Source organism: Balaenoptera ricei, chromosome 4 (genome assembly GCF_028023285.1).
Source record: "Balaenoptera ricei isolate mBalRic1 chromosome 4, mBalRic1.hap2, whole genome shotgun sequence".
Classification (NCBI taxonomy): domain Eukaryota; kingdom Metazoa; phylum Chordata; class Mammalia; order Artiodactyla; family Balaenopteridae; genus Balaenoptera; species Balaenoptera ricei.
Window position 1 is genome coordinate 115,529,165 of NC_082642.1, and position 72,089 is coordinate 115,601,253.

The 72,089-nt window shown below is 35.9% G+C and overlaps 1 protein-coding gene and 5 pseudogenes across 1 annotated transcript; all 6 read right to left on the minus strand.

Annotated features, from left to right (window-relative positions):
• Positions 1 to 7,715: 7,715 nt before the first annotated feature.
• Positions 7,716 to 8,787, minus strand: LOC132364412 (olfactory receptor 5H1-like; annotated as a pseudogene).
• Positions 8,788 to 15,000: 6,213 nt separating this feature from the next.
• Positions 15,001 to 15,919, minus strand: LOC132365478 (olfactory receptor 5K1-like; annotated as a pseudogene).
• A 3,494-nt stretch (positions 15,920 to 19,413) lies between these two features.
• Positions 19,414 to 20,105, minus strand: LOC132364413 (olfactory receptor 5H8-like; annotated as a pseudogene).
• Positions 20,106 to 34,013: 13,908 nt separating this feature from the next.
• Positions 34,014 to 34,946, minus strand: LOC132365479 (olfactory receptor 5H2-like; annotated as a pseudogene).
• A 13,837-nt stretch (positions 34,947 to 48,783) lies between these two features.
• Positions 48,784 to 52,398, minus strand: LOC132364414 (putative POU domain, class 5, transcription factor 1B; annotated as a pseudogene).
• Positions 52,399 to 53,675: 1,277 nt separating this feature from the next.
• On the minus strand, positions 53,676 to 54,599 carry LOC132365480 (olfactory receptor 5AC1-like). Its single transcript, XM_059922204.1, has one exon. It carries the CDS (start codon positions 54,594 to 54,596, stop codon positions 53,676 to 53,678), a length of 921 nt encoding a protein of 306 aa, XP_059778187.1. The 5' UTR covers positions 54,597 to 54,599.
• Between the last annotated feature and the right edge of the window lie 17,490 nt (positions 54,600 to 72,089).

The window sequence follows — 72,089 nt, forward strand, 5'->3', positions numbered from 1 at the left end:
TTGAGAAAGAAAAATGGAGCTGGGGGAATCAGGCTCCCTGACTGCAGACTATACTACAAAGCTACAGTAATCAAGACAGTATGGTACTGGCACAAAAACAGAAATATAGGTCAATGGAACAGGATAGAAAGCCCAGAGATAAACCCACGCACATATGGTCACCTTATCTTTGATAAAGGAGGCAAACATATACAGTGGAGAAAAGGCAGCCTCTTCAATAAGTGGTGCCTGGAAAACTGGACAGCTACATGTAAAAGAATGAAATTAGAACACTCCCTAACACCATACACAAAAATAAACTCAAAATGGATTAAAGATCTAAATGTAAGGCCAGACACCATCAAACTCTTAGAGGAAAACATAGGCAGAACACTCTATGACATAAATCACAGCAAGATCCTTTTTGACCCACCTCCTAGAGAAATGGAAATAAAAACGAAAATAAACAAATGGGACCTAATGAAACTTAAAAGCCTTTGCACAGCAAAGGAAACCATAAAGAAGACGAAAAGACAACCCTCAGAATGGGAGAAAATATTTGCAAATGAAGCAACTGACAAAGGATTAATCTCCAAAACATACAAGCAACATACATACATGCAGCTCAATATCAAAAAAACAAAACATACATGCAGCTCAATATCAAAAAAACAAAACATACATGCAGCTCAATATCAAAAAAACAAACAACCCAATCAAAAAATGGGCAGAAGACCTAAATAGACATTTCTCCAAAGAAGATATACAGATTGCCAACAAACACATGAAAGAATGCTCAACATCATTAATCATTAGAGAAATGCAAATCAAAACTACAATGAGATATCATCTCACACCGGTCAGAATGGCCATCATCAAAAAATCTACAAGCAATAAGTGCTGGAGAGAGTGTGGAGAAACGGGAACCCTCTTGCAATGTTTATGGGAATGTAAATTGATACAGCCACTATGGTGAACAGTATGGAGGTTCCTTAAAAAACTAAAAATAGAACTACCATATGACCCAGCCATCCCACTACTGGGCATATACCCTGAGAAAACCATAATTCAAAAATAGTCATGTACCAAACTGTTCATTGCAGCTCTATTTACAATAGCCAGGACATGGAAGCAACCTAAGTGTCCATCAACAGATGAATGGATAAAGAAGATGTGGCACATATATACAATGGAATATTACTCAACCATAAAAAGGAACGAAACTGAGTTATTTGTAGTGAGGTGGATGGACCTAGAGACTGTCATACAGAGTGAAGTAAGTCAGAAAGAAAAAAACAAATACCGTATGCTAACACATATATGTGGAATCTAAAAAAAAAGAAAGATAATGGTCAGAAGAACCTAGGGGCAAGACGGGAATAAAGATGCAGACCTACTAGAGAATGGACGTGAGGATATGGGGAGGGGGAAGGGTAAGCTGGGACAAAGTGAGAGAGTGGCATGGACATATATACACTACCAAACATAATAGATAGCTAGTGGGAAACAGCCACATAGCACAGGGAGATCAGCTCTGTGCTTTGTGACCACCTAGAGGGATGGGACAGGGAGGGTGGGAGATGCAAGAGGGAAGAGATATGGAGACATATGTATATGTATAACTGATTCACTTTGTTATATAGCAGAAACTGACACACCATTGTAAAGCAATTATACTCTAATAAAGATGTTTAAAAAATAGATAACAGTGGATCACTATTTTCAATAAATTCAAGGAAAAGAGGATTTTATATCTATTTAAGCTATATTTTCCAATTAATATGTGTAGAAAAAATCAGGGAAATAGAAAATTGCTATGAAAGTACAAAGTAATAATTGCTATAGGCAAGATCCACTGATGCAAAACTTAAAGGAGAAACAAGATATTTTATAGTCTGAAAATATCTCTACCAAATATTTATTAATTCCTGAGGTGGTGTTAACATATTTTCATAGATTTTTTTGATTCTCCTCCCTCCAGGCGATAGAGCATAGTATCTCTTGTTCCTGATCTTAGTGGAAATGCTTTTAGCTTTTCACCATTGAATATGGTGTAAGCTGTGGGCTTAGCATTTATGGCTTTTATTATGTTGAGGTATGTAACCTCTATACCCACTTTCTGGAGAGTTTTTTTCATAAATTGATGTTGAATTTTTTCAGAAGGTTTTTCTGAATGTATTGAGATGATCATATGATTTTTATTCTTCAATTTTTTTGCTGTGGTGTATCACATTGATTGACTTGCAGATATTGAACCATCCTTGCATACTTGGGATAAATCCCACTTGATCATGGTGTATGATTCTTTTAATGTATTGTTGAATTTGGTTTGCTAATATTTATTTGAAGATTTTTCTGCCTGTATGTTCATCATTGATATTGACCTGTAATTTTCTTTTTTGTGATATATTTTTCTGGTTTTGATATCAGGGTAATCCTGGCAATGTAAAATGAGTTTGGAAGCTTTCCTTCCTTGGTAATTTTTTAGAATAATTTGAGAAGAATGGGTGTTAACTCTTCTCTAAATGTTTGGTCTAATTCACCTGTGAAGCTCTCTGGTCTTGGACTTTGTTGGGAGTTTCTTTTTCTTTTTTTAACTGATTCAATTTCTGTACTGGTAATTGGTCTGTTCATATTTTCTGTTTCTTCCTGGTTCTGTCTTGGGAGATTGTACATTTCTAGGCATTTATCCTTTTCTTCTAGGTTTTCCATTTTATTGGCATATAGTTGTTCATAATATTCTCTTATGATCTTTTGTAATTCTGTGGTGTTGATTGTCACTTCTTCTTTTTCATTTCTGGTTCATTGATTCAGGCCCTCTCTCTTTTTCTCTTGATGAGTCTAGCTAAAGGTTTAACAGTTTTGTTTATCTTTTCAAAGAACCAGTTTTTAGTTTCATTGATCTTTTCTATTTTTTTTCTTTTAGTCTCTATTTCATTTATTTCTGCTCTGATCTGTATGATTTCATTCCTTCTAGTAACTTTGGTTTTTGTTTGTTCCTTTTTTCTAGTTCCTTTAGGTGTAAGGATGGGTTGTTTATCTGAGATTTTTCTTACTTCCTGAGGTAAGCTTGTTTCGCCATAAACTTTCCTCTAATAACTGCTTTTGCTGCATCCCATAGATTTTGGATCACTGTGTTTTCATTTTCATTTTTTCCTGTTTTTTAAAATTTCTTCTTTGATTTCATCATTGATCCATTGATTGTTTAGTAGCATGTTGTTTAGCTTCCACATGTTTGCGTTTTCTGGAGGGATTTTTTTCTCATTATTGATTTCTAGTCTCATAGCATTGTGGTCAGAATGCTTGATATGATTTCAACTTTCTTAAATTTCCTGAGGCTTGTTTTGTGCCCTACCATGTATGATGTATACTGGAGAATGTTCTAAGTGTACTTGAAACAATGTGTTTTCTTCTGTTATGGGATGGAATGTTCTATATACATATCTATTAAGTTCATTCAGTCTAATGTGTCCTTTAAGGCCAGTGTTTCCTTACTGATTTTCTGTCTGGATGATCCGTCCATTGATGTAAGTGGAGTGTTAATGTCCCCTACTATTATTGTGTTATTATCAATATCTCCCTTTATGTTCACCAATATTTGCTTTATGTATTGAGATGCTCCTATGTTGGGTGCATACATATTTACAATTGTTGTATCTTCTTGGATTGATCCCTTGATCATTATGTTATGTACTTCTTTGTCTCCTATTACAGTCCTTGTTTTAAAGTCTATTTTGTCTGATATAAGTATTGCTACCCTAACTTAATTTTGATTTCCATTTGCATGGAATAACTTTTTCATCCTTTCATTTTCAGTCGCTGTGTGTCTTTAGATCTGAAGGGAGTGTCTTGTAGGCAGTATAAATATGGGTGTTGTTTTTGTATCCCTTCAGCCATTTTACATCTTTGGATTAGAGCATTTGGTCCTTTAACATTTAAAGTAATTCTTGATAGTATGTACTTACTGCTGTTTTGTTAATTGTTTCAGGGTTGTTTTTGTACTTCATTTTTGTTCCTTTCTTCTTTTGTTTTCTTCCCTTATGATTTGATGACTGTTTTTAGTGTTATGTTTGGATTCCTTTCTATTTTTGTGTGTTGTATCTATTATGATTCTTGGTTTGTGGTTACCATGAGGTTTATATGTAGCAATCTATATAGGGGTATAGGTCTTGATTATACCACAACTCTGCCCCTGTTACCTACCTCTATGTGGTTCCTTCTTTATATCTTTAGTTGTAGTAGATATTTTCTGGTAGATTCTGGTCTTTCTCATCATGTTCTGTAAATAGATGTAATTTTGATGTGTCTGTGAGAAGAGGTGAGTTCAGGGTTTTTGTACTCTGCCATGTTGGCGCAGGTAACCTATTGTCTCTGTTTGAAGTTTAAATATACTTTAAGAAATTATGTGTGGTAGCCAAGTTGACAACAGGTGGACTTGTGATGGTTAATTTTTTGTGTCAAGTTGACATGGCCTAGGGACGCCCAGATATCCAGTTAACATTATTTTTGTGTGTGTCTGTGAGGGTGTTTCTAGAACAGATTAGTATTGAACTAGTGGACTAAGTAAAGTTGATTGCAGCACCCTTTGTGGGTGGGTGTCATCTCATCCATTCTGGGCTTGAATGGAATAGAAAGGCAGAGAAAGGCTGATTGATCAGGAACATGAATCTTATTTTGCCCTCCATGCTCTTGTTTCTCAGGATTTCTTACACGTAGTGGAATATATACCATTGGCTCTCCAATTTCAAGCCTAAAACTACCATCAGCTTTCCTGGATCTCCACCTTGCCGATAGCAGATCATGGGTCTTCTAAGCCTCCATTATAAGGTGAGTCACATCTAATAATACAAGTCTTTAGATATAGGTGTAGATATGGTTATGGAGGTACATGTAGATGTAGATTTATATAGAGAGTGATATAGGCTGATCTCTATATCTGTCTACATGTATGTGTATGTATGTGTGTATATATATTGTGGAGATAGATATAGATATAGATATATATCTCCTATTGGTACTATCCTGGACAATCCTGACTAATAACAAACACTGAATATTTAGTGAACCACATTCTTTATATTGAAAAATAAATGGAAATATGCAGTTGTTAACTGTTACCCCCAAATGAAGCTGACCTAGAAGGTACCTTCTCAAACAAGGTATCATCATATTTTTATAGCACAAGGAATAACTTGTATATGAAACTTCTTTGAGAATGATGGTCCAAAATTTGATCCAGCCTGACAACTAATTTTTTCTAGTGAAATCAATGTATCTCTCCTGGAAGTTGACCTGGTCTAATCTTGTGCCCACCTCCTGAAATATATAATAATGACATTGTTGGAAATACTTTAATCCAAAGATCTAACTAAAGGGCTTCTCTTGATATATCCCAGGAGCTAATCTTCATGACAAAAAGAATAAGATTAATTCACTTTATGTGTATGATACTTGTGATTATCTTAAAAGAAACAGGGTGGTGAACTGACATGCAGTAGCCATCCCAGGCAAAGTGATCTCCCTGAACTCATTACAAGATTGAAAACAAGTGATGCACTCTTACTTCATCTGAAGCATTTTTTTAAAAAATTTATTTATGGCTGCGTTGGGTCTTCATTTCTGTGCGAAGGCTTTCTCTAGTTGCAGCAAGTGGGGGCCACTCTTCATCGCCGTGCGCGGGCCTCTCACTATCGCGGCCTCTCTTGTTGCGGAGCACAGGCTCCAGACGCACAGGCTCAGTAGTTGTGGCTCACGGGCCTAGTCGCTCTGCGGCATGTGGGATCTTCCCAGACCAGGGCTCGAACCCGTGTCCCCTGCATTGGCAGGCAGATTCTCAACCACTGCGCCACCAGGGAAACCCCATTTGAAGCATTTTTGAAGTCATATTTATTTCAATTGTTTGTATATTTCATAAATACTTATTTAGGACCTCATGTGTGTAAATAGCTGTGCTAAGCACCACAAAAGATTGAAGAATAATCAGACTTGTAAGTCATAATCTGAAAAAAAACTGCTTGTAGGCCAAAAATAAGTATTACACAAGGTCATTTGTGGTCTAAAAGAACAAATAAACTACTCAGTGTCTCAAACGAAGAAGCATTCCTATTCTCTCTGAGGTAATCTGGAAATGCATCATGGAAACTGTAACATTTAAGATAGACTTTGAAGAAAGGACCATTTCAATTGTAAACGAAGACAGATGCACCTGTAGAGAGCATTTTCAGTGGACAGACCTGTATGAACAAAACCATGTACGTGAGAGGAAGGTTTGTCCAGAGGCTCTCAGTAATTCATTTTGGGTATAACATATGGTCCATTAGGAAAATTGTGGAGGCGGAGATTGCAGAATTAAATCAAATCTGGGGGGAAAGTCCTCAAATAATGCCAGCATAAGCAAATGCAAGGTAATATATTTAGATGTAGATGTATTTATATATCATGTTATCTATACATAGATCTGAAAATTAAACATATGTTTATTCATATATGAAGTTCTGCATACATGTACCATATATACACATAATCTGGTAGCAATGGCAATCCACTAAAATTTATTGAAGAGGAATATTATTTAATCAGAGTTTTGTTTATGAAGAATAATCTTACACTAATGTTTGGGAAGTAAGAGAATATCAACACAATATAAAGGAAGTAACAAGACTATTGCAAATGACAAATATGAGTAATTTTAGGGTGAGGGCCTCAGTGGTGTCAGTAGGAATGTATATGGAATCAGTGGTGAGATTGGAAGTTCAGAGATGGACCTGAAGATGAATCACTTATTGTTCATAGAGTATGGAGTGGGACAAAAGCTAACATTTAAGGACTTTGGGGGCACAAATCATGTAAACTCTTGTTCATTTTTATGTCTTTTCTAGCTACTCACTGGACTCTCCAATATCATATCATCTTAAAACTATTTGAACTTTGGTAATATGCATTTGAAACCTCTTTTACTCAACAATATATTCTAATAACCCTTACATATTACTTCTTTTTTTCTTATCAGTTTCTTTATTTTTAAATTGTAGGAAGGATTAATCCATTTCCTTCCTATTCTGTCATTTCTCTTTTCTTCTCTATGCCCATCCCAATTAAATCTGAAATCTCATCTCTTAGCTTTCTGAATTAGTAAAGCTTTTCAGATTACCATACAACATACAAGAAAACTGGACAGTGCCTTTCAAGGCATCATAGACAGTGAGAGGCAGCTTCCCTCTTATTATTTATAGACACACACTGAGCTAAAAGCATCCTCTTACAATTTGTTCTGACTTTCACTTTTTTAACTCCTTTCTCATTTTTCTTATTGCCTTCTCATTTCTGCTGATTTCTCTGTGTAATATGAGAATTAAGTCCCCACAAGAAATAAATTTCACCATGTCCCAAATAGAATGTAATGAAAGTCCTTTTGGTGGCTAGCAAAATTCCTGTAATTGGCCTGTTTCCTTAAACACAAACCTGCCTCCACTGTGGAGGTAAACATAATATGAGCTTCCAGGCTGCACAGCTGTTTTACTATCAAAAAATCATATTCAGTTGTTTTTCAGAGCAATTGTGCTATTATAGTGCATCGTGCATTTATGGAGCCACATTGAGAACATATGTGTAAAATAAATTAATTTATTTTCCTGTTTAATTAATTTGACTTGAACACGTGATTAAATTTTTCTATGGTTTTTATGCTTTTAACTAATATATGCACATATTTTAATATATTTATTAGTACTCCTACCTTAAGTCGTAAAATCTCTAGGGCAATTGTAAGTGCAAAAACTTTGAACACTAATCAACACATATCTAATCTGCCCACTTATGTGACTTTTAATGAATGGAGAACAGATATTAGTGTGAGATTTAAGCATTTTCTTTGGCATTTTTTCCGGAGAACCTATGATTTTCATATTTCCCAGACTATAGATGACTGGATTTAACAAAGGAATTATGACAGTTCAAAATAGAGAGTCCACTGTATCTTGAGCATCTGCTTCTGCAGATCCAGGGAGCACATACATGGAGAATAGAGGGTCATAGTATAAAGAGATAGTTAAGAGATGGGCTCCACATGTGTAGAAGGCTTTCCTTATGCCTTGTACAGACTTCTTTTTTAATATTGTAAAGAGGGCAACTTTATAAGGGACAAGAACAGTCAGAATTATGCACAACTGTATTGATCCAGAGAAAATAAATACAATCAGAAAATTAATGGAAGTGTCAGTACAGGGAATTTTAAACAATGGTACAATGTCACAGTATGTGTTCTCTATTATGATAGAATTATAGAAGGTTAATCTGAATTTAAAAGCATTATGAAGTATGGCATGAACAAGGCCACCTAAAAATGACAAAACCAACAGCTGGATGCTTAGTCTATTGGTCATAATTACTGGGTAAGGTAACGGTTTGCATACGGTCACATAGTGATCATATGCCATCGTTGCCAACAAAAACCATTTTGTGGTTACACTGATTACAAAGGGAAAAAATTGTATCTTCCATTCAGTGAGAGATATCATTTTGCTCTTGGCAAAGAAATTCACCAACGTCTGGCTGGGGCCAGGAGGAGGTCACTGTGGATGATATCCAGGCATCCACAAAAGCCAAATTCCCAAGGAATAAGTACATGGGGATGTGAAGATGAAGGTCATTACATAAAAAAGCAATCAGACCAAGGTTCCCCATGACAGTGATGAGATATATCACCAAGAACACCAGTAACAAGGGGATTTGCCATTTTTGTTGATGTGTAAGTCCTATGAATATAAACTCTAACAGTAATATTGCATTTTCTTTTTCCATCTCCTCACTGGGCAGTGTGTGAAACACATGGAGTAAATGAAAGGAATAGTCAGTAAGAAATTATAAAGTGAAACTATGGAGGAAGAGAGTTGAAATGAAACATGCACTTCAGAATTTCCTCTTAATTTTGTTTATTATACCTCCTTAATAGATGGGATCTGTTTTTTGGGGGCCGGGGATAGAAATAAATGCAATCATTTAAATTCAAAAAATGTGAATCAATGGACAGACTTAGAAAAATGAAAGACATGCTAAGTATGTGCTAAATTTATGGACTTTATTATGTTGAGATATGTTCCCTCTATACCCACTTTGAGGAGAGTTTTTATCATGAATAAATGTTGAATCTTGGCAAATGCTTTTTCTGCACCTATTGAGATGATCATATTATTTTTACCATTCCTTTTATTAATATGGTGTATCACATTATTTGTGAATTCTGAACCATCTTTTCATCCCTGGAATAAATCCAACTTGATCATGGTATATGATCCGTTTTATATTTGTTGGATATGGTTTGCTAATATTTTGTTGAGGATTTTTGCATCTATTTTCATCAAAGATATTGGCCTATTATTTTCTTTCTTTAGTGTCTTTGTCTGGTTTTGGTATCAGGATAGTGGTGACCTCATAGGATGAATTTGGGAGTGTTCCCTCCACTTCAGTTTTTGAAATGGGTTGAGAAGTTTAGGTATTAGCTCTTCTTTATATGTTTAGTACAATTCCCCAGTGAAGCTGTCTGGTCCTGTACTTCATTATTTTTTTTAAATAGATCTTTATTGAAGTATAATTGCTTCACAATACTATTAGTTTCTGTTGTACGCCAAAGTGAATCAGCCATATGCATACATATGTCCCCATATCCCCTCCCTCTTGAGCCTCCCTCCCATCCTCCCTATCCCACCCCTCTAGGTCATTGCAAAGTACTGAGCTGATATCTCTGCTATGCTGCTGCTTCCCACTAGCTAACTATTTTACATTCAGTAGTGTATATATGTCAATGCTACCCTCACTTCACCCCAGCTTCCCCCTCCCACTCTGTGTCCTCAAGTCCATTCTCTATGTCTACATCTTTAAATTGCCTGTTTCTTCTTGATTCAGTTTTGTCATGGGGCAAATTTCTTGAAATATACACCCTGCCAAAACTGAATCAAGAAGATGCAGGACCATTGGTCCTGTATTTTGTTTGCAGGGACTTTTTTAAATTACAGATTCTATTTCACTGTTGGTGACCAGTCTGTTCAAATTGCTTGTTTTTTCTTGATTCAGTTTTGGCAGGGTGTATGTTTCAAGAAATTTGCCCATTTTTTCTAGGTTGTCCAATGTGTTGACACATGACCATTTGTAGTATTCTCTTAAGATTTTTTGTATCTCTGTGTTATCAGCTGTTATTTCTCCTCTTTCATTTCTTATTTTATTTATTTGGGTCCTTTCTTTTCCTATTGGTTAGCTTAGTTAATGGTTTATCAATTTTTTATCATATCAAAGAACTAGTTCTAGGTTTCTTTGATCTTTTCTATTGTCATTTTGATCTCTATTTTGTTTATTTCCTCTCTGACCTTTATTATTTCCTTCCTTCTGCTAACTTTGGGCTTTGTTCTTCTTTTTCTAAATCTTTTAGTTGGTAGGTTAGGTTGTTTTTTTGCTTTTTGTTTGTTTGTTTGTTATTGAAAATGGCCTGAATGGCTATAAAGCCTCCTCTTAGAAATGCTTTCGCTGAATCATATAGATTTTGGAGTGTTGTGCTTCCATTTTCATTTGTCTCAAGGTATTTTCTAATTTCTGCTTTGATTTCATCATTGACCCATTGGTTTTTTAGTAGCATATTGTGTCATCTCCACTTGTTTGTTCTTTTCTCATTTTTCTTCTTGTAATTGACTTCTAGTTTCATAATGTTGTGGTTGGAAAAAATGCTTTATATAATTTCTATTCTCTTAATTTTGTTGAGACTTGTTTTGTGGCCTAGCCTGTAATCTGTCGTGGGGAACATTCCATATGCACTTGAAAAGAATGTATATTCTGCTATTTTTAGCTGTAGTGTCCTGTATATATCTATTAAGTTCTACTGGACTTACACGTCATTTAAGACCACTGTTGCCTTATTGCTTTTCTGTCTGGATGATCTGTCCATTGATGTAAGTGGGCTGTTAAAGTACCCTACTATTATTGTATTATTTTCAATTTCTCCCTTTATGTCTGTTAGTATTTGTTTGATATATTTAGGTGCTCTTGTATTGGGTGCATATATGTTAATGAATATAATATCTTCTTGTATTAATACTTTGATCATAATATAATGCCCTTCTTTGTCTTTCATTATAGCCTTTGTTTTAAAGTCTATTTTGTCTGATGTGAATATTGCTAACCCCCACTTACTGGTCATTTCTGTTTACATGAAATATCTTTTTCTAACCCTTCCTTTTCAGTCTGTTTGTCTTTATCCCTGAAAGCAGTCTCTTGAAAGCAGCCTACTGAAGGGTCCAATGAGCCATTCTTTGTCTTTTGACTGGAGCATTTGGTCCATTGTCATTTACAGTAATTATTGATATTTTATTACCTGTTTTCTGGTTGTTTTTGTAGTTATTCTCTGTTCTTTCTTTCTTCTTTTTTCTTCCTTTGTGGTTTTATTATTTTCTTTAAGATTATGCTTGCGTTCTCTGTGTGTGTGTGTGTGTGTGTGTGTGTGTGTGTATCTATTGTACATTTTTGATTTGTGGTTACTGTAGGGTTCCTAAATGTTGACCTGTAATTATATCTACTTGCTTTAAACTGGTAGTTGTTTACACTCAAACACAATCTAAAAGATCTACATTTTTACTCCTCTACCTAACATTTTGTGTATTTGATGTCATATTTTATATCTTCATGCTTATCCCTTGACTATTTACTATAGTTAAAGTTGCTCTTACAATTTTTTGTCTTTTAATCTACACACTGGCTTATTTAATTGATTGGTCCTCTCTCCTTACTATATATTTGCCTTTCCTAGTGAGATTTTTTTCCCTTTCTTACAGATTCTTATTTCTTTTCCATTTGGAGAAGACCCTTCACCATTTTAGTATTGATGAATTTCTTTAGTTTTTGCTTGTTTGAGAATTTCTTTATCTCATTCTATTCTAAATCATAATCTTGAGGGGTAGAGTGTCCTAGGTTTCAAGTTTTTCCCTTTCAGGACTTTGAATACATTATGCTACTCTCTTCTAGCCTGCAAAGTTTCTGCAAAGAAATCAGCTGATAGTCTTATGGGGATTCATTTGAATATAGCTCTCCTTTTTCTCGCTGCCTTAGAGTTTTCTCTTTAACTTTTGTTAGGATATGTCTTGGTATGGGTCTATTTGGGCTCATCTTCTTTGGGACCCTCTGTGCTTCATGTACCTGGATATCTATTCCTTCTTCAGGTTTGGGAGATTTTTAACTACAATTTCCTCAAATACATTTTTGTTCACCATTTTCTCTATTTTCTCCTTCTGGAACCCCTATAATGTGAATACAGAAACACTTCATGTTATTCCAGAGTGCTTTTATTTTTTAAACTTGTTTTTCTTCCTATTGTTCTGATTGGTTGATTTTCATTATTCTGTCTTCCAAATCACTTATGCATTCTTCTGTATCAGTTGGTCTACTATTCATTTCTTCTAGTGTGTTTTTTATTTCAGCTATTGAATTATTCATTTTTGACTGGGTCTTTTTTATATTCTAGTTCCTTGTTAAATTGTTCAGTGTTTATATCAATTATTTTCCCTAGTTCAGTTCACATTTTTACTACCAATGTTTGAATTTTTTATCTGGTAAATTGTTTATGTTTTATTATTTATTTTTTCAGAAGCCATGAGGATTGGGCTTTGAGGGGGCCCTGTTCCCTTTAAGTGTGTCTTTTTCCCTCTCCCCGTGCTGGAACCTTTGCCCCAGCAGAGGGGAATGTTAAATGAGTGGGTCACATGCACAGAGTTTCAGTGTGCTGCCTGTGTAGGTGTCCATTGCTCTGCTAAGAGATCTGGGTGGCTTCTGAGGTGCCACTTTAGTAAGTGCCATCAATGGCCACCACTGTCCCACCCAGGCTCTACCCTGGTCCCGGATGACCTCTAAGTCCCATGATCAAGATTCTTCCCCAGTTGTGGCCACCCCAAATCTAATCTATTTTGTTTACTGTCCTCCAGAAAGACTGTATCAATCTTAGAATTACAACTGCTCCATTATATTCCCACAAATTGGCTATCATTATCCTTTTAAATGTTTTCCAAACTGATAGCTCTTCTTTCCCCTCACCCCATAGAAGTAAAATAAATAAAACAAACAAGTTTTAATTTCATTTATTTAAATTGAAATAAGTTAAATATATTTCTTAAACTTATTGGATATTTTTAATTCTTCTGTTGAATGTTCACTGGCCCTTCCTTCCATTCAGATATTTGCATGTTTTAATGAATTGTAAGAGTTCCTTATATATTAAAGGTGTTAAACTTTTTCTTTCCCTCATAAATGTCTTAAATATTTTTTCTTGTATTTTTATGTGGCTGTTAACTCTTCTATTTTACTATTATATAAAAGTTTTTAAATTTTATGTAGTCATTGTAAGAGGAACAATTCAAGAAAACAAAGACCTTGCCCACTAGTTAAGATGAGAAAATTTAATTTAGCAAACGGTTTGAAAGTGTTGTAAAATCAAAAAGTCAAACAAGGAATAGTAAGGGAGCCCAGAGATTACTAATGGTAGGAAGCTCCCATGAGGATGAGTGGTTAGTTAACAGAACCCATTATTTGACCCACATGAGCATTTTCCCTGCAGGAGGTGGACTCAGTGATAAGATGCAGCTTGTGCTTGAGACACTCCCTACAGCAGTGGAACAGGGGAGAAATATTGTGTGTTTCCCCCCACTCTTTAGTTACAGTGCTCCTCATTGTCTGAATCTAGCCAGAAGACATTTGAAAGGGAGGGAGTCTGGGAAATAGAGTTTACAGTGGTTCTTAATTATAAAACAAAACACAGGAGAGGAAGTTGGAAAATGGATTGAGGCCAAAAGGCAAATGATCAGAGAATCACATACATCAATTAATCTGCTTATTATTTCTAGATTTGGTCTTTTGGTAATAAATCCTTTCCTTGATATTTCAAAGTATGAAATTTTTTACTGAGGAAAATCATGAAAAATCATGTCTAACTCTTTAGTAGGTAACATATATGAGTTCTAGCTTAGTGCCTAGCAGATAGTAGGTTCTCAGTAAATTTTTTTTTCTTTCATAATTGTACATGTAAGGATCAATAAGTGTTTTTGTTTATAAATGTAGAATTTTTAACATTTTATATCTCAATATGCGTGATCAGCATCTCCTGGTTTTTGTTAATGCTATGCATACATCAATACTTATAATTGGAATCAGTCCAGGTTAGTGATATTCCTAATAACAAGCAAGTGACATAATATCAGAGAGAAAAAAACTTTTATTTAATTAATATATTCAGGAATTACACTGTCATATATGATGGACTGCCAATCAAAAGCAAACAACATGATAATATCAAGTACATAAGGGATGTCAATGTAAGTAGCAACATGTTCAACTACAGATTGATAAATCACCAATTTGTTCAGATATTCTATTTCAGAGAACTTGATAGAAAATTGACTAACAATTAAGAGGAAAATGTTGTTGATTAGTGAATAAATATTGTACATGAATTCATATTCAAATATAATCTCTTAAACTCAAAATTGAGATTCAAATGGAAATATATAGTTTACTTCTGTCACACAGTATTGCTTAAGAAGGGATTAATTTTTAAGAACTTGAGACATGGGGAGTTTGTTAGATTATGCCTTCAGATTGGAGACATTTGCCAGCAATATCATATGGAGGCAACCTTTGTATATAATGACTTCTACTTCTAGGGTTTGTTGGGTTTGTTGAAAATTGTAACTCATTATACTCTGAAACTAAGAGTAACTGGTGGAACTAATTATACTGGAACATAATTTTGACCTCAAGAGTAATTATTTAGTTTACCCCTGATGAAACCTAGTAGCTTATATTTTGGAATACATTTTAGCAGAAAGTCTGTTTTCTGAACTTGTTTATTTGACTCATACACCAATCATATGTTAATAATTTAACATTTTATATATAAAGTTGTCATTTCCCACTTTCTCAGTATTCCTTGATTTTGAAAAAGTTTTATCAAGTTAAAATCCATTGTCCACATAGCATGATAATTGTTTCAGAATGTTATGATATCTTCATAATTTTTTTCACAACATTTATTACTTCCTTATTTCTTAGACTATAAATAAAAGGGTTTAATAAAGGAATCACTAGAGTATAAAAAATAGCAATGGGTATATCTTTATCTTCTTCATTAACTGAATTTGGTCGAATGTACATGAAGAGAAGAGAACCATAGACTATTGAGACAAAGTGTGATGCACAAGTAGATGAAGCTTTCCTTCTTCCTTCTTAGATTTCCTTTTTGAAAATTGTGAAAATGAGGTACTGGTAAGAGATTATTACTATGGTAATAGTAAAGGTTTGAACTGATCCTCCAGAGATAAATATCATTAATTCATTGGTATAAGGGTCAACACAGGAGAATCTGTATAATGGAAGAACATCACAAAAAAAAGGTGAATGATTTGATGAGACCCATGGAGAGTGAACCTAAACAGAAACCCTGTATGAATCATGGAATGCAGGTTTCCAGCTATGTAAGCCCCTGTGGTCATCTGAATGCAGAGTTTCTTTGACATCATGGTGTGGTACTGAGGTGGGTTACATATGGCCACAAAGCGATTGTAGGCCATTGCTGCCAGGAGAAAGGAATCTGCTCTTTCAGCAAGGCAGAGAAAATAAAATTGTTCCATGCATTCATAGAGCGAAATCATTCTGTCCTTAGAAAAGGACAATATCTCCAGCATTTTGTGGGTAATGGCACAGGAACAACAGGAATCCATCAGAGCGAGGTTACCAAGAAAGATGTACATTCATGTGTAAAGACCATGCTCTGTAAATATCAATGTGACCAGACCAAGGTTTCCCTGATCAGATAGATGGTAAGGAACATCAGAAACAGAAGGGTCTTTAGCTCTGGGTGATCTGTAAGTCCTATGAGGATAAATTCAGTTGTCAAGGAGCAGTTATCCTCAGTCATCTCTATATTGTCTGTTGAGATAAGAATTATGAAGATATAAGATTCTAATTTAGAACATGTATAATTTTATCTACAAATTTTTCTTTTTACAACAAGGAGAGGAGCTTCTTCAGCTTCTCCTACTGTCTCTGTGATACAGGCACACAAACTCCTAGGGGACTTTCATTCCCCTAACATGTCAGCCTCTACGACCTCAAATCTGAAACTCAGATTCACGAGACTATTTTGATAACTCCAGGGAGGATGCTTACAGTGGAAAAGGTTTGTCTTTATGAATTTGCACAAGTACAGTGTACAAATTTAGGGTATCCATATTTGGTTGAGTGTTCTCAGATAAGTTCAGTGTCAGTATTTATATTAAAGATTTTAAAAATAAATTTAAAATCAGTTTTTCTTTACATACTTATTCTTTTTCATTGAGCAAAAGTTTTCATATACTCTCCCAGTGGAGAGCCTGTCTGAAAAAAGCGTACAACAAACATGTTAAAATTGTATCTTAGGAACTGCATGAAGATCACTAAGGTTAAGGGGATGACTATTCAATTGTAAAAACAGTAATCTTGGCTAGCTAAGGAATTAAATATCCATTGATTATCACCTCTTTTATTCCTTTTCCCAATGTCATACCCATTTCCATTAACACTGACTCTGTCCATGATTATTTCTGTTGATTTTGCCCATATATCTAAATCATTTACTCCTTTATATAAAGCATAATTTATATATAAGGCTACTTAATAAAGTTTTAACTAAATGCCCCAGACCACACTGATCTCCATTTTCTCTGCACTCAAACATGTCTTATATACTCAACACAATATAGAATGCCTTATGTATAATCTACCTTTTTTATATGTGAATGTATAACTTCCTCATTAAATTATAGGCATTTTGAAGTTAACTGTGACTTGTACTTCTTATGACAGCTGTACAGTGTTATGGGGAAAAAGTGATATTGATTCCAGTCCTACCTCTATCCCAGTGACCTGGAAGGGGTGAACTTGTTTTCAGTGTCCTATCAATGATCCTTAGTGACCTCTTCTGAAAATTGACTCTATCAATTTTGAAGAAGAGTCTACAAAGAAAATTATTCACAACTCATCATTTAAAAAATTAAGGGTTAATATTCAAAATATGTAAGGAACTCATACAACTCAATAGTAAAAGTACAATCTGATTTTAAAATGTACAGAGGAACTGAAAAGATATTTTTCCAAAAGACATTCAAATGGTCAACAGCACATGAAAGGATGTTCGACATCACTAATCATTAGGATAATGCAAATCAAAACCACAATGAGATATCACCTCACACCTCTCAGAATGCCTATCATCAAGAAGGCAAGAAATAACAAGTATTGGCAAAGATGTGGAGGAAAGGGAACTCTTATACACTGTTGGTGTGAATGTAAATTGGTTTAGCCATTATGCATAATATGTATTTTCCTCAAAAATTAAAAATAAAACTGCCATATGTTCTCTAAGTTCCACTTCTGGGTATATACTCAAAGGAAATGAAAACAAGTTATAAAAGGGATATCTGCACTCCAATGTTTATTGCAGCATTATCGACAATAGACAAGATACAGAGACACCTAAGTGCCCATCATAGGATGGATGGATAAATAAGGTGTGGTATATAGTGTGGTGTATATATGTATGTATGTATATATATACACACACAATTGAATATTATTCAGCCATCAGAAAGAATGATATCCTACCATTTGTGAAAATACGGATGGACCTTGAGGACATTATGCTAAGTGAGATAAATCAGATTGAGAAAGACAAATACTGTATGATATAACCTACATGTGGATATAAAAAAGCCAAACTCATAAAAACAGAGTAAAATGATAGTTACCAGGAGATAGGGAGTGAGAGAGTAGGAGTTATGTTGTTTAAGGTACAAACTTGCAACTAACAGATAAATAAGTGCTGGAATCTAATGTACAGTATAGTAAATGGAGACAAAAATAGTTATTATAATCATCAAAAGTACTAAGTACTAAGAGGCTAGATCTTAATTATTCCCACCACAAAAAAGAAATGATAATTATATGATAGAGTGCTAGCTAATGTTACAATGGCAATCAAATTACCATATACAAATGTATCAAATCAACATGTTATATACATTAAACTTAATGTTTTATGATAAATAATACAGTATGTATAAGAATCCTTTCATCTGAATTGACTCATCTACAATTTTTCTGATTCTAAGAAAATTGTGTAAAATTTTCCAAAGTATATCAGAGTAGATTAAAAGCTTGCTTTTATACTTTAGTTTTTCTAACATTTAGAAGAGAAAACCCTTTAAATCTTAATATAATTTTTGAGGACAAATATTGTTTGGGCTTTTGTTTTTTGTTTGTTTGGAGGCCCAACCTCCAGCCTGGGAACCAAGATCCCAGAAGCCGTGTGGCTCAGCGGAAAAAAAAAAAGAAAAAAAGGAGAAGCACAAAAACAAAGAATAAAAAATAAAATAAAATTAGAAAGATAAAAAATGTATTATGAAAAATAAACATATAATTGAAACAACTGCAACAAGGTGAAACAAAACCACAACAGAAAAAAAAGGGGGGGGGGGAACAAGCCAAAAGGAGCAGAACAATAACAAAGTATAAAGAATAAAATAAATTTTGAAAAATAAAAGATTTATTAGAAAAAATAAAAATATAAATGTGTCAACAACAACAAGGTAAAACAGAACCCCAACCTAAAAGAAGAAAAAAAAAAAAAAAAGTCCTTGGCTATGGGGGGGTGGAGTTTAGGCGGGGGTGGAACTTAAGCAGGGGTGGGGCCTAGGCAGGGCTTAGGCTCCCCGACGCCCACAGTCAGCAAAGTCCTTTGGGGCGGGGCCTAGGCAGGGCGATGTTCAAGCGGGGTGCAGGGCCTCTGCTTAGGACCTGCGTGCAAGGGGAGAGGCAGCATGAGTGGAGTTTGGAGGTAGGGCCCTGGGGGAGGGTGTGTGGGTGGGGTTTAGGCCCAGCACGTTGGAGGGGGTCTCTGAGTGTAGAGGTAGGGCCCTGGGTGGGGGTGTAGGGACAGGGCTTGGGCTCTGTGTGGTAAGAGGGAGGCTCCGCGGGCAGAGGATTCAGCCTGAGAGCTCAACAGGCTCCCCAGTGCCTAAGTGGACAGGGAAAATGCTGGCCATATTCCCTTCCGTTCCTCCGTTCCCCCCTCAGGGTCTCCCACAGGGTCTCCCTCATCCCCCCTGGACCCCTAACCATGGGTGGATCCCGCTGGGTGTAGAAACTCCTCCCCTCCCCCAGCCGCCCCTCAGAGGTGCCGGCCTGTAGGTCCATCCTTTACTCTTGCTCTGCCTTCCCTCCCTCCCACTCGCTCAGGACCTGCACAGCTGGAGGGAGCCTCGGTGGGCAGAGGATCAGGCCCGGGATCTCAGCAGGTTCCTGGGGCCCCAAGTGGGCAGGGGAAACCTGGTCATGCTCCCTTTTGATCCTCTGCCCTCCCAATGGTCCCCCAATTTACCCCTTTGGGCATGGGATCCCTTCTCCTCCCCCAGCCATCAAAATGGTAAACACCTGAATTGACCCAGAGAAAATAAAAATCATCAGAAAATTAATGGAAGGATCAGTACAGGAAAGGATCAGTACAGGAAATCTTAAACAATGGTATAATGTCACAGTAAAAGTGATGTACTATGATGGAATTGCAAAAAGTTAATCTGAATAAAAAAGCATTATGAAATATGGCATGGAAAAGGCCACCTAAAAATGACAAAACTAATAGCCAGATGCATAGCCTAGTCATCTTAATCACTGGATAATGTAATGGTTTGCATATGGCCACATAGTGATCATACGCCAATGTTGTCAGCAAAAAACATTCCATGGTTACAGACTGCAAGGGAAAAAACTTGTACCTTGCAATCAAAGAGAGAGATCATTTTGCTCTTGGCAAAGAAGTTGACCAGCATCTTAGAGGCCACTGTGGGTGATAACCAAGTATCTACAAAAGCCAAACTCCCAAGGAATAAGTACATGGGAATGTGAAGGTGAGGGTCATTACAGATGAGAGCAATCAGACCAGGGTTTCCCACAATGGTGATGAGGTATAGCATTAAGAACAGCAGGAACAAGAGGATTTGCCACTCTGGTTGATATGTAAGTCCTGTGAGAGCAAACTCTGTCAGCTCTGTTGCATTTTTCGTTTCCATATCCTTAATAGATGCCCTCTAAAACACAATGCAGTAAATATAAAGTAACATTTATCAGAAGTTTAAAAAGAAGATTTGGTTAAGCTAATATAAATAAAACCATACACTAGACTGAATGCCATTTATTTTATTTACTCTTTAGTACATGAAAAGTATTTCGGGAAATTGCTATATTGGGAAAATGTGATTATTTCAGTTCAAAATATGTATAGGAATAAACAGATTTAGAAGAAAAGAAAGAAATTCTGAACATGAGCAAATTTATGGGGAAACTATTGAATGAGGTAGGGAAATTCTGTGTGTTTGACATGGATGCACATCAAAAAAATGTTAGAAAGGCCTGGATTATCAAATGAATTGAATGCCATGTGAATGATCTTCAATTTTATTCTTCAAGTAATAGGCAAGCACTGAAAACTTTTAAGATATGGAGTGTCATCATCTGTTAGTTTTGAAATTAAATATTTGGTTGTAGAAATAGTCTGCAGGAAGAAGAATCTTGTGTCATGAATACTCTTCAGGAAGTTATGACTCTTGTCCAGTAATTCCCAAATCAGATTACACATCCAAATTGTTTGGGGTAGTTTTTCATGCAAAACATTGAGTCTGAGGTACTACTGTAGAAATTGATTCAGTAGATCATGAATGTGGTCAAGTAATATGCATTTTTAAATGCTCTCCAGTTGATTAAAATGTATGTGAGGTTCTTAGTTCATGTGTGATATGATTAGGATGATGAGGGAGACAAAGAGATAGATCAAAATAAATCAGAATGTAGAGTCACTAAGACTTGGTGACAGATTAAATGTGAAGGAATAGTTAGTAAAGGAGAGAGAGTCACTCTCTTTAATGACTGGATAGTTAGTCATTAAAAATTGAGATTGAAGACTCAGATGGAGTAGCCAGTTTTTGCAAGGAGCATCCTCTGAACATCCAGGTGAGATAAACTTAGCAGTATGATTCTACAAGTGCTTAATAGAAATAATGACTTGGGTATCATTGAGGTGGCTGAAAACATACTTATATATGGCTTATACATTGGACAGTGTGCATAAGGTAAAAAAAAAAAAAGAGGAAGGAATGAAAATAAACTTGAAGAATTTATATTAAAGAGATTAAAAATGGATGTACATCATTTATTAGATGGTTCACATCTGATCCTCTTTTCTACCAAGTGAGTCTTGGTGGCAGACTAAAGCTCTCATCCTCTCTAGAAGCCAAAGTTTCTGGAAACTAACTTTCCCATCCCCCTGGTACCTAGAGTGAGGGGGCTTGATATAGGGTTAGCCCAAAAAAACTCATTTACACTGTATTTGAGATATGGAGAGGGGAGAAAGAGGTCAAATGTGGACAAAGAGAATTTTGGTTGTAAAGTCAACCAAGGAAACAATATCATGACCCCAGAAAATCCTATACCCATAGCAATGGCATTGAGAGTGTGAATTGTGGCATTCAAGTTCAGCAGCAGTGACAACAGGTCTTATTGAGCTAGAGATGGGACATGATTTTGGCTGTTGACTGTCTGACTTCTTTCTTTTTGTCCTGCCAATTTCTCTAGTGGATTTCCCCAACTTCCCTAACATTTCTATGTCCAAGCCAATTTTCATTCAATTAACTCATTTCATCTTGCAGCCAAGAGCTCTGGCTCACACAAAAGGAGAAAAGGAAAGACCAGAAAAGACTACAGAGCAGAGTGTCAGAGAAGCAGGAGAGAATTGGAAAGCTGAGTGTTGGGAACTTAAACAGAGGAAAATACTCAAGAAGGACAAAGGAAAATACAGTGCCTAAAATGAAATAATTGCTCTGGTAGGATAAGGAGTGAATAGAGATCATTGTGTGTAGGAATTAAGAGATTTTTTAGTGAGAGCAATTTCCATTTGGGGATAGAGTTGAGGTCAGAGAATAAGGAGAAATGAAAGGGAAGCAAGTGGGACAGCAGTGAGGAGAATGAAATAAAGTATCTAAGTTGTGGACAACAGTTGACATTTGTTTACCACCGCCCATAGACAGATGCGATATTTTCCCTTATAGAACAGTGTCATGAAAGTTTTCAAAAGAGAGAGAAGAGGGCATTGAGATGAGAGTGGGTAGAGAAGCGGAATGGAAAATTTGTGTGGGTGAAAACAAGGAACAACAAAAAACTGGAAGAGACAAACGAACATAGATGAATAAGTGTAGGAAAGACAAGCAAATAAAGAGAGGAAGTATCAGAGGAAGGTTGAAGATGAAATAAGGGGAAAGTCTCAGCGTTTGGAGGATAAATATCTGTCAGCTCTGGCTTCAACAAAAGTTGTCAACACAGGGTCACCTTTCTTTTTCTTTTATTAAAAACTCCAAGTTTATTTTCCTATGGAATTTGTGTATGAATTAGAAACTTTCATTTTTTTTTTTTAGGTTTTTTAATTAAGAATTTTTTTTTAAACATCTTTATTGGAGTATAATTGCTTTACAATGGTGTGTTAAAAACTTTCATTTTAATTTTACTTTTTGCTCATAAATATACTAGCATGGCCTCAAAGTTCTTTTCATATATAAAAGATGCTTTATCTTTGTTATTACTATGATTAGAGCTGACTTTCTTTAGAAATCCTCCTGGTTTGCGATTAAAGCATTTGCTTCTCCACAAGTTTTATTAGTGGTATAAAACTGATCCAAAGACTGGAACTTAATACAGGCAATATAAATTACCAGTGCCAATAACTGCAGTTGTTAAATGTACATTTATTTCGAGTGAACATCCTTCCATGCAATCTCAAATCACTAAACATTTCAAAAATTCTCAATTTGATGTGTGGGTACTTATTAAGCCATAAATCTGAGAAAAGCACTGGAGAAACATTTTCTTCATTTTTCTGTATATATATATATATATGTATATATACATGTATGTATAATGAAATTATTGTCAGAAGTGGGTGAAAGAATAGAGAGGTTACTATTTAAGTGATTTAACTTAAAATTTAATCAGAGAATATGGTTAATTAAATCAAATAAATATTTTGAACACAATTATCAGAAAGATTTTGTATGTAGAAAACATTGACCTAAATCCTTAAACTACTGTTCATTTGTTTAAAGTTCGAATTCACCAAAACTTATCCTATAGAGTCATTATAAGTATGCTAACCAGATGATTAAATATTTAAAGAGTACAATGTGTTCTTAGAGCTATTTTGCTCATCCAGATTTTACTCACAATAATAAAGCATGCAGATTATTCACTATTTGTTTTCCATTTTCAACTGGCTATTTTGGTATCTTGTAAATCAAATCAAAATTATTATAAATTTAACAGTATTTTAACTTTCTATGAAAAAATAATGAATATTACAAAAAGCATTCTCTCATACCTATATCTGTTAGAAATTGTTGAGCTCCTTTCAGTGTTTGGCTTTCTGAAGTAGAAACTAATATAAGAGCACTGAAATGACAATAACACAGGTGACAATTCTTTACACACTGATTCACTCTGGAGGCTTCATTATCCAAGCTCAGGAAAATGGTGTTTACATAAGTTTATATAAATTTGTGTTGAACACAAGAGTTAACCAATTGTATAACTGTGTGCTTTTGCCAGAAGAGGAAGGATTGAAGAACTAAAATTCCCCTGATAGCACCCATTGATTACCTTTTGGACAAAGCTAGGCTGTTCTTTTGGGCATTGTGGATTTGGACATGTATGAGAAATCCAGGTTGCTGCACGGGGCACCACAGTCTCTGAAATCATAAACGTCAGTCATTGCAGACAGTTCTGGTTTTAACAATAGAAATTACACTTTATGGCACTATTTTCAACCACAGAGGACACTTCTGACATGTTTTTGCAAACTCCAGTTTATCAATAAATGTTGATGCTCTGAGTGCTTTGATCAGTATGGTCTTATCTGAGCTAATCACACATGATTTTAATGAGGCCTAATTTCTAGATTCCTGTCAAGACCCAACCCCAAGTAAACTTGTCCTCCTCACGCAAACAGTAGCTCACGTTCCAGACCCATACCTAACTCCCAACTTTAAGATGAAATCTGGTGAGAAATCTTACCAAGCAAAGGTCTGAGGAAGGAGTAAAGGAAAAACAAAACAAAGGACCACAGTGGGAGGTAACCTATAGCAGTGCTTCTCAAACTTTAATGCCTGTGAGTCTCCTGGAGATCTTGTTAAAAAGTGAATTCTGTTTCAGTAGATCAGTGGTGGGGCCTGAGCATCTTCATTTCTAAGAGGTGATGCCTGTGAACAGGTGCCATCCACAGGGCCCTTATCATGGAGAGCCTAGATTATCAGAGAGCCTAGATAATTGGAGAAGCACAGCATGGTAAATGTAGCTGGCTTGCAAAGAGGGATGCAGGGAGGAGTCAGATGGGCCAGGGAGGCCAGCATATGGGGGTAACACAGGGCCTTGGAGGCCAGGTCAGGGACTTTGTTCTATATCTTAATTTAAAGGAAAGCTATTGAGGGGTTTTGAAATGGTGGTACCATGATCAGATTTGCCTTTTTTGCATTAACAGAGAAAGTTGTCAGTGTACGTTCATTCAGAAATATAAAACTTAACTTACTTATTTGTGGTATTTTGGTATGATATCTGAGTAACAAAAGAAAATGCTTAACCTCCACTTGGGACTTGGACGGCTAGATGGGGGAAAGTAAACAGCATCATTTTAGTAGATTGATTGATCAATTAATCTGCTTCCTTACAATTTTGCTGATGAAAGCCAAAGTAGAGGAGAAAATAATATAGAAGAGAGGAGTCCTGTGAAAAGTGCACAGAAGAGTGGAATGGGCAGTGTGACGTGCAGAGGTAGCTTCAACATAACCAACACTTGACTAAACTTTACTGCCCTCTTCAATTTTGTGTAACTATCTCCTAACTTATTTGGTTGCCTCTCTCTGAGCACAAAGGCCTGTATTACTGCTTCCACTCTGGGTAGTCTTTTCAATTTTGGTCATTTTAATAGGTGGTAGTATCTCATTGCACTTTCATTTGCATTTCCCTAGTAACTAATTTTATAAAGCATCTTTTTGCATCCTTCTTTGACATCTGTATATCTCTTTTGGTAAAGTGTTCAAATATTTTACCCATTTTTAATTGGTTTAGTTGTTTTTAATTATGAATTTTGAGAGTGCTTCATATATCCTGGAAACAAGCCTTTTATCACACATATGATTTGTGAATATTATATCACACTAGTCTGTTACATGGATGACATTGTGCTGATTGGTCTTAGTGAGCAAGGAATCATATTTATTAGTTAGCCATTTGTAGGACAGAGGTGGAAAACAAATCTGACAAAATTTCAGGGGCCTTCTACTTCAGTGAAATTTCTAGGTGTCCAGTGATATAGGGCATGTCAAGAAAACCCTTCTAAGGTGAAGGATAAGTTGCTACACCTGGCCCTTCCTGAAACCAAAAGAGAGGCACAACATATAATGTGCCCCTATGGATTTTGGAGCAGTATTAGCATTATTTGGGTGTGTTACTCCAGCCCATTTACCAACTGCTAGTTTTGAGTGGGTCTCAGAGCAAAAGAAGGCTTTGTAACATGTCTTGGCTTCTGTGCAAGCTGTTCTGCTCCTTGAACCATATCCAGCAGATCCAGTGGAGCCTGAAATGGCAGTGGCAGATGCTTGGAGCCTTTAATAAGCCTCTAGAGGTTGATCACAGTGCAGGCCTTTAGCATTTTGAGCAAAGCACTGCCATCCTCTGTGGATAATTACTCTACTTTAGAGAAACAGCTGTTGGACTGCTAGTGAGCCTTGGTAAAAAACGAACGTTTAACAATGGGCCACCAATTTGCCATGATACCAGAGCTGCCCTTGACAAACTGAATGTTATCTGACCCACTAACCATAAAGTTCAGTGTGCACAGCAGCATTCCTTCATCGAATGGAAGTAGTAGACACTTGATCAAGCAGGAACAGGCCATGAAGGCACAAGTAAGTTACATGAAGAAGTGGTTCAGATGCTATTGGCCTCTACTCCTGGTGCAATGGCTTCTGTCTCCCAGCCTGGACCTGTGGTCCTATAGGGAATTCTCTATGATTAGTTGACAGAGAAGAGAAGACTGGGGCCTGATTTACAGATGGTTCCGCATGGTATGCAGGCACCATCATAATGTGGACAGCTGTTGCATGACAACTCCTCTCTGTGACATTCAGGAAGGATGGTAGTGAAGGGAAAACCTTACAGTGGGCAGTCCTGCTTCCACCAGGACACACAACAATGCTTCCATTGAGCTGAAAGTAGACTGCCCCTTGGTCCCTTTGACTTTACGTTCCTTTGACTCATCAGACAAAGAAGTGAGTTACTGTGCTGGCTGAGGTGATTGATGGCAACTACCAAGGGGAAACTGGACTATTCCACAAAGAGAGTAAGGAAGAGTATGTCTGGAATACAGAAGATACCCTAGGCTATCTCTTAGCATTATCATTCCCATGATTAAGATCAATGGAAAACTTTAACAGGCCAAACCACATAGTAGTTCTAATGGCTCAGATTCTTCAGGAGTGAACATTTGGGTTATTCCACAAGGTGAAGAACAATGACCACCTGAGTGAGGGGTTTGCTGGAGGCGAAGAGAATGCAGAATGGGTAGTGAAAGAAGTTAGTTAAAATACCAGCAACAATCACATGTCCAGTTACAGATATGAGGTGTAATTTGCCAAGAGATTTCCTTCTTAGTTTGATATGAATACATTTGTGTGTGTGTATAGCAAACAGCTTTGTTTTCTTTCCACTCTTACTCCCTTATCATGAGACATAAGACGTACTGACTTTATAGTATAATAATTGAGTGTTGTTAATTTGACATCTTAGTATTTGTATTACCAGATATCAAGGAGAATCAATAGTAAACATCACTCAAAGATTTTACCTCCACTCCGGGGAAGAAGTAATACATTTTTGGTTGTACACAGCATAGTTGTATCATGTTAGGTGACCTTGCTATTATCATTATTTAGAAATAGAATAGTTTTAAGATATGTGTATGGGTGCTAAGTTGACAAAAGGTGAACCTGTAATGGTTAATTTTATGTGTCAGCTGGTCCGTGGACTGTCTAGATATCTAATTAAACACTATTTGGGGATGTTTCTGTGAGGAAGTTCCAAATTAGTGTGGAATTGGTGGACTCAGTAAAGCTGATGACTCTCCGCAGTGTAGCTGGGCATTAGCCAGTCTGGCGTGGGCTTGGATGGAACAAAGAGGCAGAGGAGGGTGGAATTCACTTTCTGTTTGACTGGTTAGCATTGATATTCTCCTGCCCTTGATGATCTGATTCTCAGGACTTCATACTCAGAAAGGAATCTATACAATTGGCCCTCCTGCCTGAGACCTTTGAAGTAGGACAGTGCTGTCCTCACTCTCCAGCTTGCAGAGGGAAGATCATGGAACCTCTCAGACTCCATATCATGTCAGCCAATATCTTATAATAAATGTCTTGGTATAGATATAGATAGATAGATAGATAGATAGATAGATAGATAGATAGATAGGGAGGTAGTGAGATAGAGAGATAGATTCTCCTGGTTCTGTTACTCTGGACAACCAAGACTATAACCAAAACTCACTGTATGTTTAATGAACATCTTGCTTTATCTTGCAAAGTGAGGGAAATATCATGATGTAACTGTTAGCTATTGCTCTAAATAAGTCTCATTATGAAGGTACCTTTTCAGAAGAGGTAAACGTCACGTACTACAGCATAAGGAATATTGTGTATATGAAGTTGTACTTGAAAGGGGTGATCTAAATGCTGATCTGGCTTGGTAATTAATTTTTCAAAAGGGACAGAGAACCCTCCCATTAACCATACTGAAATTAGACAATGTGGTTTTTATTGGCTATCATCACTATCAATCATGGTTCCCGAGAAAAAATTATTTAAAAATCCACAATACTTCATCCTTTGAAATAGATGCCCTATTTGCATCTTTCTGTCCAAAACTGAAAGGAAAGTATAAACAGGGTGCAAACTGTCAAAATATTTTCAGAGTGCTGTTTAAGTAGGGAATAGAGTATATGGAAACTCCATTTCATCTGATATCTAAATATCCTAATACTATAACAATTTTGCTTCACTGATTATTTTAAAACAGTGATTATCTTGGCTCAGGCTACTGTAACAGAATATCATAGACTGTGTTGCTTATACCACCAACATTTATTTCTTACATTCTGGAAGATGGGACGTTCAAGAACAAGGGGCCAGCAGATATTTATTGTACATGGTGAGAGATTGCTTCCTGGCCTAGTAGGCAGCAGCTTTCTCATTGGCCTTTGCAGGTTGAGTATTCCTGGGGATGGTGGGGAGGAGTTAGTTCTCTTGCCTCTTTCTCTTCTTATAAGGTCACTAATACCATCATGAAAACCTGACCCTTATGATCTATTCCTACCCTAATTACCTCCTAAAGTCCTCATTCCAAATACCACCACATTAGGGGATTAGTGCTTCAATGTATGAATTTGGGGGGAAATCAACATTCAGTCCACAACAGTAGTTTGCTATGTATAGTCCCAAAACAACAGCATTAGCATGACTGAATTAGAAACTCTAATGATAATGCCCATCAGTCTGTGTTTTCATAAGCTCTCCAGGTGATTCTGATGCCCACTAAATTTTTCAAACCTTTGTTTTAAAAGACCAACAGAAAGAGCTAAAATGAAAGCCTATACCAGAGAGGTTTTGACACTTTCCTAATACTACATGTACTAAGACTACATGCCATAATTAGTCAACAAAACAGACTTTAGTTATACAGTTCTAATTTTGATTTATATTTGTTTGTTTTTTGCCCAATCTTAGTTATGTTATTTCTTTGAACACAGTCTGGTATAAAATTATCAACAATCTCCTGAACAGTAGAAGTCTTACTTAGTAGAAGGTATTGGAAGGCAAAGAGAAAAAAACATATGCACATATACATAAAGAGAGATAATTTATTATGTATTCTTTTCAATCTCCAGGTTAAGAAAATGAATACAACTTCATAATAAAGAATATCTCAATTATATTATTTGTATTTCCAACAAATGATCTAATCTAGCATCAGCAGTGTCCAGACAACTGGATGAACTTAGCAAAATTATATCATCCTTTAAATCTAAATAACCGTTAAACAATACAGATTTCATTTCATAGTTTCTTTATAAAGGAATCAGCAGAATGTCTTGTTCAAAAATGTGGATTTTTCGCAAGTGTATCTTTTACCTCTTTACCAACATACCATTGAAATGACAAAAAAATGTACAAATGAATAAATCTATAACAGAAGTGAATGGGATCACATCATTTGAGTAGGGATTTTGATAATTTCTGGAAGGCATAAAGTAGTTGAGATTGTACTGAAGATCAATACAGAGCAGAGGAATCTGTAGACTAGATGTCTACAAGAGAAGGCTTCAAGAAAGTCTGCATTTCTGAGAGGACTCCAACTGTCTGTTTTGTACTCAGCAACCTAAATTAAGATGTGATGGGTTATACACCCACTCATATACTCATAGCTTGACACCAGACTTCTCATTCAAAGAAAAATTCATTAGGAAACAGTGCTAATGATGGCAGAAGAAATACATACCACTGCCTATACTTTCAGTTAGTCTTTGGGTCATTACAATGTATGAAGAAGCAAAAATCTAAATAATTGAAGGAATCCATCTAAACAATGGAAACCTTATACATTAATAAAAATCACTGAACTATGTACATATGCAATAACAATGATTCTTTTTTATTATTTTTAATTTTTTTTAATTGAAGCATAGGTGATTTACAATGTCGTGTTAGTTTCAGATGTACAGCAAAGTGATTCAGTTATACATATATATGTATCTATTCTTTTTCAGATTCTTTTCCCCTTATGTTATTACAAAATATTGAGTAAAGTTCTGTGTGCTATACAATAGGTCCCTGTTGGTTATCTATGTTATACATAGTAGTGTGTATATGTTGATCCCAAACTCCTAATTTATCCCTCCACCACCTTCCCCTTTGGTAATCATAAGTTTATTCTCTATGTCTTTGGGCCTATTTCTGTTTTGTATATAAGTTCATTTGTATCATTTTTTAAAAGATTCCACATACAAGCGATATCATATGATATTTGTTTTTCTCTGTCTGGCTTACTTCACTTAGTATGGTAATCTCTAGGTTCATTCACGTTCTGCAAATGGCATTATTTCATTCTTTTGTACAGCTGAGTAATATTCCATCGCATATATTATACCACATCTTCTTTATCCATTCATCCACTGATGGACATTTAAGTTGCTTCCATGCCTTGGCTTTTGCTGCAATGAACATTGGGGTGCATGTATCATTTTGAGTCATGGTTTTCTCCAGATATACACCCAGGAGTGGGATTGCAGGATCGTATGGTAGCTCTATTTTTATGGAACAGGATAAAAAGCCCAGAAATAAATCCACACGCCTATGGTCAATTAATCTATGACAAAGGAGGCAATAATACACAATGGAGAAAAGACAGTCTCTTCAATAAGTGGTGCAGGGAAAACTGGTCAGCTACATGTGAAACAATTAAATTAGAACATTCTCTAACACCATACACAAAAATAAACTCAAATTAGATTAAAGACCTAAATGTAAAACCAGTTACTATAAAACTCCTAAAGGAAAACATAGGCAAAACACTATTTGACATAAATCACAGCAATATTTTTTTGGATCCACCTCCTAGAGAAATTGAAATAAAAAATAAACAAATGGGACCTAATTAAACTTAAAAGCTTTTGCACAGCAAAGGAAACTATAAACAAACCAAAAAGACAACCTACAGTATGGGAGAAAATATTTGCAAACAATGAGACTGACAAGGGATTAATCTCCAAAATATACAAACAGCTCATATAGCAAAATATCAAACAAACAAACAACACAATCAAAAAATGGTCAGCAGACCTAAATAGACATTTCTCCAAAGAAGATATACAGATGGCCAAAAGACACATGAAAAGATGCTCAGCATAGCCAATTATTAGAGAAATGCAAATCAAAACTACAATGAGGTATCACCTCACACCAGTCAGAATGGCCATCATCAAAATGTCTACAAATAATAAATGCTGGAGAGGGTGTGGAAAAAAAGGAACCTTCCTGCAGTGTTGATGGGAATGTAAATTGATACAGCCACTATGGAGAACAGTATGGAGTTTCCTTAAAAAAAAAAAAAAGACTCTTTAGGGAGAAACAGTAAAAGCAACTGGAATGTGATGAATGCATTCCCTTTTTGGGACATAGGGGGATGTCTCAGAGGAGTAAAAAGAAGGCAGATGACCTGGTCTAATCTTGTGACTTGCACCTCCAGGAATATAGAGTAATGATTTTTGTTTTAAATAATTATATGTCTTGTATCTTTAAACCAAACCTCTCATTAAGGGCTTCTCCCTGATATTTTGTCATACTGTATCCCAGGAACCAATCCTACTGATAATATTTTCAATTGTCATGAAAGAAATTTAAGAAGGTGAGCTGGCATGCAGCAGTCATGCCAGGCCCAGTAATTTCCCTGGGCTCATTACCGGGTTGAAAAAGAGTGATGCACTCCTACTGGATTCCATGTATGTGTGCTGTCAGATCATTTTAAGTTTATAAATATTTTGTGAATACTTATTTAGGAGCTCATGTGAGTAAGCCACTGTGCTATCTACTACAAAAGACAGAAGGATTTCTAAATTGTAATTTAAAAGAGTTTGTAGGCCAAAAATAGTATTATACGAGGCCAAGTGTGACCAAGAAGAATAAATAAACTGCTAAACATTTGAGATGAGTGAGCATTCCTATTACCTTTGAGGTACACTGGAAAAGCATCTCAGAAGTTGTAAAATTTGAGAGAGGCCTTGAGGAAATGATACCTTTTCAATTTTAAATGAAGATAGAGAAGTTGGGTGGGGAAGATTCTCTGTGGAGAGACCTGTGTGAGAAAAAGCATGAACCTAAGAGAGAGAGGTTTGTCCAGAAAGCTTTCAGTAACTCAGTTTGGGTATAATGTAGAGTCCACAGGAGAATTGTGGAGGAAGAGCCTTCAGAGTTAAAGCAAGGTTTTATGTGAATGCCGGGATGAACAAATGCAGGGTGAAATATGAAGAAAGAAAGAAAGGAAGAAAGGAAGAAAGAAAGAAAGAAAGAAAGATAGAAAGGAAGAAAGATAGAAAGGAAGGAAGGAAGGAAAGAAAGAAAGAAAGAAAGAAAGAAAGAAAGAAAGAAAGAAAGAAAGAAAGAAAGAAGAAGGAAGGAAGGAAAGAAAGAAAGGAAAGAAAAAAAGAAAGAAGAAAGGAAGGAAGGAAGGAGGAAGGGAGGGAGGGAGGAAGGAAGGAGGAAGGGAGGGAGGGAGGAAGGAAGAAGGGAGGGAGAGAGAGAGAGAAAGAAAGAAAGAAAAAGAAAGGAAGAAAGAAAGGAGGGAGGAAAGAAGGAAGGAAGGAAGAAGTCTGTATATATAGATATATATGCATATATATGTACTTGTATTTATATACCATATAACCTTAACATATAAATGAAGAAATAATCATAATGCATATGTACGTATACAGCTCTAGATACATTTCCCATATATGTGAAAAATCTGCTAGCAATGACAATCTATTAAAAGTTATTGAAGAAAGATATCATGTAATCAGAGTCCTGTTTATAAAGGTTAATCCTGCAGGTATGTTTGGAAAGGAAAAGAATATCAGCAGGATGGAAGGGGTAAATAACAGAGGTCAGTAGTTTTGAGGGTTAGGAGCTGAGTGGTATGGAATATGTATGGAATTTAAGTGTCAGGAGAGGAAAGGCAAAATGGCTCTGAAAATGAATCACTTATTATACTTAAATAGTACAGCATGTGAGGAGAGCAACCTTTCAAGGACTTTTAGAGCATGAAACAGCCAAATTCTTGCTCATTTTCAAGTATTTCTCAGCTACCCACTGGGAACTATGGAATCATATCATCTTAACATTATTTGAGCTTTGATAATATGCATTTAAAGCCCCTTGTTGTCAACAACACATTTGAATAACTTTTACATACTACTGATTTCTTTATCTTACAAACTTCTTTCTTTTTTTAATTTTAGGAAGATTGAGACCATTTCCTTCCTATTCTGCCACTTCTCTCCTTCCCACACCCATCCCAATTTAGTTATTCAATCTGAACTCTTAGTGAAACTTTTTAGATTACCCAACAACAAATAAACAGGTAGAAAGGGTCTTAGAAAACATCATAGAACGTGGGAGGTAACTCACTCCTTCTAGTTCCTCATAGAAGCACACTGAATTAAGAGCATCCTCTTATGGTTTGGCCTGACCTTCGCTCTCTTAACTCCCTTTTCAGGTTTTTCCTCATTGCTTTACCATTGCGTTTCTTTCTCTGTGTGACATGAGGGTTGAGTCCCCACAAGAAATGAGATTCAACATATTGCAAATAAAGTGGAATAAAAGACCTTTGATGGCACGCAGAATTCCTGGGATTTGCCTCTGTTCACTCAAACACAAACCCACATCCACTGTAGAGTTAAATGTGATATATGTCTCCAGGCAATACAGCTATATTACTACCAAAGACATCGCACTCAAGTAATTTTCAGAGGTACAACACTATTTTAGTGCTTAATAAATGCTTAATAAATTCACATATAAAGCCATACTGAAGAATATACAAGCATGTAAAATGTTTTCATTTATTTTCTGCTTTAGTTATTTTAGTATGATATGAACACTTGATTAAAATTCCTTTGTGTTTTTGAAAAATATATACACATATTTTAAGGAATTTATTAGAAACTAACATTTTAACTCAAAATAATAGGACAGTTATAAATACAAAAAACTTTGAACACTAGTCAACACATAGCAATATCTAATCTGCACAATTTTATGACTGTTTTAATGGAAAGAGAACAGATATTACTATGAGGTCTAAACATTTCTCTTTATCATTTTTGTCAGTGAATCTATGACTTTCGTATTTCTCAGGCTGTAGATAATTGGATTTAACAAAGGGATTATGACAGTGTAAAATAGAGACTCCATCATATCTTGATCACCTGCTTGTGTGGATCCAGGACGAATGTACATGAAGAGAAGAGGCCCATAGTATAAAGAAACAGATATGAGGTGGGCCCCACAGGTGGAGAAGGCCTTCCTTATGCCTTGGACAGACTTCTTTTTTTAAATTGTAAGGAGAACTAGTGTATAAGAAATAAGAACCATCAGAATGGTAAACACCTGAATTGAACCAGAGAAAATAAAAACCATCAGAATATTAACAGAAGGGTCAGTACAAGAAATTTTAAACAATGGCATGATGTCACAGTAAAAGTTATATATCATGTTGTAATTACAGAAGGTTAATCTGAATAAAAAACCTATATGAATAAAGGCATGTAGGACACCACCTAAAATGATGAGACTAACAGTCACATACATAGTCTATTGGTCATAATCACTGGATAAATAAAGGATTGCATATGGCCACATAAGGATCATATGCCATACTTGCCAAGAGAAAACATTCTGTGGTTACACTGACTGTAAAGGGAAAAAATTGTACCATGCATTCAGAGAGAATTATCATCTTACTCCTGGCGAAGAAGTCGACCAGCATCTTGGGGGTCACTATGGATGATACTGAAGTATACACAAAAGCCAAACTCCCAAGGAATAAGTACATGCGGGTGTGAAGTTGAGAGTCATTCCAGATGAGAGCAATAAGACCAAGGTTCCCCACAATGGTGATGAGGTATATACCAGGAATACCAGGAACCAGGGGATTTGCCACTGCTGTTGATATGAAAATCCGGAGAGAGCAAACTCTGTCAGCAATGTTGCATTTTCCTTTTCCATATCTTCACTGGATGTCCCCTGAAATAAAATGCAAGAAATATAAAAATAACATTCACTATGGACTTATGAATTGAAAACTTGTAAAGTGGAGTCGAAATCATACTCCTATCAGAATGCCCTTTTAATTTCATAAAATACTACTATATAAACTGTTTGGGGGATTTGAAGAAATGCCAATCAATATGATAATTTCAGTTCAAATAATGTGCAGAAACTAATAGATTTATATAAAAGAGACATTCTAACCATTTGCTAAATTTGTGGGGACCTGATAGAGTGTGGTAGGGAAATTCTGAGTCTGGGACATGGATTATTAGTCAAGGGAATAGATGTTTAAGGGATCTAGATTATAAAATGAATTGAATGCCACGTGAAGGATCATGAACTCTTTGCCTCAGGTACTATGTATGTACTGAAAATTTTCAAGACAGGGAGAGGCCTCAGAAAGTATTTTAAATTAATTTTTTGTCAGCGCAGAAAATAGGTGTCATGGAGGGAAAGCCGGAGTCAGGGATACTATTCAGGAGATATTGCTATTTATTGTCCAGTGGTTTTCTAACCAGATTACACATCAGAATTGATCGTGGAGCTTTTTATGCAGAATATACATTGTGAGACATTACTATAGAAATTAATTCAGTGGGTCAAGATTGAGTTCTAGGAATCTGTACTTTAAAAAATGCTCCACAAATGCATGTGTAGTGCCTAGCCCGTTGGTGATATAACTTCAGTTGTCATGAGGAGGACAGAGAGATAGATGCAAAAGAATTCAAAATGCAGAGTCACTAGGACCTTGTGACATTAGATGTGAAAGGGGTGGTCAGTGAAGGAGAGAAGAGTCACTTGGTGACTGGCTAGATGGACATCAAAAGTTGAGATCAAGATCTCAGCGGCAGTGGCCAGTTTGTGGAGAGAGCATCCTCTGAACATCAAGATGAGATGTACTTAGTAATATGAGTCTACAAATTGCTTAATAGAAATAATGTCTTAGGAGTTTTGGGGGTAGCTGAAGGCATATTTATTGATAACCTATCCATTGAAGAGTATGCATAAAAAGAAGAAGGGCACAGAAAGAAACTTGAGGAACTTATATTAAAGAGGTTACACAGTGGATACACAGCATATATTAGATAGCCAACATCTGATCCCCTTTTCTCCCACATAGTCGTGGTGGATGGTAGAGGTTATCACCCATTCAAGAAGCCAAAAGGTGATAGCCATGATGACCTATATGGGAATAGAATCTAAAAAGAATGGATATATGTATAACTGATTCACTTTTCTGTGCAGCAGAAACTAACACACATTGTAAACCAACTATACTCCAATAAAAAATTAATTAAAAAAAAAAAAAAGAAGCCAAAGAACTAGACACTGACTTTCCCATTCCCCTTGCACATAGAGTGAGGGAACTTGACCTAGATTTGGCAAATCAAATCCACAAAACCTACATTTAGAATATGAAGAGAGAGAGAAAAAAAAGGTACTGGGACAAAAGAGAATATTAGTTGCAAAGACAGCAATATCAAGACTCCAGCAAACGCATCCTGCATCCACAACCATGGCACTCTGAGTGTGAGCTGGCATTCCAACTTCAACAGCAGTGGCAGCAGGTCTCATTGAGCTGGTGTTGGGACATGATTTGGGCTGTTGATTAGCTCCTTTGCTTCCTTCTCTTCCTGATCATTTTTTCACCTGATTTCTCCATTGTCTCTTGCATTTCTATGTTAGAGCCATTTCCATTCAATTAACTCATTTCCTGTGGCAACCAAGAGGCCTGGTTCACAACAGAGAAAGACTAGGGAGAGACCAGAAAAGGATACTGAGCAGAGAAGCAGGAGGGAGACTGGAAAGCTGAGTGTTGTGAACTTAGAGAAAAGATATTCAAAATGAAGGAAGAGAATGACATGTCAAATGCCAAAATAAATGGTCTTGTAGGACAAAGGGTGATCAGATTTCACTGACTGTGGAAATTAAGGGAATTTCAGTGGCTTTAGTGAGAGCAGTTTGCATTTTGTGATTGAGTTGAGGCCACAAAATAATGAGAAGTGAAAGGGAAACAAGTGGGTGGAAGGATTTGGAGTACTCCACGAAAGGTGGAGAACCATTGGCATTTTTCTACTTCTCCTAGACACATATGGGTTTTTTTTTTTTCCTCTAGAACATTTTAATGAAAGTTTTCAAAAGAGAGGAGAGTAAGAAGTTGAGAGGAGAAAGGGAACAGGAAAAGTGGGAAGATAATATGTGTTGGTGAAAAGAAAACAGTGGGGAGGTAACAGATGGAAAATATCAGAGACATAGATGGATAAGTATAGGAAAGACAAGCCAAAGTAGAGCTGAGAAGAAAGTATCTGAGAGAGGAAGTATCCAAGAAAAGCTGAAGAGGAAATATAGGTATGCCCCACTTTTCAAAAGTTTGCTTTACCACCACTTCTCTTTTTTGAAAGAACTATGTTAATAACTGTTTTCACTAACGGAAAGAGATCCGAAAAGGATTTTTGCTATTACCAATAGAAGGCAAAAACAATGTTCAGCATTTCTTTTGCAGCAAGCAGTTATAGAGACAACACACACCCCCAGCAGCCAGAATGGCCCCACCAAGCTCCTTCCCTGGGAACTACATTTATCATTATCAGCATCAAGCCATCATATCTTTGAACTGTGTCTGTATCTGTGCTTTATCTTGATTTATTTTGTCCATCTGTTAGGAAGATGTGTCTTAAGGTAATAGCTTCTTCTCTTTATGCCATTTCAGCTTTTAAAAGGTTTCATAGGAATGTTCTACTTTCAGATAGCAGGGGAAACCTATAAAGGGAAAGGCTCAGAGACTTGGGGGTGAGTGTTTGTTTTAACTCTGGTGTTCCCTAAGATTGTCCTGAATCTTTTTTTTTATGCAAAGTTTATTTTCCTCTAGAATTTGTGTATGAAAAAGAGACTTCTATTTTAAATTGTATCTTACAAATTGTGTGTTGTTAATAAATATATTGGCACTGACAGAAAGTTCTGTCCATATTTAAAATTACTTTCTCTTTGTTACTAGAGTAATTAGAACTCACCTTATCTAGAAATCCTGCTCATTTAACTCGAGAGCACTTTACTCTCCACCAATTGTGGGCTTTTTAGTTTTGGGGGGGGAATCAAAAACTGAGCCCAAACTGGATCTTGAATATAGGCGATATAAATAATGAACATCAATAATTTCAGTTGTTAAGTAGATTTTTATATGAAATTTCCTTCCTTCTCTTCAATCCCAATCACTAAGTAATTGAAAGTTCTCAAATTTAATTTGTGTGTGGGTACTTATTAATTCATAAATTCTGGAAAACATAGTGGAGAAACATTGTCTATATATTTCCTAACATATATATATATATGATTTATATATTTTCATTTATATTCTAATACATGTATATATTTCTATGCTATATGTACACAATATTCAATAAGATTATTCTCATAAGTATGTGAAGGAATAGAGGAATTAATATTTAAGTGATTTACCTTAAAAGTTTTAATCAGTTAACTAATCAGAGTGGGTCTTTTTGTCAGAAAGCTCTAAATGATTTCTTATATAAGAATCATATGACCTGAAACATTAAACCCAATTTTAAATTATTTAACTTTCTGGTTCACCAGAATTTATCTTATAAATCTTTCTAGTTAGGTTAACAAAATAATAAAACATCATTAAATTAAAGGGAACAATTCTGTCTTACAGCTATTTTACATGTCTAAATTTTAATCACAAAAATAAAATATACAATTAATTCACTTTTTTTCATCTCTACGTGGTTATTCTGACATCTTATGAACCCAATCTAAAATTATTGTAAATTAAACAGTATTTTAATTTTTATATAAAGAATAATGAATATTATACAAATCATTTCTCTCTTACCCATATCTTATGAGAAATTGTGGAAACCTGTCAATACATTAGGCTTTCTCTACAACAGCACGGAAATGACAATAACATAGGTAGCAATTCTTTGCACACTGATTCATTTTGGAGACTTCCCAAGCTCAGGAAATTATAGTTTATATTAATTTGCTTTGAACAGAAGAGTCAACCAATTATACAACTGTGTGCTTTTGCCAGAAGAAGGAGGAATGAAGAACTAAAATTCCCTTTAGGGCAAGGCTAAGCATTTACTGGGCACTGTGGACTTGGACATGTATGAGAAAGGCAGGTTGTCCCATGGGGCATCATAGGCTCTGAAATTATAAACATCAGTCATTGTAGATAGTTCCAGTTTTAACAGTAGAAACCACACTTTATGCCATTACTTTTCACCATAGATGACACATCTGATATGTTTATGACAACTTCAATTTATCTATAAATTTTGATGCTCTGCTTAGTATCCTATTGTCTGAGCTAATCATACATGATTTTAATGAGGTCAAAGTTCTAGATTCCCTTCAGGAGTGAACCCCAAGTAAAGTTGTCCTCCTCTTGCAAACTGTAGCTCACATTCCAGACTCACACCTAACTCCCAACTTTAAGCTGAAATCTGATGAGAAATCTTACTAAGCAAAGATCTGGGGAGGAGCAAAGGAAAAACAAAACAAAAGATCACAGTGAGAGGTGATCTAGATCAGTGCTCCTCAAACTTTATTGCCTGTGAATCTCCTGGAAATTTTGTTAAAATGCAGGGTTTGTTTCAATAGGTCTGTGTGGGGCCCAGGGGTCTTCAACTCTAACAAAGCGATTGTTGCCTGTGGACAGGTCCCATCCACAGGGCCTTCATCATTGGAGGGACTATCAGATTATCAGAGAACCTAGGTAATTGGAGAAGCACAGCATGGTAAATGTGGCTTGCAAAAAGAGAAGCAGGGAGGAGCCCGATGGCGTCGGAGAGGCCAGCATATTTAGGTAACACAGGGCTTTGGAGGTCAGGTCAGAGACTTCGTTCTTTACCCCAACTTAAAGGAAAATTATTAACATGATTTTGAACATGGTGGTAATGTGTTCAGATTTGCTTTTTGTGCATTAACAGAGAAAATTATCCATGAACATTCATAAAATAAACCTTAATTTACTTACTTGTGACATTTTGATTTTATATCTAAAAAGTTTTTAAAAAATAACTTCCAATTGAAACGTGTCTGGCAACATACCGGGGGAAAAGGGCATATTGTTTGATAGATGCATTAATCCTTTTCCTGCTTCCTTCGAATTTTGCTAATGAAAGGCAAAAATGTGGAGAAAAAATAACATAGATTAAAGAGGATTCACTGCGAAAACTCTGCAGAAGGGCTGAGTAAGCAGTAGGATGTGCAGAGATAACTAGAATGTGCCAAGGGAACTTTTAACATAACGGAAATTTGACATAAATTTACTGCCCCCTTCAATTTTGTGTAATTATCTTCTAATTTGTGTTGCCTATCTATGAGTACAAAGGTCTGTATTGCTGCTTCTGGAATGGATTGTCCTTTCAATTTCAGTTATTTTAATAGGTGGGTTGTGGTATCTCATTGAGGTTTTAATTTGCATTTCTCTGATGGCTAATGATGATTAAGTATTTTTCTGCCCTTAGTTGACATCTGTAGGCCATCTTTAGTGAAGTGTCTCTTAAAATTTTTTTGCCCATTTTTAGCTGTTTCAGTAGTTAAAATTTGTTTTCTAATTTTTGAGCTTTGAGAGTTCTTCACATATCCTACATATGAGTGTTTTATCAGATATATGATTTAAACATATTTCCTGAAATTCTATGGTTTGTCATTTCATTTTAACAATTTTTAACAGCAATATATTTAATTTAATTCTTTATTTAATGAAGTTAATTTATCAATATTTTTTCTTTTATAAGTTGTGCTTTTGATGTCATATTTCTTGGTTGTTCATTTAGGTTTATGATCCATCTTGAGTTAATTTTTGTATATGATTTGGATTACAGTTCATTTTTCTTCATATAGGTATCCAGATGTTCCAGCATCATTTGTTGAAAAGACTATCCTTTCTCCGCTGAATTACCTTCTCAGCTTTGTTCAAAATCAGCTATCCATATATTTATGAGTTTATTTCTGGACTGTATTCTAGTCTATTCATCTGCTTGTCTATCTTTACAACAATTCCACACTATCTTGATAATAAAGTTCTATGTTAAATCTTAGAATCAGGTAGTGTTAGATCTCTAACTTTGCTCCTTTTTCAAAGTTGTCTTGGCTATTCTATATTCTTTGCATTCCCATGTGGGTATTAGAATCAGCTTGTCAATATCTACAAGAAATCCTGCTGGTATTTTGATTGGAATTTTATTAAATGTATAAATGCATTTGGGGAGAATTGACATTTTTTCAATATTGAATCCTCTAACCCATCTTTCCATTTATTTAGGTATTCTTTAATTTCCCTCAGAAAAGCTTTTGTTCTTTTTCCATTTATAGGTCTTGCACATTATTTGCCACATTTAAAACTAAGTTTTCATATGCTTATTATAATTGTACACAGTATTTTAAACTTCAACTTCTGAATGTTTATTACCACTATACAATAGTGCAGTTGATTTTTGAATATTGATCTTGTATTCTAGAAACTTGCTAAACTCATCTATTAGTTGTAGTAGCTTTTTGTGCATTCCATTTGATTTTTCTGCATAGATTATTATATTATTTGTTTAAAATACATTTATTTCTTTTCATCCAATCTGGATGCTATTAAGGAAAAAATCATTCAGTGACACTTGTTGAAGATGGTAAGGAAGACTTATTCATGCGTAGGCTATTTTACTAGGTGTAGGGACCACTTCAGTGGGGGAGAGATGTTGAGCTCAACTCTGAATATAACATAACCAAGTGGGTATTTATAGCCAAGGAGCAAGGAGGGGGGCAGTGGATGGAAAATTACCAAGAAGAAACAACAGAAGTAAGGGGATTCTGGCTAAACCCACCTCATAGTATTGCTGAAAGCAGGCTAGGGTGATCAGACATCACCTGGGCGATGGTAGAGGATAAGGAACCTAATTATGTATCAAGGATGATCAGATATCAAGGGTAGGGGTACTGGTCAGACTTAGCAGGAGTTTTGCTAAAACTGGACAATTCAGGGACGAATATGGAAGACCAAAAATCAGGCCTGGTTGAAAAAGAACTCAAAGGAACCTGAGTAGAGTTTGATCAATGACAGAATCTTTGTCAATATCTTCCATTCACTCTAAAATTATTTTATTTCACAAATAAAACTGTCCATTACAGAAATATTTGAAAATATTGATAAGCAATAAGAAAAAAAAATATTTTATAATCATCTAGAAATATATACTAATATTTTAGTATGAATCTTTTAAATTTTTCTGTCGTATATTATACAAACATGCATGTTTTCAGATAAAGAAATTATGCAAATACATACAGTTTTGCAACCTGCTATTCCTGATTACTATATTTGGAGTGATAAGAGTGAGAAAGGAGTTCAAGTTCCTACTCTGATCCCTTTTGCACTTCCCTTTTTCCTTCTCCCAAAGTAAGGAGATATTAATGTGTTGTGTGAAGTAACAAGATTCTGGTGGGACCACATGGGTGGGCTTAAGGGGCATCCAAAAGTCAGACTGTGGCTTTGATTTACCATAGCTTGTCTCTTCTTTTAACAGAATGCTAAATAGTCCCCAGGCATGCTCCCTTGAAACAGGCCAGTCACCTCTTCTTTTTTTTTTTTTATTTCACTTTTCTTTTTCTTCCAGTTTTATTGAGATATAATTGACATAGAGCACTGTATAAGTTTAAGGTGTACAGCATAACGATTTGACTTAATACATCATGAAATGATTACTACAATAAGTTTAGTGAACATCCCATCATCTCATATAGATAAAAGTTAAACAGAAAAAATTTTTTCCTTATGATTGGAACTCTTAGGTTTACTCTCTTAACAACTTTCATATATAACATATAACAGTGTTCATTATATTTATCATGTTGTACATTACATCCCTAGTAACATCTCACTTTATTTTTTTAATTTTTATTTTATATTGGAGCATAGTTGATTAACAATGTTGCGTTAGTTTCAGGTGTACAGCAAAGTGATTCCGTTATGTATGTACAAAAAATAGTTATGTACATGTACATGTATCTCTTCTTTTTCAAATACTTTTCCCATTTAGATTATTACAGAATATTGAGCAGAGTTCCCTGTACTATACGGTAGGTCCTTGTTGGTTATCTATTTTAAAAATAGTAGTGTGTACATGTCAATCTCAAACTCCCAATCTATCCCTCCTCCCACCCTTCCCCACCGTAACCATAAGTTCTCTCTCTAAGTCTGCAAGTCTGTTTCTGTTTTGTAAATAAGTTCATTTGTATCATATTTTTTTTTAGATTCCACATATAAGCGATATTGTATGATATTTGTCTTTCTCAGTCTGACTTACTTCACTTAGTATGATAATCTCCAGGTCCATCCATGTTGCTGCAAATGGCAGAATTTCATTCTTTTTCATGGCAGAGTAAAATTCCATTGTATATATGTACCACATCTTCTTTTTTTTTTTTAATTTTTATTTATTTATTTATTTATTTATTTATGGCTGTGTTGGGTCTTCGCTTCTGTGCGAGGGCTTTCTCTAGTTGGGGCAAGCGGGGGCCACTCTTCATCGCGGTGCACGGGCCTCTCACTATCACGGCCTCTCTTGTTGCGGAGCACAGGCTCCAGACGCGCAGGCTCAGTAATTGTGGTTCACGGGCCCAGCTGCTCTGCGGCATGTGGGATCTTCCCAGACCAGGGCTTGAACCCGTGTCCCCTGCATTGGCAGGCAGATTCTCAACCGCTGCACCACCAGGGTAAGCCCATGTACCACATCTTCTTTATGCATTCCTCTGTCGATGGACATTTTGGTTGCTTCCATGTCTTGGCTATTGTAAACAGTGCTACAATGAACATTGGGTTGCATGTATCTTTTCAAATTACGGTTTTCTCCATATATTTGCCCAGGAGCAGGATTGCTGAATCATGTGGTAGCTCTATTTTTAGTTTTTTGAGGAACCTCCACACTGTTCTCCATAGTGGCTGTACCAATTTACGTTCCCACCAACACTGTAGGAGGGTTCCCTTTTCTCCATCATCTCTTCTTCCTGACTGAAGAAATAAGCTCACCCTGGACTTTGCCTTCCAAACACGGCCAGCTTCACTTCATTCTTTCTTTTCCAAACTGGCCACCAGGTTTTGGTCTGGCCAGTGCAGGCCAGATATGTGCACCAAGGCTTAACTTGTACACCTTTGGCTCCATCTCTTCCAGAGCTAGAAATCAAGATTCAGATTAGGCTTAACAGTGAAAAATTCCTTGGACCTCTAGTCTAGGCCACAATATTCTGTCTTATTTTGACCAAGGCTCAGGTAGCAATACATTTTACTTTTCTTTCTTTTCCTTGCACTTATATCTTTCTCTAGAACGTCAAAAAGAATGTTTAGGTACTTTTCCCCGAAACTCCTAGAAGATAATTTAGCTATTTCTGCTTATTTGTTTTATATAAAATATATGGACTTGGACTTTTTTTGGTTTGAAAACTTTTAACTAAAAATCCAAATTTTAAAAAAGCGTATGAGTATTCAGATTATCTAGTTATTCTTAAATAAGCTTTGATATTTTATTTTTTTCTAGGAAATTTGCTCACTTCATCTAGATTGACAAATTTTCAGATATAAAACTGTTCAAGATATTTCTTTGCTGTCCTTTAAACATTATAGCCTCTGTAATAATGTTCCTCTTTCTCTTCTGATGTTTGCATTTTCTGTCATTTAGTAATTTAAGTTTTTTCTCTTTTTTTCTTGGCCAGTTTGGCTAGAAGCTTATCAATTTTATTGATCTTTTCAAATAACCAGCTTTTCATTTTATTGATTTTCTCTATTACTTTTGTTTCAATTTAATTGATTTCTGCTCTTATATTTATTATTTATTTCTGCTTGCTTTGGGTTTAATTTGCTCTTCTTTTATAGTATGTTAATGTGGAAGCTTAAAACATTGATTCAGTCCTTTCTTCTTTTCCAATGTACGTATTTAATGCTATAGATTTCTCTTTAAACATTCTCTTAACTATACTCCACAAATTTAAATATTTGCATTTTCATTATCATTGAATTTAAAATATATTCTTATTTTCCTTGTGACTATTTCTTTGATCCACGGATATTTAGAAAGATGGTTTTTAATTGCCAAATACATGGAGATTTTAGAGATATCGTTCTCTTATTGATATCTAATTTAATTATGTTAAGGGTTTATAGTTTGTATTAATTCAGTTATTTTATTCTAATTTTTAAATCTTTAATATTTAAAGCCCATTATTGAAGTTTAAATGGAAAAATTATCAAAGTATGTTTTGCTATTATATTCAAAGACTTGGTATCTATACAAAATACCTTAAAATTTTTTTTGTTTTCTTTTTTTTTTCCTTTTTTAAAAATTGAGGTATAGTTGATATACAGTTTTATGTTTCAGGTGTATAACCTAGTGATTCACAATTTTTAAAGCTTATACTCCATTTATAGTTATTACAGAATATTGGCTAATATTCCCTGTGCTGTACAGTATATCATTGTACCTTATTTATTTTATTCATAGTAGTTTGTACCTCTTAATCCTCTACCCCTATACTGTCCCTCCCCCCTTCCCTCTCCCCATCAGTAACCACCAGTTTGTTCTCTATATCTGGGAGCCTGTTTCTGTTTTGTTAAATTCACTAGTTTGGTTTTTTTTTTTTTTGGATTCCAAATATAAGTGATATAATACAGTATTTGTCTTTCTCTGCCTGACTTATTTCACTTAGCATAATGCCCTCCAAATCCATGCATATTTGTACAAATGGCAAAGTTTTATTCTTTCTTATGGCTGAGTAGTATTCCATTGTATATATAAACTGTATCTTCTTTGTTGATGGACACTTGGGTTGCTTCCATATCTTGGCAATTGTAAATAATGTTGCTATAAACCTTGGGGTGCATACACCTTTTCAAATTAATGTTTTCACTTTCTTCAGATATATACCCAGAAGTGAAATTCCTGGATTGCACGGTAGTTCTATTTTAAGTTTTTTGAGGAACCTCCGTACTGTGTTCCACAGTGGTTGCACCAATTTACATTCCCACCAACAGTGTATGAGGGTTCTCTTTTCTCCACATCCTTGCCAACATTTGTTATATGTGTTCTATTTGATGACAGCCATACTGGCAAGTATGAGGTGATATTTTATTGTGGTTTTGATTTGCACTTCTCTGATGATTAATGATGTTGAACATCTTTTCATGTGCCTGTTAGCCATCTGTATGTCTTCTTTGGAAAACTGTCTATTCAGGCTGTGGGCTCAGAGGGTCTTAAGGCAGCCTGTCTGCTGATGGGTGGGGCTGTGTCCCTGCCCATTTAATTGCTTGGCCTGAGATGTCCCAGTACTAGTGCCTATGGGCTGGTGGGCATGGGTGGGGCTGGGTCCTGAGGCTCATAAGCTAGAAGGAGGATTCCTAAATAGTGAATGCCAGCACCAGTGTCCACATGGTAGAACAAGCTCTCCAAAATGGCTTCTGCCAGTGTCTATGTCCCCAGGGTGAGCTGAAGTTGCCTTCTGCCTCTCCAGGAGATTCTCCAGATCAGTAGGTGGGTCTGACCCAGACTCCTTTCAAATTACTGCTTCTGCCCTGGGTCCCAGTGCATGTGAAATTTTGTGGTGTCCTTTAAAAGTTGAGTCTCTATTTCCCACAGCCCTCTGGAACTCTTAAAATAAGCCCCACTGACCTTCAAAGCCAAACATTCTGGGGTCTCATCTTTCTAGAACGAACCCCTGGTCTAGGGAGCCTGATGTAGGGCTCAGATCCCTTACTCCTTTGGGAAAACCTCTGCAATTGTAATTATTCTCCCATTTGTGGGTCCAAAGGTATGAGAATTGACTATATCACGACTCGGTCCCTCCTACCCATCTTGTTGTCATTCCTTCTTTATATCTTTAGCTGTAGAAGATCTTTCAGGTAGGTTCCAGTCTTTTTTGTTAATGGTTGTTCTGTAAATAGTTGTAAATTTGGTGTGCCTGTAAGAAGAGGTGAGCTCAGGGTCTTTCTACTCCATGATCGTGGCCCTCCCCTAATTCAATTATTTTAAATATTACACAGAATAGAGTTTATTTTGGTGAATGTTCAGTGAGCACATAAAAAAATAATGTGTATTCTACTGTTGTTTGATATAGTATTCTATAACTATCAAGTTGGTTGATAATGTTCTTTAGGTCTTCTCTACTTTCACTGATTTTTTCTCTACTTGTTCTATCAATTATTGAAAGAGGAGTATTGAAGTCTTAATCTGTAATTGTCTCTTTCTTCTTTGTCTCTTTCTCCTTCCCATTCTATCAGTTTTTGCTTCAAGTATTTTAAAGCTCCATTGTTCAGTGCTTACAGACTTAGTATTATTTTGTCTTTTTGATAAATTGAATCCTTTATCATTTTGCAATGTCCCCTTTATCTCTGGTAATATTCCTATTTTGTTTGCTAGCCACTCCAGATTTCTTCTGATTAGTGTTGGCATAGTATGTCTGTTTTTCATACTTTTATTTTTAATTTATCTGTGTCTTTGTATTTGATGTGTGTTTCTTCTCAACAGTGTATAGTTATAGTATGTGGTTAGATCTTGCTTTTGAATCCAATCTGACAATCTGTCTTTTATTTGGTATATTATACCATTTATATTCAATGAATTATTGATGTGATTGGATTAAAATCTATCATTTTGCTGGATATTTTTCTATCCATTCCATTGTTCTTTGTTCTTCTTTCCTCTTTTCCTGCCTGCTTTTGGAGTATAGAAACTTTTTTATGATTCCATTTTATATCTACATTTGGCTTATTATTTATATATTGTCTCTCTTTTGGTGATTCTCTTAGGGTATGCAATATATTATTTTAATTAATTACATCTACCTTCAAATAATATCATACCACTACATTTATAGGGCAATAATCTAACAAATTGTAATTTCTCCCTCCAATCTTTTCTGCTATATTATCATATATTTTACTTTTATCTGTAAAGGTATGATATATTGCTACTCTTTTGGCATTCAGTTTCCTCTTAGATTAATTCATAAGAAGAAAGAAAGATCCTTTTTATATGAACCTTAATTTTTAACTATTTTCAGAGATGTTTGTTTGTGTAGCACCAAGTTCCTCTTTGATATCATATTCCTTCTTCCTGAAGAACTTCCTTTCATAATTTTTTTTTTCCTCTAGGACTTTGGGTAATGTTTTTTTTTTTTTTTGGTTCTTGTCTTAAAAGTTTTTATTTTACACTTTTTTTCCCACTGTGTCCCAGGCTTCTTTATTTAAAAACAAAGTGATGACTGACATTGTGTTTAAAATCAAGAACATCAATGAATTTTACCTTCCTTCCTACTATTTCCCTCAAAACTCCCTGCCCCCGTTCTTCATATTCCCAATTAATTGAATGTTTCCTATTTATTGAATGAAAAACCTAACTCCAAAAGCCCTGGCACAAATCCCAGGGTCCTGTTTCCCCAGTTTCTCCCGCTTTCCTCATCCCCCACTCCTGCCCCCACCCCTCAGAGAAAAGCAGGCACCTCAGTTTGAATGCATGAGAAAGCCCAGAGTGGTGAGCTGGACAAAAGGGAACACTTCACCCTCAAAGGTCAAAGGGACCAAGGAGTACAGAATAGTGAAGTGAGAGCCCCCATAGTCTAGGCTACTGAAATGGGCCCTGGTGCCAGAGAAAAGCACACTGGTGCCCCCATGAAAGGAAACTCAGCAGCCTCAAAATACTCTCATTGGGAATAGTTCCTGCTTGATTGACTGCCCTTCTGGTACCAGGTACAGAGCCACACTCAGACTCTGTGCTTGTTGATGCCAAGCTACTTAATTCTCAATGCTTATCTGCTCTCCCTTTCGAGCCTGCTGCAGGAGGGACTCCTCTGTGCCTTCCCCCTGAAGATTCTCCTTGTTGTCAGCTTCCTCCACCTATTTCTGCAGCAGGGGGCACAGCTTACACACATTACTGACACTGAGCTGCAGAGTCTCAAAACAGCAGTTGCTCTTTTGGCTAAATACCTTCCCACAGGGTGATCCTCTTCTGCTTTGGAGCTCCTGTAAAGTTCTGATGTCCTGAGACCCTTCCAGGTTTTGCTGCAACTTCACCTTGTCCTGCTTCATGCCACCAGGAAGACAGCACAAGGCTTGGGGGAGGCCCCTTCAGAGTTGCTCTCAATCCTGGCCCCAGGCTAGACTTCAGGCTGAGAAGTTTCCAGCAGCCTTGAGGATCCAGCCCCATTCCAACCTAAAGGAGCCACTACGCCATCCCTCTGCAGAACTCACATAGCGCTGAGTACCCCCAAAAACTTCAGCTACTCTCCAACCCCTGCCCAATTCCTGGACCATATTGGAGGAGGCACAGAAGAGGGGTGTTGGAAGCCCAGCCAGGTGAGAAGGTCAACCCAGCCCAACTCCAACCCTCCTGACCCATCACCTACACCTACCCCTACATCTGTGGAAGTAAAAAGGCAAAATTCAAAAGCAAGTAGGTATCCTGCAATGGGGAAGAAAGTCCCCCAAGCTGGGGACCTGGACCACATTAATTTTGGGAAGTTATTTTTTGTTAGGTAAAATTCTGAGTTGGCAGGTCTCTTTCCCCCACAGTTTGAAATATGTCAGTCAACTACTCAGTTATCTTCTGGCTGTGTACTTTTTCCTCCCCTCTCACTACCTTCAAACTTTTCTCTATCTTTGGTCTTTAACCACTTCAATATAACGTGTCCAGGTGTTTTTGTGTTTTTATTTTCTTATGATTTGGTTTCTGTCTGTTTTGTTTATTCTGCCTCAGGTTCTCTGTTTCTTGATTCTTTGGTTTGATGACTTTCATTATCTTTGAAAAATTCTTGACCATTATGTTTTCCAAATATTCCTTCTGCCCAACTCTCATTCTTTTCCTCTAAGTTTCCAGTTACACATAAGTTAGATAACTTGATAGTCCTTCACAGTACTTGAATATTCTGGGTTTTTTTTTTACTCTTTTCTGTCTTTGTGTTTAATTTTGATATCTATTGACCTATATTCAACATCACTGTTGTTTCCTCTACTGTGTCTAATTTACTGATGAGCTCACCAAAGGCATCCTTTATGTTTGTTCTCATGTTTTTAAAAAATTATTTCTACCATTTTCACTTGACTTTTAAAAAACACTTTCTATCTGTCTAGCTCTAAATTCTCTCTAAATCTGATCATGCATGGAAACTTTAACATATTAATCATGATCGTTTTAAATTTCCTGACTGATAATCCCAACTTCTGAGTCATATCTGACACTGGTTCTTTTGATTGTTTTGCCTTTTGACATTGGGTTGTTTCTTTCTTGGTTTTTTTGTTGTTGTTGTTGTTTGTTTGTCTCACAAATTTTATCTGAAGTCTGGTCTTCATGTGTAGGACAATAAAAATGGAAGTAAATCGTACTTAAAGGACAAATGAAATATCCGGAATTATAAAAACTTAAAATTCTTTTTATTAGCTGAAGTGTATATTTCAGATACCAAGTTAAAATGGACATTGACTATAAACTTTGGTAGAATGTATTGTATATGTATGTGGTGGGGGTCAGACTCTTAAAGGTATGAGGTAAAAGGAAGAACCACTTTAAGATTCTGCTTAGATCTGAATAACATCTGGATAGATGGGGCATATCCAAAGTAGTGAGAGGACCCCCAACCATTGAGATTTCTGTAAAGTAATAATCGCTTCATATGAAATAGTATAATACATGTATGCCTGGTGTCTATATAAAACATTCAATTCTACCTCAGGGGAAAAGGGGTAGGTATCTTAGTTTGTGTTCTGCCACAGACTGAGACATTGTTTGAGTGCAGTAATTTATTTGTGAATAGTTGATGAGTGAGAAAGTGTTGAAGTGAGACAGGAAAGGGAATGCAGCCGATAAAGGGTAATTTACCAAACAAGTTACAACTGTGGGCAATCAAGCTTAATCATTTTTGGAAACACCATGAGCCAGTATAGAGCATGAACGTCAAATTTATATTAGCCAAAGGGCAAAGGATCTGAGGTATTTATTCACCAACTCCTGCCAATCATTGGTTGATAAATGGTCTGGGGGAGAGTCTATGAACAGTAGTCATTTCCCAGTTCCTCCAATCTGCGTTAAATGCCTCTGGCCATCAGAGAAAGCCCTCAGATGAAGATGTATAGTTAGAAAAGACATGGGCAGGCACCAACAGTATCTGTGACAGGGAATATATAGGAATCAATGGACAGTGTGATCTGTGACTCACATTGAATGAGTCATTCAACACTAGCTATTATAGTGAGTCAGACTATCTCTCAAGCAACCTATTCTCAAAAACCTTAAATTTAGGTTTGTCCACATGTAACAAAAGAAATGATGAAAATTGCTCTTACAGGATTAGAAAAGTGGAAAACAATGTTTCACAGTGAGTCATGGCATACAATTTATACTATGTAACACTTAACATTAGGGCCTTTTAATTGGAATAAAGTTTCCTCAGATAGTTGCCAAAATTCCCCTAAAATAGTGATGGAATGTTATTTAATTTGTTTTGTAGTCTTTAAAAATCTAAGCAAATACTCTTCCCAGTCACATCATCATCATCATCCATTGGGTCATTGCTTATGGTGTCTAATACACAGGGCAGCCAGCAATACAATATTGTGTTGTGAATAGTGCCCCTGAGTTAAGCAGTGCACACAGTTTGCATGGCCATTCAAAATTCCTCTGTACACACTTTGTTATAACATTATTCATGGAAACCATTTTTCTCTCAGTAGTTTATAAATGTTGTTCCATTGTCTCTGTACTTTCAGTGCAACAAATGGGAAGTCAAATATTACTGTACTTATCTTTACGTTGTTAGTAACCCAGTCTCTCTATCTAGAAGTTTATAGATCTTCTCTTTACCCTGAAATCTGGGACTGTTTGCCAGGAGCATAGTCTTCTTGTGGTTGTTATAGTATCAGTGCTATCCATTGCAGATTATTTAGCTTAGGAATCCAAGATTTCCTTTGTTTCTAGAAAATGGCTTGATGAGCTATATTTTAGAATGAGTGAGCCTAATTTGCCAATTCTAGAATCACCAGTTTAGAGGGTGTAAATACACAATAGACTCCCTCCAGTGGTCAGTTCTCCCCAAAAATACTCTCAAAAAATAAATTCTTCTCTATATGAGATTTTTCTGATGAGTTTGAACATTATATGGCTTTACAGCACTTGTGCTTTGAAATAACAGTGTCCTTTTTCACAAATCTAAACCCTTTCTTCCTATCTGGTTGAAGAGAGGACAGGACACCTTGTAGAAGCATGGATGGATTAGATACTTTGATCTCTATCAGCACCAAAGATGCCCCTATTAAGTTCTTCTGCTTATACAACAAGGACCATTTTCTCCCAGAACTGATTTGATTTGTAGAATTTTTGAATTCATTTGGCTTCAATGTGTTCATTCCTCTTGTCATTGCCTGTTTAGATGGCCGATTACATTTATATAATCATTTTAAGTTCACGTACTCTCTGTGCCCTGAAGATAGTCTAAGACAGGGCAGTGGAGCTGCATTTCTGGCTTCAGTTCTCAGCCTTGCATCCTCCTACCTTGCATACCTGTTGTGTCTATACATCAGGTTTTCTGTATATGTAATTCTTCCTCTTAATTCTTCCTCACTGATCAGCAATATCAGGTCGTCACCTAAGGATTTTGCAACAGCAATAGGTAGCCAATGATGATATAAATTCAAACAAATTTTACATTTTCTACCATAGAATTCCTTTAAATTTAGGAGATGGCCAACAGAGAAAGTCACTACACATTCTGTACAGAGCAGTCAATGGAAGAACAATAAATATTACATTGTAAGTTTTTACAATCACTTCAGAAATGAGAACCATTCCATACTGGCACTTACCCAAATTAAGAAGTGTTGCATCGTGTAATTGCAGAATTAAATTATTTTTACTTAAATGGTAAACATGCAAGAGATTATAAGAAGTGTAAAAATTATGTAAATGTATGTTTCTGCCTTATTAAACATGTAAAGATTAATACAGTAGACTGCTAATATCTGAGGAAATATATTCTGAAATCTTTTAATATCTGCAAAGTCTTGAATACCACTATTATAATTTTCCTGATAAAATGTACTATGTACTTGCATATATTTGAGCCATGTTCAGTAGTTCACTTTTTATTTTATCCCAGCTTCCATTATTCTCCAGTAAAATCCACCAGTCTCTTATATTCTGTGCTTTTTAAACATTTTCTTTATTACAAAGAAATTTTCCTCTTCAGGGACAATCTCCTCCAAGAAGTCACTTCATCTGAGTCTCTGAACAGTTGAGAAGCAGCAAGAATTTTGATATGCAAGCTCTAGACAATTATCTTCACTCAGTCACACCAAACTAAAGAAAGAAACATGCAAATGTCTGCCACAGCAAAATTACAAACTACTATATCAATTTAGAAGGAATTTACAGAGTCAAACATTGAAAATTCTAAATCCTTTGTTTTAACAAGGATGTTCTATTTTTCATTAAAAATTCAGTTTTCTGTGGTATGAAGACCTCCTGCCATTGAAACAAATATCCATTGAAGCTGACTTTCATCAGACAGCACTCAGAAACTACCCTAGACACGCCTTCTCTTAAAATTATAAAGCCAAGGCTAATTTGCATAACTACAGACCCCTTGTATTTTGCAAAGTTTGAAAAGAACAAGTTTGAATTTTGCCTTAAGAACTGTTTATTTATTCATTATTCTCCTCAAGGCACCTATAACCTCTTTGTTCCTCAGACTATAAATAAAAGGATTTAGCAGAGGAATTATGATTGTATAAAATAAAGAATATAGTTTATCCTGATTTTCGGCTGGTCCAGACCCAGGATGCACATACATGAAGAAGAGAGTGCCATAGAACAAGGAAACAGAGAGCAGGTGGGCACTGCATGTGGAGAAGGCTTTGCTCCTGCCCTTTTCAGACTTCATTTTCCAGGTGGCAAAGAAGACATAGCAGTAAGAGATAATGATACTCATAAAAGTGAAAGACTGTATAAAGACTGAAAATATAAAAACCAGGAGCATATTAACTCTAGGATCAGTACAGGAAATCTTAAATAGTTGTAAAATTTCACAGTAGAAATAATGTATTACATTGGACTTGCAGAAAGTTAATCTAAGTAACAAACCCACATGCATCAGGGGATGAAGAAACCCGATAATATAAGAGACACCTAATAATTGAGTGCAGAAGATATTGGACATCACCACTGGATAAAGCAAGGGGTTGCATATGGCCACATAGCGGTCATAGGCCATCACCACCAGGAGGAAACATTCTGTGTTTGCACTGGAAGCAAAAATATAAAATTGGGAGATGCACTCAAACAGGGATATCATATGATTCATAGATAAGAGATTCATTAGCATTTTGGGAGTCACAGAGGATGAAGAACAAGCATCTGCAAAGGCTAAACTGCCCAAAAATAAGTACATGGGTGTGTGAAGATGGGGGTCCTTCCAGATGAGAAAAATCAGTCCAAGGTTGCCCACCATCGTGGTGAGATAGATCACCAAGAACACCAGGAACAGGGGAACCTGCAGCCTTGGAAGATCTGTGAGTCCAGTGAGAACAAACTCAGTCACCAGTGTCTTGTTTGCCACCATTATATTCACTCAGTCTATCACTGCAGTAAAAGGGTAGGTGAAGAACACAGTAATGAAAGACCATGAAAATAATCACATTTTATTTGAAAAAAATACATCTTCCTTGTTTATGTATCCCCTTTAATCAGGACATTTACCTTTTATCCTTGAGTAAATATTCTTTACAAACAATAAGTATTTGGGAAACTGGTCCCATAAACTAGGGGGAAAAAATATATATATATACATATAGTAATGATTTCATGACTTGTATAAAAGAAGTGAGCTTATTTTGTAATTTGGAAAGATTGGTTGTAATTTAATAATCATCTTCTAATATAAAAATCTTTAAAAATATGTATAGAATCTAGCTATTTAAATATGCTAAAGAATAGTTATCAAAACTAATAGCACACATTCTAAATAATACAGCATCTCTCTTCAAATTAAGAACAGATATAGAATATGATATGGCATGGAAGTAGGAAAGTATAATAGTAAAACAAAACAAAGACTCCAAAGCAGATTCAAGTATATATTGGAATTTAATATATTACATGGGTGATTTTTCAATTGAGAAAAATTATGATTTATTCAATCAGTAGTATGACTATATTTGCCTATCTATCAGGAAAAAAGTAAGAATGACTCCCTTTCTTATGCCTGTTTTAAATCTGCTGCCAGATAAAGGACTTAAAAGTTAAAAAATAACAAAACAAAAATAAACAATTAAACACTCTAAGAAAAGTCATAAAATAAATATAATTTAAATATATTACAAAAATTTTTGACTAATATAAGAAACCCATAAATTATAAAGAAATGTATAGGTATATTTAATCTACTACTTCATGAAAATCAAGTATATATCAAATCTATAATAAGGTAAAAGATTAATAAAATTTTGGTAGAAATATGTATAATAAATTAAGATAAAATATCAGTACCTATCACATGCAAAAAAATTACAAATTGATAAGAAAAGTCAAATAATTCAATAGAAGAATGAAAATGGAATTGGGTGGGCGAGTCACAGAAAAATATGTCAACATATATTCAAAAAATGTAGGAAAAGTTGCTCTCCTTCCTCAATACTCAAGATGTGCAAATAAAATAGCAGTAAGACATCACTTTTCACTCCTCAGATTAGCAAAATTTATTGCTTAATGAAATTTGGAAATGGCCACTCTCACATTTACTGGTGAGAATATAAATTAAGCTTTTTAAAAACAATTTGGCAGTCTTTTAAAAATAAAATATACATACTCGTCAACCCAGCAATCCATGTCTGCAACCCATTCTATAGCAATAGCATATCATTTCATAGGAAGAAAAGTCTACTGCAGCATTGTTCATGGTGGCAAAAGACTGGAAATAATATGAAAACCAATCAGGATGAAGCAATGGTTGAACAAATCCTGGTGTAATTATATTAATCAATATTATGGCAGTCATTTCAAAATGAGTTATTGACCCACCAGTTGACTGAAGGAAAATTTCACAATTAATAAGGACGTAAGAAGAGTAAGATACAGAGAACTATGTATGAGATGATCACATTAAACAGACAAAGTCTTAAAATTCTCACTCTCTGTATATCTTCGAACACATGCACACATATATATTTGTATATAACCATCTGAACATAAAGACTGTGTGAATCGATAGACTCCAGGTTGTTAATATTTATGATCTTCGTGTAGGTGAGAAAATAAAGGAGAGGAGGAGAGAGATAAACATTCCCCCCCAAAAAGTGTTTGTGATAAAAACACAATATATGTTATCATCCTATTTATACAATTATATATATTAATATATGTACAAAGATATTTTTACTGATAGTCATAAGGCTGTTAATAGTGAAGATGAGAAAAAGAGAAACAATAAAAATGTTATTATTGTATTTAGTAGGTAGCAATAAAACTTTTAATTAAAAAATAGGAATTCATTACAAGTAACATTTTTTGTAAAAGCATATCTTCAGTTTAGTAATTTTTTGGATTATGTGGATATGCTTTTGAATATTTTCAGTGATATCTGACTGCAACCATTAAGAGTGATTTCTTTCTCTCTCTTTTTTTGGAATACTCAAAAGGTATTTTGTAAATGAATAAAGTTAGGTATACAAGTACAGTAAGTGTTTCGTTTGTCTTTATAACTAAGTACATTTCTTTTTGGATATATTGATAAATGCTTTATAATTTTTGTCAATGATGCAAATGAAATATTTGATGTAATCTTTTAATAATTTGAATTTCTTCTGTGACATGTAAATTTTGCCTAAAAGTAAATCCAAAAGAATAGATCCTAAGATATTTGGAGGTGAACATAGAGATTCTTAGATTACCTAGAAGGGGAAAATCCACCTATAATTTAGTGTGTAAATTCAGCTATTTCTCAAAATAAAATGAATAACACAATTTTATACATGCACTTTTTGTTGATTAAAATACATACAAAAATTTACCTATTTTCCAAAATTGTATTAGTTTAACCTTAAAATAAGTCTTAGTTTTTATTTTCCATCTTCGCTGAGATTAGAACAAGAAAAAAATTAGCTTTAAGAATATATCTTTTATTTTAAAAAAATAAAATTAGATAAAAAAGAATATATCTTTTAAAGTATATACCTGCAAGGAAACCTGGAAACACAATACCAGTAGCAAGAAGATTGACTGATACGTTTCTGCTGAAAACTGGCCTTATGGACAGTGAGTACAGATCATTTAGTTTCCAAAGTGGACATTTTGTCCTGACTAAACCTATTTAGCTTTCTTGCCAACTCTCAACCTATAATAGATATTTCCAGATTTCATAATTAGGTCAAGAGCTATTAAGAATTTTGGATCTTTCACCCTAAGATATAGATGATAGCTAGCTAGCTGGCTAGCTAGCTAGATAGACTGATATCCTCATCCATTGGGAATTAATGATTTTATCTCATCCATGAATAACTCAAAGAAGTTTGAGCAGCACAGTTTAGTTGTCCATAATCTGACAAGAAAATTTTCTATAGATTATGAAATAATCTCTGAAACTTTTGAGTCATTATCATTTTCCCATTTGTTTTAGTCTTCTATTATTCCAAGTTTACTGTTAAAAAGAAATCTTATTATGCTTGTTTCCTTAACAGTAAAACATCTAGTATTTATGACAGGCATATGAAATTGTCCTGAAGAGAAAGAGAAAATCCCATAGGATTGCCAGGATTTTTAATGCTTACCTGGATATTTCATTATCAGATAGGCAAATTGAAAAACTACAAATAATTAAAATTAGACAGATCCCGGTGTCCGCACTCAGTTTCTGTAAGTCTTGGGGAGAATGAGAAAATGGTTGTTTTCTTGAAGGAAAGATGATGATTTTTCATAGAAAGTAATGAAAAAAATGTATATTTCCGTCTACAATACTCTACATTAAGGCCAGAGTAATCTTTACCAATTGCCAAACTGATTAGGCCAGCACTGTTTTCACATGTATGGCTGCATCTCTTCTTACAACCCTTAAAGGAAGAAAAGTGGAAGGTGTAGAATGAAGCAGTGTTGTGCAAAGCTTTTCCTTGGAAGCCTCAGTTGCAGGGACATCTTTATTTGTACTCTTTCAAATCTATTCATGAAAAAGTAAAAAGAATCTTGGAATTCCCTCAATGAAAGTTATCAACGGATTCCCTGTAGGATGAAGGCAAAGTCATTCTACTGGGCATTATGAACCAATCAGCGAGCAAATCACCCCAGATATACCCAAGTGTAACAATTAGAAACACACTTTGTGTCATTAGAGTTTACTGTGCAGGCAACTTGAAAAACTGCCTCTGAGTAGTTTTTAGGACATATTAATTTCCTCTAACTTGTCACTCTTGATGTTGCCAATTCCAATGACCTGATAATTTCTTCAAACATCTTAAAGACCCATCAACCTCAACATGTGCAAATCCAAATTTAGAGTCTTTCCAAACCTATCACTAAACATGGACCTCATCCAGTCCTCCCATTCTCAAATAATGGCATTATCACCTACCCATTTTTAAAGAAACAAACCTGAGTGTAATCTCTCAAATCCATGTCAAAATCATTATTAGGGCTTCCCTGGTGGCGCAGTGGGTGAGAATCTGCCTGCCAATGCAGGGGACACGGGTTTGAGCCCAGGTCTGGGAAGATCCCACATGCCGCGGAGCACCTGGGCCCGTGAGCCACAATTACTGAGCCTGCGCGTCTGGAGCCTGTGCTCCGCAACAAGAGAGGCCGCGATAGTGAGAGGCCCGCGCACCGCGATGAAGAGTGGCCCCCGCTTGCCGCAACTAGAGAAAGCCCTCACACAGAAACGAAGACCCAACACAGCCATAAATAAATAAATAATTAATTAATTTAAAAAAAAATCATTATCAAATCCACAGCTTGTATCTCTTCAATGTCTCTTGAAACCATCCACTTCTCTCCAAGTTCAGGAAAACGATCTCCTACCTGGAATACTGACATAACCTTTTAATATTCTATGTGTATTTTCTAACATTTTATCCTATACCATTCCCTACATTTGGGCTAACATCATTTTTATAAAAAGCCAAACTGCTGAGATCACCACTGTTCTCACACCCATGGCTACAGCTCCACCTTAACCCTTAAATAACTTCCAATGGCTCTTAAAAGAAAAATCAAAATCCTTAGTCCATACATCCCTTTCCTCATCCAAAAACATATCCAATACTCTTCTATACAAAGTTTTTGTTCAGTGTAGTTCATAGATTTTTTTAGGTGAATGATCCTGACATTTCTTTGATAATAAAATCAATCTAGGAGTTGAAGTTAAAAATCATAATTTTATTTGTGACTTCTGTATGTGGTATTGCTGAGAAACGAAATTCAGAGTCTATCCCTTTATTTTTCTAATCTTATCGTAAGAATGAAAAGAGTTCTCCTTGAAAGGTACCTAAATATCTCTGGATACCCATTAGATTTCTGCCTGACATGCTGCCCCTGTGACGGGAGGAACACACATTCTTTGAGTGAGTCTGACAGAGCTCATGAACCCAGGTAGAACTCTGAAAGGGTCAACCATTGGCACTATGTTGTCTTCAGTAATGTACGCAGGCCATGGAAGTTTTCAAGTCTGAAAATGACAAAGAATTATGAACTTATCCCTTTATTTGCTGGGAGTTTTTTAATTAACTGATACAATTTCATTACTGGTAATTGGTCTGTTCATATTCTGTGTTTCTTCCTGGTTCAGTCTTGGGAGATTGAACCTTTCTAAGAGTTTGTCCATTTCTTCTAGGTTGTCCATTTTATTGTCGTATAGTTATCCATAGTAGTCTCTTATGATCCTTCGTATTTCTGTGGTGTCCATTGTAACTTCTTTTTTTTTTTTTAACCTTTCTCAGGTTTGTAACTTCTTTTTCAAATCTGATTTTATTGATTTGTGCCCTGTCCCTTTTTTTCTTGATGAGTCTGGCTAAAGGTTTTTCAATTTTGTTTATCTTTTCAAAGAACCAGGTTTTAGTTTCATTGATCTTTTTTAAATTATTTTTTTAGTCTCTATTTCTTTCATTTCTGCTCTGAACTTTATGATTTCTTTCCTTTTTTTAACTTTGGGTTTTGTTTGTTCTTCTTTCTCTAGTTCCTTTAGGTGTATGGTTATATTGTTAATTTGAGATTTGTCTTGTTTTCTGAGATAAGCTTGTATCACTCTCAACTTCCCTCTAGAACTGCTTTTGCGGCATCCCATAGGTTTTGGATCATTATGTTTTCATTTTTGTTTGTCTCTAGGTATTTTTTAATCTTCTTTGGTTTCTTCATTGATACATTGGTTGTTTAATATTATATTGTTTAGCCTCCACATGTTTCTGGTTTTTGCAGTTTTTATTCTTGTTATTGATTTCTAGTATCATAGCATTGTGGTCTGAAAAGTGGCTTGGTCTAATTTCAATTTTCTTAAATTTACCAAGGCTTGTTTTGTGGCCTAGCATGTGATCTATCTTGGAGAATGTTCCATGTGCTCTTGAAAAGAACGTATATTCTGCTGCTTTGGGATGGAATGCTCTCTCTCCTCTCACTCTCTTTACATATATATATATATATATATATATATATATATATATATATATATCAATTAAGTCCATCAGGTCTAATGTGTCATTTAACGCCAGTGTGCCCTTATTGATTTTTTTGTCTAGATGATCTGTCCATTGATATAAGTGGGATATTAAAGTCCTCTACTATTATTGTGTTACTCTCTATTTCTCCTTTCATGTATGTTAATATTTGCTTTATATATTTAGGTGCTCCTTTGTTAGATGCATATATATTTATGATTGTTATATCTTCTTGGATTGATCCCTTGATCATTATATAGTGTCCTTCTTTGTTCTTGTAACAGTCTTTATTTTAAAGTCTATTTTTTCTGATATAAGTATTGATACTCTGGCTTTCTTTTGACTTCCGTTTGCATAGGATACCTTTTTCTATCCTCTTACTTTCAGTCTCTGTGTGTCTCTAGATCAGAAGTGAGTTCTCTTGTAGGCAGCATGTATATGGGTCTTGTTTTTATATCCATTAAGCCACTCTGTGTCTTTGGTTGGAACATTTAGTCCATTTACATTTAAGGTAATTATCAATATGTATGTTCTTATTGCAATTTTGTTCCTTGTTTTGGGGTGGTTTTTTTTAGGCCTTTTTCTCCCCTTTCTTTTTCTCTTGTTCCCTTCTATTATTATTTAATGACTATCTTTAGTAGCGCGTTTGGATTCCTTTTTCTTTTTTGTGTGCATAGCTATTGTAGATTTTTGATTTGTGGTTACCATGAGGTTTTTATATAGCAGTTTCTCTCTCTATATATATACACATATATATGATTATATATATGTATGATATTAAATATAATCATATATATATGATTATTTTTAAGTTGCTGATCTCTTAATTTCAAATGCATTTTTTAAACCCTACATTTGTATTCTTCTCCCCTCATGATTACTATTTTCAATATCGTATTTTATATCTAATTGTTTTGTGTATCCCTTAACTGCTTATTGTGAATATAGATAATTTTACTATTTTTATCTTTTAACCTCCCTCCTACCTTTGTATGTGGATGACTTCCTACCTTTACTGTATGTTTGCCTTTACTGGTGAGCTTTTCATTTGGTAATTTTCTTGTTTCTAGTTGTGGCCTTTTCTTTTTCACCTAGAGAAGTTTCTTTAACACTAGTTGTAAAGCTAGTTTAGTGGTGCTGAATTCATTTACCTTTTGCTTGTCTGTAAAACTTTTGACCTCTCCATCAAATCTGCATGGGAGCCTTGCTGGGTAGAGTATTCTTGGTTCTAGGTTTTCCCTTTCACCACTTGAAATATATTGCAGGACCTTCTGGCCTGCAGAGTTTCTGCTAAAAAATCAGGTGATAGTCTTATGGACGTTCCTTTGTATGTTATGTTATTTGTTGCTGCTTTTATTGATGCTTTTAATATTCTCTATTTATCTTTAATTTTTGTAATTTTAATTACAATGTGTCTTGGTGTGTTTCTCTTTGGGTTCATACTGTTGGGGACTCTGTGCTTCCTGAACTTGGGTGACTGTTTCCTTTCCTGGGTTAGAGAAGTTTTCAGCTATTATGTTTTCAAATATGTTCTGAGCCCCGTTCTCTTGCTCTTCACCTTCTGGGACCACTATAAGATGAATATTTCTGTGCTTGGTGTTGTCCCAGAGTTCTCTTAAACTGCCTTGTTTCTCTTCATTCTTTTTTTTCCTGTTCAGTGTCATTGATTTCCACTACTCTGTCTTCCAGCTCACTGATCCATTTCTCTGTATCATTTTCTCTATTATTGATTCCTTCTAGTGTATTTTTCGTTTTAGTTGTTGTATTCTTCATCTCTCTTTGGTTGTTCTTTATATTTTCCATTTATTTGTTAAAAACTTCTAACTTCTCACTCTGTGTATCCATTCTTCTCCCAAGTACTTTCATCATCTTTACAGTCATTACCCTGAACTCTTTCTTGGGTAGATTGTCTATCTCCACTTCACTTAGTTCTTCTGGGGTTTTATCTTGTTCCTGTGTCTGGAACATGTTCCTCTGCCACCTCATTTTGTCTAAGTATTTAGACAATGCTATTTGTATTTTTATGTGTGTGGGTAGTTAGTTACATTTCTTGACTTTGGAGAAGTCGCCTACTGTAGAAGATGTTTTATGCATCCCAGTAGTAGACTCCTCTCTCATCATCCAAGCTATCTGCTCTAGGATTTCCCCCTAAGATGGCTGCATGGGTCCTTCTGTTGTGACAGGCTAACTATGTGAGTGGTCTGATAGCCTTGGTTGGCCTCTAACCTGGTTGATTGCCAGGCCCTGCCTTGTGTGGACTCTGATAGCTGCTGGTTAGTGGGGCCTGATCACGAGGCAGCTGCTGTAGAACCCCAGGGGGCCCCGGGGCTAATGCTAGCTCACTGGTGGGCAGAGTCAGGGTTCAGAAGACTCAGGGCTATTGTCCCCCATTGCTGGGTGAAGCCAGGTCCTGGGGTTAATGCTGGACTACTGGCAGGCAGACTTGGGTACCAGAGTCTTGCTGCAGGGCCCAGAGATCCCAGAGCTGGTGTCAGATCAATTGGGGTTGGAGGGAGGAACAGTTCCTGACACAGTTGGGTATAAGGTCCAAGGTGTCTTGAAGCTTGTGTTGGCCTGCTATAGGACAGGGACAGGAACCAGCTGGTCCCAGAGTACGGTCTGGCCTGCTGCAGGTGGGCTGGGTCAAAAGGTTGCAGGATTGTGGTTTTCTTTCATCGGGTGTTTGCCCCCTGGTGGGTGAGGCTTGTCTAGAGGCTAGTGCAGGTTTCCTGGAGGACCAGGCTGGTGCCTGCCCCCTGATAGGTGGAGCTGGGTCTTGGCCCTCTTGTGGTCAGGGCTGTGTCTAGAGATGTGTCTAGAGGGGTTATGGACACAGGAAGCCTGTCAGCTAATGGGTGGGCCTTGTCCTCACCCAGTAAGTTGGTTGGCCTGAGACGTCCCACCACTGGTGCCTATAGGCGGTTGGTTGGGTCCAGGTCTTGGTACTAATGAACTAGTGGGAGGATTGTACAATGGTGCCCAGCAGCACCATTGTCCACATGGTAGAAGGAACTCCCAAGAATGCTCTATATCCCCAGGGTGCGCTACCACCATCCCCTGCCTCTCTGGGAAATTCTCCAAAACCAGCAGATAGGTCTCACCCAGGCTCCATTCATTACTGCATTTGCCCTGCCTCCCAGAGCCTGTAAGATTTTATGTATGCCTTTCGAGAATGGAGTCTCGAGGATCCTGATGTGTTGCAACGGGGATAGAGGAGGATGGGGGTAATGGCTGCTTCTTCTAGATGCTAGGGAACACAGCTGGACCTGGATCCAAAGCAGGCTCTCCATATCAACCAGGCCCAGAGGACAATGCCCAGCTGGAGGACCGAGCAGAGCACAGGAGGCCGGCCACACTGTGACTTTGGATTGGAGAATTTAACCTATTTACATGTAAGGGTCTTGGTGCTCTGGCCAGGTGTCAGGTCTGAGCCTCTGAGGTGGGAGAGCCGAGTTCAGGACATTGGACCACCAGAGACCTCCCGGCCCCGCATAATACCAGTCGGCAAAAGCTCTCCCAGAGATCTCCATCTCAAATCTAGGAACCAGCTCCACTCAATGACCAGCAAGCTCCAGTGCTATACACCCCATGCCAAAAAATTAGCAAGACAGGAACACAACCCCACCCATTAGCAGAGAGGCGGCCTGAAATCATAATAAGTTCACAGATACCCCAAAACATACCACCGGACGCGGTCATGCCCACCAGAAAGACAAGATCCAGACTTATCCACAAGAAAACAGGCACTAGTCCCCCCCACCAGGAAGCCTGCACAAGTCACTGAACCAACATTACCCAGTGGGGGCAGACACCAAAAACAACGGGAACTACAAACCTGCAGCCTGCAAAAAGGAGACCCCAAACAGAGTAAATTAAGCAAAATGAGAAGACAGAGAAATACACAGCAGATGAAGGAGCAAAGTAAAAATCCACCACACCAAACAAAAGAAGAAGAAATAGGTAGTCTACCTGAAAAAGAATTCAGAGTAATGATAATAAAGATGATCCAAAATCTTGGAAATAGAATGGAGAAAATACAAGAAAGTTTTAACAAGGACCTAGAAGAACTAAACAGCAAACAAACAATGATGAACAACGCAATAAATGAAATAAAAAATTCTCTAGAAGGAGTCGATAGCAGAATAACTGAGGCAGAAGAATGGATAAGTGACCGGGAAGATAAAATAGTGGAAGTAACTACCACAGAACAGAATAAAGAAAAAAGAATGAAAAGAATTGAGGACGTCTCAGAGACATCTGAGACAAATTAAATACAACAACATACCAATTATAAGGGGTCCCAGAAGAAGAAGAGAAAAAGAAAGGGACTGAGAAAATATTTGAAGAGATTATAGCTGCAAACTTGCCTAATATGGGAAAGAAAATAGTCAATCAAATCCAGGAAACACAGAGAGTCCCATACAGGATAAATCCAAGGAGAAACATGCCAAGACACATATTAATGAAAATATCAAAAATTAAATACAAAGAAAAGACATTAAAAGCAGCAAGGGTAAAGCAACAAATAACATACAAGGGAATCCCCATAAGTTTTTCAGCTGATCTTTTAGCAGAAACTGCAAGCCAGAAGGGAGTAGCAGGAAATATTTTAAATGATGAAAGGGAAAAACCTACAACCAAGATTACTCTACCAAGCAAGAATCTCATTCAGATTCGAAGGAGAAATTAAAACTTTTACAGACAAGCAAAAGTTAAGAGAATTCAGCACCACCAAACCAGCTTTACAACAAATGCTAAAGGAACTTCTCCAGGCAGGAAACAAAAGAGAAGGAAAAGACCTACAAAAACAAACCCAAAACAATTAAGAAAATGGTAATAGGAACATACATATTGATAATTACCTTAAATGTAAATGGATTAAATGCTCCAACCAAAAGACATACACTGGCTGAATGAATACAAAAACAAGACCCGTATATATGCTGTCTACAAGAGACCCACTTCAGACCTAGGGACACATATAGACTGAAAGTGAGAGGATGGAAAAAGATATTCCATGCAAATGGAAATCAAAAGCTGGAGTAGCTATTCTCATATCAGACAAAACAGACTTTAAAATAAAGACTAGGGCTTCCCTGGTGGCGCGGTGGTTGAGAATCTGCCTGCCAATGCAGGGGACGCGGGTTCGAGCCCTGGTCTGGGAAGATCCCACATGCCGCGGAGCAACTGGGCCCGTGAGCCACAATTACTGAGCCGGCGCATCTGGAGCCTGTGCTCCGCAACAAGAGAGGCCGCGATAATGAGAGGCCGGCGCACCGCGATGAAGAGTGGCCCCCGCTCGCCACAACTAGAGAAAGCCCTCACACAGAAACGAAGACCCAACACAGCCATAAATAAATAAATAAATAAATAAATAATAAAAATAAAGGAATTCCTTAAAAAAATAAAATAAAATAAAGACTATTACAAGAGACAAAGAAGGACACTACATAATGATCAAGGGATCAATCCAAAAAGAAGATATAACAATGGTAAATGTTAATGCACCCAGCATAGGAGCACCTCAATACATAAGGCATATGCTAACAGCCATAAAAGGGGAAATCAACAGTAAAACAATCATAGTAGGGGACGTTAACACCCCACATTCACCAATGGACAGATCATCCAAAATGAAAATAAATAAAGAAACACAAGCTTTAAATGACACATTAAACAAGATGGACTTAATTGACATTTATAGGACATTCCATCCAAAAACAACAGAATACACTTTCTTCTCCAGTGCTCATGGAACATTCTCCAGGATAGATCATATCTTGGGTCACAAATCAAGCCTTGGTAAATTTAAGAAAATTGAAATCATATCAAGTATCTTTTCCGACCACAACGTTATGAGACTAGATATCAATTACAGGAAAAAAACTGTAAAAAATACAAACACATGGAGGCTAAACAATACACTATTAATAACCAAGAGATCACTGAAGAAATCAAAAGGAAATCAAAAACTACCTAGAAACAAGTGACAATGAAAAATGATGAACCAAAACCTATGGGATGGAGCAAAAGCAGTTCTAAGAGGGAAGTTTATAGCAATACAATCCTACCTCAAGAAACAAGAAACATTTCAAATAAACAACCAAACCTTACACCTAAAAGAATTAGAGAAAGAACAAAAAAAGTGAAAGTTAGCAGAAGGAAAGAAATCATAAAAATCAGATCAGAAATAAATAAAAAAGAAATGAAGAAACGATAGCAAAGATCAATAGAACTAAACGTTGGTTCTTTGAGAAGATAAACAAAATTCATAAACCATTAGCCAGACTCAAGAAAAAAAGGGAAAAGACTCAAATCAACAGAATTAGAAATGAAAAAGAATTAACAACTGGCACTGAAGAAATACAAAGGATCATGAGAGCTTACTACAAGTAACTATATGCCAATAAAATGGACAACCTGGAAGAAATGGATAAATTGTTAGAAAAGCACAACCTTCTGAGACTGAACCAGGAAGAAATAGAAAATATAAACAGACCAATCACAAGCACTGAAATTGAAACTGTGATTAAAAATCTTCCAACAAACAAAAGCCCAGGACGAGTAGGCTTCACAAGTGAATTCTATCAAACATTTACAGAAGAGCTAATACCTATCCTTCTCAAACTCTTCCAAAATATAGCAGAGGGAGGAACACTCCCAAACTCATTCTACGAAGCCACCATCACCCTGATACCAAAACCAAAGATGTCACAAAAAAAGAAAACTACAGACCAATACCACTGATCAACATAAATGCAAAAATCCTCATCAAAATACTGGCAAACAGAATCGAACAGCACATTAAAAGGATCATATACCATGATAAAGTGGGATTTATCCCAGGAATGCAAGGATTCATCAATATATGCATATCAATTACTGTGATAATCCATATTAACAAATTGAAGGAGAAAAACCATCTGATTATCTCAATAGATGCAGAAAAAGCTTTCGACAAAATTCAACACCCATTTAACCCATTTTTGATAAAAACCCTCCAGAAAGTAGGCACAGAGGGAACTTACCTCAACATAATAGAGGCCATATGTGACACCTTCCAGCCAACATGATTCTCAATGGTGAAAAACTGAAACCATTTCCACTAAGATCAGGAACAAGTCAAGGTTGCCCACTCTCACCAGTATTATTCAACATAGTTTTTGAAGTTTTAGCCACAACTATCAGAGAAGAAAAAGAAATAAAAGGAATACAAATTGGAAAAGAAGCAGTAAAACTGTCACTCTTTGCAGATGACATGATACTATACATAGAGAATCCTAAAGATGCTACCAGAAAACTACTAGAGTTAATCAGTGAATATGGTAAAGTAGAAGGATACAAAATTAATGCACTGAAATCTCTTGCATTCCTATACACTAATAATGAAGAATCTGAAAGAGAAATTAAGGAAACACTCCCATTTACCATTGCAACAAAAAGAATAAAATACCTAAGAATAAACCCACCTAAGGAGACAAAAGACCTGTATGCAGAAAACTATAAGACACTGATGAAAGAAATTAAAGATGATACAAACAGATGGAGAGATATACCATGTTCTTGGATTGGAAGAATCAACATTGTGAAAATGACTATACTACCCAAAGCAATCTACAGATTCAATGCAATCCCTATCAAACTACCACAGGCATTTTTCACAGAACTAGAACAAAAAATTTCACAATTTGTATGGAGACACAAAAGACCCCGAATAGCCAAAGCAATCTTGAGAATGAAAAGTGGAGCTGGAGAAATCAGGCTCCCAGACTTCAGACTATACTACAAAGCTACAGTAATCAAGACAGTATGGTCCTGGCACAAAAACAGAAATATAGATCAATGGAACAGGATAGAAAGCCCAGAGATAAACCCATGCACATATGGTTACCTTATCTTTGATAAAGGAGGCAAGAATATACAGTGGAGAAAAGACAGCCTCTTCAAATAAGTGGTGCTGGGAAAACTGGACAGCTACATGTAAAAGAATGAAATTAGAACACTCCCTAACAGCATCCACAAAAATAAACTCAAAATGGATTAAAGACCTAAACATAAGGCCAGACAGTATAAAACTCTTAGAGGAAAACATAGGAAGAACACTTTTGACATAAATCACAGCAAGATCCTTTTTGACCCACCTCTTAGAGAAATGGAAATAAAAACAGAAATAAACAAATGGGACTAATGAAACTTAAAAGCTTTTGCACAACAAAGGAAACTATAAAGAAGACTAAAAGATAACCCTCAGAATGGGAGAAAATATTTGCAAATGAAGCAACTAACAAAGGATTAATCTCCAAAATTTACAAGCAGCTCATGCAGCTCAATATTAAAAAAACAAACAACCCAATCCAAAAATGGGCAGAAGACCTAAGTAGACATTTCTCCAAAGAAGATACACAGATTGCCAACAAACACATGAAAGGATGTTCAACATCACTAATCATTAGAGAAGTGCAAATGAAAACTACAATGAGGTATCACTTCACACTGGTCAGAATGGCCATCATCAAAAAATTTACAAACAATAAATGCTGGTAAGGGTGTGGAGAAAAGGAAATCCTCCTGCACTGTTTGTGGGAATGTAAATTGATACAGCCACTATGGAGAATAGTATTGAGGTTACTTAAAAAACTAAAAATAGAACTACCATACAACCCAGCAATCCCACTACTGGGCATATACCTTGAGAAAACCATAATTCCAAAAGAGTCATGTACTACAATGTTCATTGCAGCTCTATTTACAATAGCCAGGACATGGATGCAATCTAAGCGTCCATCGACAGATGAACTGATAAAGAAGATGTGGCACATATATACAATGGAATATTACTCAGCATAAAAAGAAACGAAATTGAGGTATTTGTAGTGAGGTGGATGGACCTAGAGTCTGTCATACAGAGTGAAGTAAGTCGGAAAAAAAAGACAAATACCATTTGCTAACACATATATATGGAACCTAAAAAAAAATGGTTATGATGAACCTAGTGGCAGGAGTGGAATAATGACGCAGACATAGAGAATGGACTTGAGGACACAGGGAGGGGGAAGTGTAAGCTGGTATGAAGTGAGAGAGTGGCATGGGCATATATACACTACCATATGTAAAATAGATAGCTAGTGGGAAGCAGCCACATAGCACAGGCAGATCATCTCGGTGCTTTGTATCCATCTAGAGGGGTGGGATAGGGACTGTGGGAGGGAGATGCAAGAAGGAGGGGATATGGGGATATATGTATACATATATGTGATTCACTTTGTTATGCAGCAGAAACTAACACAACATTGTAAGACAATTATACTCCAATAAAGATGTTAAAAAAAAAAAAACAATGTAATGTGTAAACCTTGATTGAGCCCTGGACTAAATAAATAACCAGCTCTATAAGACATAAAAAAAAAAAAAGTAAAGAATGGAGTCTCTATTTCCCTCAATCATGTGGAGCTCCTGCAATTAAGCCCCATTGGCCTTCAAAGCCAAATGCTTTGGAGGCTCATCTTCCCAGTGCATGACCCCTGGGCTGGGGAGCCCAACATGGGACTCAGAAGTCTCACTCCTGTGGGGGTATGGGACTTGACTATATTGTAGGTCTGCCCCTCCTAACTGTCTCATTGTGGTTCCTTCTTCATGTCATTCGTTTTAGAAGATCTTTTCTGGTAGGTCAGTCTTTTGTATCAATGGTTGTGATTTTGGTGTGCTCATGAGAAGAGGTGAGCTCAGAGTCTTTCTACTCTGTCAGCCTGGTTGATCTTCTAAACTGTCTTTTGAAGATTTTCTGCAATTACTCTATCTTGGAGAACCTGCATGTCATTTGCCAAATTCACCTTCTTCAGATGATGGTGACTGGCCATTAGCATCTGAAAAAACTGCTTTTCTTGTGGCTGCACAAAATGAATTTCTCCTCTTCTTCCAAAAGCAGAGTAATTCTCTTGCCCACAACTATCGCTTGGAGAAGACCACACAGCCCCAGCTAGGCAGTCTTCCTGCCCCTAATCCCCACTCAGATGTGATGACACACACTAAACTAATCTCAGATAATCTTAACTGAACATAGCATTCATGGTGATATAAAACCATGTTCACATGGCCTGACCCCATAGGATGGATGGGCATAGGTAGATGTACATGAAGATGGCATTCACAAAAACAAATAATAGAGAAAAGATGACAGTCCTGTAGATTGTAAGGTCTTAGGTTCTGTTAGACCTACAGAATATTAACATGAATTAACATAAATAGAAATCCCACATGAACAGTGAGAGGCAGAAAGCCAAAAAAATTTGAAACACTCAACAACTAAATTCAATTCAGAAGACTAACCATAATATCATAAACTATGAATATACACAGTATCAGTAATAAATGAAAACTAAAAATAAATGAATTCAACTCTAAATATAAAAGCTGGAAGAAAAACAAAATACTACAAGGAAGCAAAGCAGATGGAAAACATTTTAAAATAAGAGAAATTAATGAATTAGAGAATAGCAAAGTTAGACGCAATAAAAAAATTATAAGCTGGTTCTTTTAAAATACCTACAAATAGAAAAATTACTAGCTAACCTAATTTTTTTTAACTGAGAAAACCCCCAAAAAAATAAAAAGAGGGAAATAACTTTCTAAACCCAATTTATTTTGAAACCATTATGAGTGTCATTGTCCAACTCTAGACAAATAAATTTGAAAACCTTGATGAAATGGATAACTGTGAAACAGTATAATCAGAATCTTGTTCTTCTTAATGGAACACAGTAGTAAGTCCACAGCAAGTGAACTAAAATAAAAATATTCTGAATTTAATCAAGCTTCTAGATCTATCTGCCGTTACAAGGAATACATTATTTTCATCACAAAGATGCTTTCAGCCAGATGTGGAATGTGAAGAATTCTGTAGGACAGATGAACCAATTTCTTCAAAAAATAAATGACGTGAAAAAAAGAGGAAGAGAAAAACTTTTTAGATTAAAAGAGACTTTAAAACTATCATCAAAATGCCATGACTATACTTTGTTTAAATCCTGATTCAAGCAAAGACACAGCAAAATTTTTGAGATATATTGGAAATACTGAACACGTATGGATATTACATACTAAGCAAATATTATTAATTTTGCTGCATATTATAATTGTGCTATGGTTAGGTTAATACAAAATGTTTGTTAGCATTACATGCACTAAATGGTTAAAATTTTAATAATCAGCTGCAGCAAATCATAAAATATCACTGAAGAAATTAGAAACATTATGTAGTACCATACACTCAAACTAAAAAAAAGTATGTGTTGAGACATGTACACATGGGAATAAATTTTTTTTCAAAATGATAACAATATTTTAATAGATTATAACAGAACATAAAGGACAAATTATAGAAATAGGGCCCTAATCAAAAATAAAGAAAATGTAATAGTAAAAATCAA

Excerpts from the sequence above, each read along its gene's own strand:
- LOC132365480 (XM_059922204.1), bottom strand. The coding sequence starts at position 54,596 with ATGGTGGCAAACAAGACACTGGTGACTGAGTTTGTTCTCACTGGACTC.